At 38.4% G+C, this 72,089-nt stretch overlaps 2 protein-coding genes, 2 long non-coding RNA genes and 1 pseudogene across 4 annotated transcripts; 3 read left to right on the forward strand and 2 right to left on the reverse strand.

Annotated features, from left to right (window-relative positions):
• Positions 1–254: 254 nt before the first annotated feature.
• Positions 255–1,988, forward strand: LOC113272659 (uncharacterized abhydrolase domain-containing protein DDB_G0269086-like). The gene is made up of 4 exons (XM_026522466.1): positions 255–737; positions 833–1,028; positions 1,166–1,494; positions 1,614–1,988. The coding sequence occupies exons 1-4, from the start codon at positions 255–257 to the stop codon at positions 1,986–1,988; spliced, it is 1,383 nt and encodes a 460-aa protein (XP_026378251.1).
• Positions 1,989–2,024: 36 nt separating this feature from the next.
• Positions 2,025–5,838, reverse strand: LOC113275807 (annotated as a pseudogene).
• Positions 5,839–6,472: 634 nt separating this feature from the next.
• On the reverse strand, positions 6,473–13,647 carry LOC113275808. The gene is made up of 2 exons (XR_003323780.1): positions 13,409–13,647; positions 6,473–7,216 (listed from the first exon to the last, which is right to left on the reverse strand). It is a non-coding gene; the product is annotated as an uncharacterized LOC113275808 (long non-coding RNA).
• A 12,543-nt stretch (positions 13,648–26,190) lies between these two features.
• LOC113273968 (2-hydroxy-6-oxononadienedioate/2-hydroxy-6-oxononatrienedioate hydrolase-like) lies at positions 26,191–31,122 on the forward strand. Its single transcript, XM_026523524.1, has 10 exons — positions 26,191–26,656; positions 26,892–26,986; positions 27,074–27,170; positions 27,292–27,342; positions 27,444–27,557; positions 27,752–27,841; positions 28,022–28,114; positions 28,242–28,337; positions 30,733–30,798; positions 30,963–31,122. The coding sequence occupies exons 1-10, from the start codon at positions 26,480–26,482 to the stop codon at positions 31,116–31,118; spliced, it is 1,035 nt and encodes a 344-aa protein (XP_026379309.1). The 5' UTR covers positions 26,191–26,479; the 3' UTR covers positions 31,119–31,122.
• Positions 31,123–33,897: 2,775 nt separating this feature from the next.
• LOC113274516 lies at positions 33,898–35,546 on the forward strand. The gene is made up of 3 exons (XR_003323038.1): positions 33,898–34,011; positions 34,387–34,446; positions 35,445–35,546. It is a non-coding gene; the product is annotated as an uncharacterized LOC113274516 (long non-coding RNA).
• Positions 35,547–72,089: the final 36,543 nt, after the last annotated feature.

A 72,089-nucleotide genomic window follows, 5' to 3' on the forward strand; every position in this document is an offset into this window, starting at 1 on the left:
TAGTCTTGCATGATTCTGGTGAGATAGAATCCCAAAAGCTTTCCTGTCCTCTGCAACCACAGTCTGAAGCACAATTTACAACAGATATTGCTGCCTTGCAAGGAGAAACCAATAATTCGAAGTCCTCACAAAATTTTGGAAAGGTAAGAATAATTCTTACTTCTACTGAGATGAAAACTCCAGAAGATGCGTCAGAAAAGAAACGCCCGGAAACTAGTAGTATATGTGGGACTACAGGTAAAAAGACCTGAGTCATGTCTGATCTTGGTAAGGCAAAATCTCCTAATCATTTGTTTCCCGTGCCCGATACCTCTACAATAACTCTAGCTGGCGAAGTCTCTAACAATGAGATGACCTCTACCTCAAAAGCTGCTACTTTGCAAGGAAGAACTGATAATTTGAAATCCTCTGAAAGGCTTCAAAAGAAAAGAGAATTAACTACTGACACTGAGATGAAAACTCCAGCAGATGTACCTGTAAAGAAACGCTGGAAACCTAATGGTGATGGAGCTACAGATAACGAGACAAGTAAACCTAAAGGTGTACATGAGGGAGATGTCACTCCTTTGGGAGAACTTGGAGAAATGCTGAGCACAATGGAGTCTCTTATGAAGAGGAAACCTTCTATGCCAATCGAGGAAACGAAGTGGGTAGATTTGCCCGAGTGCTCTGTTGAAGAAAAAATTGCCTATGTGGAGGCTATGTCACCTGCCTTTCCTCAACTCTGTTATTATTCGGTAAGTTGTGTTTTGGTTCCTTTCAAGTGTTGTGGGGCTATAACTTGGGGCACTGATCTGTTTTTGTTTTTTTCCCGGAGCAGGCTGCCCTGTAGAGTAAGTTCGCCTCCGATGTAGTGCAGCACCACAAGCAATTATCTGCCAAAGAGCAATCAAAGCGCGAGGAGACTGAAGCTTTGTGCAATGTTGCAGAGCGCGAGATAGAGAAGCTGAAAGAGAGATTGGTTGCCGCGGAAAAGGAGGTGTCTGCTGCCAACACCAAGGTTAAGCAGCAGGAAGCAAAATACCTAGGTAAAAGCCTTCACTCACATTTTGTACATTTATACAAGCTTGAAGCTCGAGTAGATAAGCATCAGGGTTCTTAAGTTCACCTCTTGAATCAAAGAATATACTGCTCGTTCTCAATAACTAAGTTCATCATGGTCCAGATCTTTGTCAGAGAAATGCCAACTTGGAGGCAGCCAAATCTGCAGCAGAAACTGAAGCTTTGGAAGCAAAGCAGCAGGCAATAGAATTAGGATCGAAAACTGCCAAGTTGGAGGCAGTCAAATCTGCAGCGGAAGTTGAAGCTGCAAAAGAAAAGAAGCAGGCCATAGAGCTAGGATCAAAAGCTTCCAAGTTGGAGGCAGCCAAATCTGCAGCGGAATTTGAAGCTGCAAAAGCAAAGCAGCAGGCCATAGAGCTAGGATCAAACGCTGCCAAGTTGGAGGCAGCCAAATCTGCAGCAAAAGCTGAAGCTGCAAAAGCAAAGAAGCAGGTGATAGAGATAGGATCAAAAGCTGCCAAGTTGGAGGCAGCCAAATCTGCATCGGAAGTTGAAGCTGCAAAAGCAAAGAAGCAGGCGATAGAGCTAGGATTGAAAGTACCAAATTGGAGGCAGACAAATCTGCAGCGGAAGCCGAAGCTGCAGAAGCACCGCAGCAGGCAATAGAGCTAGGATCCAAAGCTGCCAAGTTGGAGGCAGCCAAATCTGCAGCAGAAGCTGAAGCTGCAAAAGCAAAGCAGCAGGCGGTAGAGCTAGGATTGAGAGTTACCGAATTGGAGGCAGCCAAATCTGCAGCGGAAACTGAAGCTGCAGAAGCAAAGAAGCAGGTGGTAGAGTCACAATGGAGAGCTGCCACAGCAGAGAAGAAGGTTATTGACGCACAACAGCTGGTTGCGAAAGAAAGAGAAGAAAGAGAGGCATTGAAGACAACCTTTGATAAATCATTTAAGGAGTTGCAAGAATTTAGTACACTTCTAGGTGGATGAACTACTATTTCTTGTAGATCGTCCACTGCCCATCTTGTTACATGATCATTTCTTTAGTCAGCTGCATTTATGTCTTTGGGAAATCCTGCCAAACCATCTTGCTTCATTTTGTAAGCAACTACTTCTTATGCAATTATTAATTGGTTATCTTTACTTGTCTATGTGTTCCTATTATCAGTGGCCATAGAAAAACCTGTTATTGCTTGAGGAAAAATAATGACAACATCAGTCTAAACATATTCTGCTTTCAGAGTAGGCTATAAATCCAGATACAACAGTAACGCTACAAATCATCTTTAACAGGCATATTTGAACAATAGAGCTTCAAGAATGGTATTACTTGTCTATGTGTTTGCTTTTGTTTTTTTGTTCGGGATCACCTTTATTGTAAGTTCAACCGTTATGGAAATTATAAGCATGGGGTTTCTTGATTTCTTAAGTTGCAGCTCATGTTATAAGCAAGTGAAACAATGTCAACCTGCAAAACTTTCTGCCGAAGCTAAATTGCATTTCATGGTTGCCAAAATTTAGTTTGCCAGTCGGAACTTCAAAATCTTGATTACTTGGTCATTACGTACATAGACTTGACCGTGCAGATTCAAGTTAATTAGTTGATCTGAGCTTCGTAATTCAAAATGTCCAAAAATGGTGAAATCCAGGCTACCGAATCAAAATGATAGGTGTTCAGTTATTCTTCAATGCGGAACTTCGGCACCAGCACATCTTGCAGAAATAGAAGCCGCAGATGGAAAACGTCATATCCTAACCAGGCTGGGCAAGCCTTTGTGTTTGTGTTTTTGCGCATCACAGGTGCCTGCAGCTATGTAAGCAAAATGTACATAGAGAAAATGTTATTTGTGTAACTTGATACTTATCAGAAATTATGGAACGAAAAAGGTTGTTTTTCCTTTGCTTTCTCCGTCTTAACTAGCAAAGATAGTCAAGTTGCATTTGTTTTTCGAATTTTTTGTGCATTGCACGTATCTGCAGCTAGTGAAAGAAGAGTGATAACATCCCTCATATTAGGACGCATAGTAGATTCTTCTTGTAAGCACATTGATGCAATAGAAAGAGCCTGTTGCAGCCTGTGCTTTGGATATTGACCTTGTAATAGTGGGTCTACCATTATTGAGAAGTTCCTTCTGTCATATAGTTGCGGTAGTACCTGTTTCAGCAATAACCATTAACAGGCTAGAACAACTCAAGTTTTAATTAGTCATTGGTTTGATTCTCCGTGGAACTTTAAAGAGAGAAGGGCGCATTACTTACCCATTCAACAAGATTAGGATACCAAAGCGGAAGAGTTTTATCGACTGCTTTCCGTCCAGTGATTAGTTCAAGCAAGACTACACCAAAACTATAGACATCTGATTTAGCCGTAAGTTTGCCAGTCTTGGAATACTCTGGAGCACAATAAACATATGACGGCGGATTCACTACTACCCGTTCTCCTCCTTTAGAGATACGAGTTTTATCACTACCAATACCAATTTTCGGATGAAAGCCTTGATCCAACAGGATATTTTATGATTTCAAGTCCATATGAACAACCGCAGGTTTCACTTTATCATGCAAATACTCTTAACCTTTAGCTACACCAACTGCGATGTTCATCCTCGTATTCCAGTCAAGAGGTTTCTGGTTAGGTGGAAGATCTAATATGACAACACATAATTTTCTTCAAGTTCAGTAGGTTTTACAAAGATGAACAAGTAAACGACTATTAAACTAGTGGAATTACATACCATATAAATGATCCTTCAATGACCCCATCTGCATGAACTCATAAACAAGGAGTTGTTGATCTCCATCCGTGCAAAAACCAGCCAAATTAATAACAGTTTGATGGTTTAGGCGGCTGAGTATCCGAACCTCATTAAGAAATTCTCTGTTCCTCAGAAGCCTGAATTTCTTATGAAGTTGCTTCACTGCAACTACCTATGAACAAAAATAATATAACGTGTCAAGCATCTGTGTTGCAAGCCTATACCCGAAAAACTAAAATGAATGCAGATCCAAAACTACTGACCTGTCTTTTGCTTTTCAAGTAACCCTTACACACTCGACCAAAGTCTCCTTCACCCAAAACTGAATCATCCTTAAAGTTGTCTGTGGCAGCAGTAAGCTCGCCAAATGTGAAAGCCTGAGGTTTTTTAGTATATGGACCAACTTCAATTTGTTGCACAAGAACTGGAATTGGTTTATATGTTTTTGAAGCTAAATGGGAAAGCTCGGTTACAATGTCACTAATAAGAGGTCGCATACTAGGTGTTTCTTGTATACAGTAAGCTGCAAGAATAAAAACATTGCGAACGCTTTGCTCTGGATAATTGCCACAACCATTTCAGTGAGCTTCTGAGGGTTCTGTAGTCGTCCACGAGCCTGCAAAAACACAATCCAAAACATAAATAAAAAAAGGGACATCATTCTTTTCCCATGTTAGACATAAATATAAAGGTACACTTAGGCATCGTCTGACAAAATTCAGTACCCACTGAAATAGAGTATGCTCTTTGCAGCGATGAAAAATGTCGAATGCTTTTTTCCCTGTGATCAGTTCAAGTAAGATAACACCAAAACTATAGATATCAGATTTAGAATTGAGTCGGCCAGTCAGTGCGAACTCAGGAGCACCATAAACAAATGATGGAAAAGCCATCATTATTCATCCTCTGAAAATATGTTGGTAACCACCAAGTGCAAGCTTTGGATGATACCCTTGATCTAGAAATATATTCGATGACTCCATATATCCGTGAAATGCATTAGGTTTGGCTTTATGGTGCAAGTATTCTAACCCTTTGGCTACACCAACTGCTATTTTCATCCTTGTATTCCAGTCCAGTGGCTCCCTCTTGGATGAAAGGTCTAACCATTACACAATTCACACATATAAGCAATCATTAAACTCATGACATCTATGCATACTTATGATTAAGAAGTTAAATAAAGTACCATGTAAATGTTCCTGCAATTGTCCAAACGTCGTCAACTCGTAAACAAGGAATTTGTTATCCCCTTTGTCACAATAACCAAACAAATTTATCAAGTTAGGAGGCTAAACCTCTGAAGTTCCTTAACATAGTCTATGTTTTCTTGATGCAGAGATTTTTTAGCAAGTCATTTCACTGCAACTACCTGTACCATGAGCGAAGAAACAACTGCATTTTATTTCACAAATTGTCATTAGAGCCAAAAGGGAAAAAAAAAAAAACAGTAGTACTAGCAAGTAATCCAGGTTAACTGACCTGTCCAGTGTTACCCAAGCGACCTCTATACACACGACGGAACCAATCTTTATCCAATTTACAATCTTCACTGAAGTTGTTAGTGATGGAAACAAGCTCTTTAAATGTGAACTTCTGGAGCTTGATTGAGTCCCCATCTTTTTTCTCTTGAGATAACAATGGTTCGCGCTCACTATCATCTGCAATGCATTTATGACCAGACTTCCATTTTTCTGCATCCCAAACAGAATTCAGAATGTACACATTTATAAATTAGAGCCTCGAATTCCATTCTCACAAACATTTTGGTATACTCTTTAAAGAAAGAAACCCCATCTACTCAAAATGTCCTTTTTCTTTAAACATTTTGCTAATTAATCTCTAAGTTCGTGTAATACCAACATCTAAAAAACAAATCCTCAGTAATCCATTCAGTAATTAACCAATTTTTTTGGTTTTTATGTATTAACAAAAGAAAATACCTGGAATAAATTTGTTGCATTCAAGAAATGCAAAACACCCGACCATCTAAAAGATCATCAGTCAATCAAAGAACCCTAGAAAGGAAATAATAGGAACCCGAAAGAGGATTTGATTTTGTTTTTGTTAGAATAATTTTAACGTTAGAGAATGAATGACCTTGTATCGATGTGTGATTTAGTGCGTCATTGTGTGTAGTAGTTAAGAGTCATAAAAGGACCAAGTGAATAATAACTGATTTGTTTGACTCACTCAAAAGTTCTCACAGGGAATGATCCTTACTGCATGCCTACATCATAGGCCATGTTCCAACTTCCGATAGTTGGAGTTTGGAGCGTGATTGGAAAAATACGGACATCGAGGGAAGAAAAAGAAAAGGATGTCGGGGGCATGTCGAGAAAAATAAATGTTCCACGCCAAGATCATTTCATTAGGACACATGCCCATTCCTTAGCTTTTTGCAAAAAAGAACGTATTTATAATTACGGAGTCAAGCATGCACACTCCTCTTAAAAGTGTATATTTGATATGTTTATTTGCTTGGTTGATTAGTTAACCGATGGTCCCATTATCCTTCGTATTTAGAATTTTGGTCCTTATTATATATCCTCGTTACGTACTGAGTAAGTGTGCACAAAATCAGAGTCTTAAAGTTAAATTTTAATAAGATTCTAAATATGATGCGTAGACCTTCTCCGGCTAGCTCCCACCGTCTAGTAAACTTATATATCCAAAATATTTATTATTGCTTTTGCCAAATTTTAATCCTGAAAAAAATAAGATGATTTTTTATTTATTTATAAAAGAATGACATTACATTTCCGTTGGTTAGGAAAAATTCCCACCTATCATCACAATTCACGAGGATAAAAAATTTCGGTATAATTTTTTCCCATCCTATTCCCAAAGCTGGAATGTGTAGATTGATGTCATCATGTCCACTAAACCTGGTAGCATAGGCTGCCTTAAAGATATTACGTTTTAAAGTTCTGAAAATACGAAACAAGTTTGTTGCAAAATTTATGAGTTGTTTGTCGATGTTGCCTTCATTTGTTGCATCTTTTTTTCCCACTTGCTTTCCTACTTCGTTATCTCCATCTTTTTTGTTACCTCCTTCATCTTCTGTTGATAACAAAGGTTGAATGCACCAATAAGGAATATTGTTACTCATCCATGAAGACTTCCCACCCTGCACCTGACCCCTGCTTTCCCTATAGTCAATTATTTTCGTCAGTTTATTCCAATAGTTGTAGTTGCTGATCGCTGTCTTATTACAGTTTCTGCTTCACTCTTTTGCAGCAGTGCAAACTCAGCTATGCTGCAACTTCATGCATCACACCAGTTCTACAACCATTCCCTGCTGACCAGCTCATGCAAATCAAAACATTCCCTGTAATCATTCTTCATCTGCATCCGACTCTCCAACTGCAACTGCAACTCCATCGGTTTTAGCTTCAATTCCACCTGCAATTCCAAGTCAGCTTCATCATGACTGCAACCATCACCGCGCTTCAATTCCACCTGCAATTCCAAGTCAGCTTCATCATGACTGCAACCATCACCGCGACAACAGCACCACTGGAACCATTGCACACAATATCAGTTCTTACAACTCAAACACAACCCATTTGCTCAACTCGAAACCACCTCCCTGAGTTCAATTTCTCCTTTTCCATGACATGGCACCACCAAGATGTGTTACCAGTTCCACCAGCACCCATCAACCATCTTCAATAGACACCAGAAACAGCAGCATAACACTCTCTTCCTTTCTCAGCTCAAACCCTTTAGCACAACCACCATCTCAGCTTCTTTGTTGACTGCAACATCTGTGCACAAACACACACAGCACCTGTGACTATCATCTTCTCCATATCTGTTAATCCACCAGCTCAAGAATGAGCTCTTAACCCTTCTTGTTCACCACCTATTCAACTGCAATACCACTTCTCAATCTTTTCCTCCGTCTCCATTTGCAATTCAATTCAACCAAATAACAGCAGCAACTTGAACTCTTACTGCCTTATTGCACTGCTACAACTGTAACTTACTACACCTCCACAATTCAATAAACTTGAAGCTGTTTCACACCCATTACTCCATTTTTGATTCCATCAACTGCACCATCTCTCCAAGCCTATCAAACCCATGAATTTCAACCACCTGAGTCATGCTCCATCTTCTTCTTGAATTATTGTTCAATACCTAATTCTTCATCTGAAACTTAAACCCTAACAGCCTTCACATCTCAGCTCAAGAACTGCATCATCCTCTTCATATCTGTGAGGTTCGTTTGTAACAAACCCTAACAGATCCATTTCAGCAACCAAATCCATTGAGACAACATCAACAGTATCCATTCTTCACCTTTAATCATCCACCAAAAGCTGAGCACCACCGAACCCTTAATTGAATCCATCTCAGACTTCCATCTTTTCTTTGAACTCAACAGACCTCCATTCTTAATTGATTTCTCGCTGCCACCTCTTTAAGATTCAATTCAAAACCCATTTAATTCATGGCAGAAGTAGCTTCACCATCTTTCGATTTCGCCAAACCCTTAACTTCAATTTTCAGATCTCAAATCTTCTTATCTTGGTTGTCTGCAATTCAACCCCTTAATTTGACAGCAACAACCAACTCGATCCATTGCCATAAACCCATTTCAATCCCCATCAGTCTCATGGTTCTTCACAGATCCTTTCCTCGATCTCTCTTTCTGCCATTAATGGTGCGGCTGAAGCTTCTTCCATTTTCTTTCTTTCAGATGCAAATGATTGAGAGAATTGATTTCTCTCGATTCAAGTTAAAGAGGTATGGCCGGATAATAACACCCATTCATAAGAGCCACCCGGTTCATATATGGCCAGTCGGTTTCAAGGAACTGATTGCCTAATTCTTCGACTCTACTGTCAGTTATGGGCAACTGACAGTTCATTCTTCACCTCCTCCTTGTGCGACCTAGCCTGATCCAAATATCACTCGCATGTGAATTGATCTTTTATCCCTTTTCGCTCTAAATGGACGTTGTCTCCTTCTTTTGCTCATAATGACTCCATTTCACCTAATAAGCTCAAAAGCAAACATAAGATACATAATTTACAAGAAAAGTAGCAAAGAAAGCATAAATACTAGATATAAAATTAGGTGTTCCTATCAAATTCCCAACACACTTAGACTTTGATAGTCCTCGAGCAAATCAAACAAAATAATTCCAAAACATACATACAACTCCGTGTTGCCGAGGATACGGTTACTCTTAGCATGAATAACAGGCCTTTGAACCCTAGGTGTCCCTGGTGGACGAGTTATAGTCTCGTGAAGGTTTACAAGAGGTCTACCTACAAAACCTATATTTCCAACTCCAGCTATCTGTGACAAATCTATGAACGAATCCAAAATGGCTATTGGAGGAGGTACCATGATGCGAATCCAATTAATATATATAAATTAAGCTCTGTTAAGAAAGTAAACAAGCCACAATCTCGGAAACTAACAAACCACAATCACAAATGAATAGATAAAGAAGATGGAAATATATATAATGGTTGCGATATTTACTAAAGTGATCGATGTTTCCCATATCTGTCTGAAGGTCATGCCAAGATGAACCTATGGCTCCTATTGGATTGAGCTACTGGTCTGAATTCTAATATCAACACACTGGCATATACAAGGGAACCAGCAGTCAATAACTTAAATCTGGATCGACTCACTGGCATATACAAGGGAACCAGATCGATTTTATTGCAACCATAACAATTTTTTTTTTTTTTTGACATCATGATTGGATCTTTTGGATCCAAGCGCATGCTTCTTGTCAGCAGATTACATGGTAATTCCCTTGGATCCTGCACTCCACGCTTGCTTAGGCGACGGAGACAGGGAGAACACACACATATTGCTTCATCCAAGTGTCAAATTTATTCCGTTTGGTCAATTGGTCGGTCTTTTTTTTATTATTTTTTTATTTTTGTTTGTAGTAACTCAATCACACTATTTCATCCTAGCAACAATAACAATTCGATGTTAGTGACCCACCAAATCACATAGATATAACATAAAGTTTGCAAAAATAAAACAGAAAGTCATATGGTGATATTCTGAGATATGGTAACAACTTTCATATTATTTCTAACACTTGAATAATTTTGTCCCTTGTAGTTAATGGGTTTCTCAACTCCCGCAGCCAAGATGGTTCCATCCATTTGGATTGATAGTGTCATCCTAAAGGCACATATTTCTACGTTTCGGAGTGTATAAAGCATTTTTTTTAATCATAAAAGGGAAAAACTAACAAGGCTAAAAACTCTAAATGCGAAAACAGTCCCTCACACTTAAACTTTACATTGTCCTCGATGTAAATTAAGTCATCCAAAGTAAAATTTAAGATGGGAAATTCATAACATGATATATATACACAATAAAAGAAAATAAAATAAAATGCATGATAAAAAACTGATATTCCAACTCATAGCTATTCTGAAAAATAGAGGATAAACACTAAACAAGCTATTTAGTTGGCATCTAATCCCAACTCAGCCAATATATATACCTCATTCAAGAAAAAATTCCATCTACTTAGAAAGGCTAGTGTTTATTCTAAATTGTTCAAAAATTTCTAAAAGTTGGATTTTGATATGCAAATATCCAAAATAAGAAAATAAAGATAAAAGACTTGAGAAATAAAAGATAGAGATAGATACACAAAACCAGTGGGTTGCCTCCCATTTAGCGCTTGGTTTAAAGTCGTCAGCCCGACTTGCAAGACCGATTCCCCATACACCAATAACCTGAAAAGTTGAGGATCCTTCCATAGAACCTGTTTTGCAAACACTAGCTTCGCACACATATTAGTAATATAAAACAGAAACGAAGCTATTAACCGATAAAAGTTTCCCCCAGACTTATTCTTGTCCACACTTGGAAGTGGATATAAAATATAGAATTCGGGAACTTTCATGGTTTCTTGTTCACAAACCTGCATAGCATGAGAATCAAATGTTTCCAATGGCGGATATCGAGAAACAAAGTCATTCAACAATGTTTTCGAAGCACATACATTCAAACCAATAAGAGATAAAGGAGAAGAAACAATATGCAAAGGGTTGAAAACCTTGCACAATCTCTTGTATTACGGAATCCTCTTCATCCTTGAAAAACTCAAGTGAGTTATTCACCTCTTTTATATCATGGTCCTCTATCAAACCTTGCAACCATTCTTCGTTTGTTTTGCCTTAACCAAAGTCTCGACATAAACATCATCATTACAATCTTTGCAAGCTCAATTGGGTCTTCCACAATATTGGTCATATCGGTTTCATTCTCAACACACTCTTCTTTGTTATAAGGCACATACTCTGCGGATTCAATCTCTCCATAAGGAACTTTTTAAGAACACGCATTGCATCATCCTCAAGCTCTACCTTTTGAATAGGTTCTTGATCATTATTAAGATCAATGCTTGAGTAAGCTGCACTAGTGTCATCATATTCCTTTTCATCTTCACCTTGATCGCAAAAAGCTCCATTGTACACTCCTCGGGGATGTCACCATAAATGGTTCAAGCGTTGTACTTTCATAGTCATCGTCACTATCATAGTGACATAAGATTGGCTACCACTTCCCAAAGATTGGTCTTTCGCAGAATTTGCATGTCCTCTTTGTATTCTTCAATGCCTTGTCTTAAAATGGAAACACCTTTTTGAAGTCTTGGAGTGATCCATCCAAATTTGAAAATAGTGTTCCATTTGTTGGTAAAGCTCGTTCGACAAGGAAAAAAGAATCACTTCTATTGTTAGGCCAATTATCTTCCCTTGAATGGGTGAATGATCATAACTACGATCAGAAATTGGGCCAAACATACTATTAGCATATTCGGTCGACGAAATTGGTTCCACGCTTGGTTGTCTACAAACTGACTCCATGCCCACCATAAATTGTTGCATCTCATCTACCAAACTCGAAGAAATATGAATAGGAGTACAACTAGTCTCCCCCTTGTGGTTGCTCACTTACATACTACCGTAAGAAGGTTGGTATGTATGAGAATAACTCAAAGGGTACGTGGAATATTGACCATAACCAAAGGATTGGTTTTGATTGTATTCCCCATAAGGGTGATAGTTGTCATAATTTGTTGAGGTTGATAACCGTACCCATTGTTCCAATATGCTCCGTCCATAGAAATTGGTACCTGAAACAAGAGTTCTCAAAACTATGTCAAAATCATAAAATAAGAAAACAAAAGAGAAACAAAACTAAAAACAAAAAAGAAACCAAAAACAAGTGACAACCGCTGCCTCCCCGGCAGCGGCGCCAAAATTTGATCGCTGTCGTATGCGTCAAAAATAAATTACACTTTCTTACTACTCAAAATATAAATATAGCAAGGGCAAGAGAGAATCGTTCCCACAGAGAGGACTAAGGTTGTCAAATTGTTTCGGTTTCCTATAAATACCAATGAGAGTTTTCTGATTTTTATGTACTAAAATAAAATAAAAACAAAACAAGAAATAACAAGCAAATCAAATAGAACAATATTGGTTAAGGATTCATCTTCATTCACAAACATGATTTTTAACAATAACTAGAATTGATATTTAATCTTTCTTTTATCAAAAGTCCTAGGATACCTTGATCGCAAGAACATCCCGCTAATTCCCTAATTTCATCACAACCACATTAAAAGATGCATATGTGAATTCTTCCTAGAAAGCAACCCAAAGTGTAAAAGCACAATTAAGTTTAACTCCCTAAAATCTTTAAGATTTATGGAATAAGACTAATCAAAACAATCGAACGTGTAAAAGCACTAATCCGATTTAACAAAGGTTATGCCTCACTTGTGACTACTAGGATGTATCACTACAAGCAATAATCACAATTATGCTACTTGTAATCAGGAATCTATCACTTTTGCGTATAATAAATCCTAATCTACCAATAGGATGAAAACAAACTCGATTGATTCTAGACTCAACCAAACAAACATTCAAATCATGTAACAATATTAATGGTGAATCATAAACGATAATAGGAGACAAAACTAATTCATTGCATAAAAACCCATATTTGGAAATCCAACTTATTCCTTAAACAATAATCAAATTAAGTACTCATGGCATAGGAGTTCATCACAAAAATAAAGAGAAAATTCATGTTTCTAAACCCCAGGCAAAAATAGAAGATGAGGAAGAGATATATCTTCTAAAAATTGAGAGAGGTTCCTTTTATATTTTTTTCTTTCTCCACTGATTTGTTGTATTTAGGTCACGCCCGAAAATCAGTCTTTGGCACAGGCCATGAGTGAAGCCCAATCGAAACAGGTGCAAGTTCTTCTCTGGATCGAACCGGGTCAGGTGAGTCGAATTGGATCACCGAGGCGACTCGGCAGGATAAAATCTGACAGAGTTTCCCTGTTTTCCTGCAATTCTCAGACTAATTATGGCCAGTTCTTTGCTTCCCTGCACAATATAACATTCATCTAACACACTCATTCATCCAACCACCAGTTCTTATTACAGTTTCTGCTTCACTCTTTTGCAGCAGTGCAAACTCAGCTATGCTGCAACTTCATGCATCACACCAGTTCTACAACCATTCCCTGCTGACCAGCTCATGCAAATCAAAACATTCCCTGTAATCATTCTTCATCTGCATCCGAGTCTCCAACTGCAACTGCAACTCCATCGGTTTTAGCTTCAATTCCACCTGCAATTCCAAGTCAGCTTCATCATGACTGCAACCATCACCGCGACAACAGCACCACTGGAACCATTGCACACAATATCAGTTCTTACAACTCAAACACAACCCATTTGCTCAACTCGAAACCACCTCCCTGAGTTCAATTTCTCCTTTTCCATGACATGGCACCACCAAGATGTGTTACCAGTTCCACCAGCACCCATCAACCATCTTCAATAGACACCAGAAACAGCAGCATAACACTCTCTCCTTTCTCAGCTCAAACCCTTTAGCACAACCACCATCTCAGCTTCTTTGTTGACTGCAACATCTGTGCACAAACACACCACAGCACCTGTGACTATCATCTTCTCCATATCTGTTAATCCACCAGCTCAAGAATGAGCTCTTAACCCTTCTTGTTCACCACCTATTCAACTGCAATACCACTTCTCAATCTTTTCCTCCGTCTCCATTTGCAATTCAATTCAACCAAATAACAGCAGCAACTTGAACTCATACTGCCTTATTGCACTGCTACAACTGTAACTTACTACACCTCCACAATTCAATAAACTTGAAGCTGTTTCACACCCATTACTCCATTTTTGATTCCATCAACTGCACCATCTCTCCAAGCCTATCAAACCCATGAATTTCAACCACCTGAGTCATGCTCCATCTTCTTCTTGAATTATTGTTCAATACCTAATTCTTCATCTGAAACTTAAACCCTAAACAGCCTTCACATCTCAGCTCAAGAACTGCATCATCCTCTCATATCTGTGAGGTTCGTTTGTAACAAACCCTAACAGATCCATTTCAGCAACCAAATCCATTGAGACAACATCAACAGTATCCATTCTTCACCTTTAATCATCCACCAAAAGCTGAGCACCACCGAACCCTTAATTGAATCCATCTCAGACTTCCATCTTTTTTTGAACTCAACAGACCTCCATTCTTAATTGATTTCTCGCTGCCACCTCTTTAAGATTCAATTCAAAACCCATTTAATTCATGGCAGAAGTAGCTTCACCATCTTTCGATTTCGCCAAACCCTTAACTTCAATTTTCAGATCTCAAATCTTCTTCTTGGTCTGCAATTCAACCCCTTAATTTGACAGCAACAACCAACTCGATCCATTGCCATAAACCCATTTCAATCCCCATCAGTCTCATGGTTCTTCACAGATCCTTTCCTCGATCTCTCTTTCTGCCATTAATGGTGCGGCTGAAGCTTCTTCCATTTTTTTTCTTTCAGATGCAAATGATTGAGAGAATTGATTTCTCTCGATTCAAGTTAAAGAGGTATGGCCGGATAATAACACCCATTCATAAGAGCCACCCGGTTCATATATGGCCAGTCGGTTTCAAGGAACTGATTGCCTAATTCTTCGACTCTACTGTCAGTTATGGGCAACTGACAGTTCATTCTTCACCTCCTCCTTGTGCGACCTAGCCTGATCCAAATATCACTCGCATGTGAATTGATCTTTTATCCCTTTTCGCTCTAAATGGACGTTGTCTCCTTCTTTTGCTCATAATGACTCCATTTCACCTAATAAGCTCAAAAGCAAACATAAGATACATAATTTACAAGAAAAGTAGCAAAGAAAGCATAAATACTAGATATAAAATTAGGTGTTCCTATCAAATTCCCCAACACTTAGACTTTGATAGTCCTCGAGCAAATCAAACAAAATAATTCCAAAACATACATACAACTCCGTGTTGCCGAGGATACGGTTACTCTTAGCATGAATAACAGGCCTTTGAACCCTAGGTGTCCCTGGTGGACGAGTTATAGTCTCGTGAAGGTTTACAAGAGGTCTACCTACAAAACCTATATTTCCAACTCCAGCTATCTGTGACAAATCTATGAACGAATCCAAAATGGCTATTGGAGGAGGTACCATGATGCGAATCCGAATTAATATATATAAATTAAGCTCTGTTAAGAAAGTAGAACAAGCCACAATCTCGGAAACTAACAAACCACAATCACAAATGAATAGATAAAGAAGATGGAAATATATATAAATGGTTGCGATATTTACTAAAGTGATCGATGTTTCCCATATCTGTCTGAAGGTCGATGCCAATGATGAACCTATGGCTCCTATTGGATTGAGCTACTGGTCTGAATTCTAATATCAACACACTGGCATATACAAGGGAACCAGCAGTCAATAAACTTAAATCTGGATCGACTCACTGGCATATACAAGGGAACCAGAAGTCGATTTTATTGCACCATAACAATTTTTTTTTTTTTTTTGACATCATGATTGGATCTTTTGGATCCAAGCGCATGCTTCTTGTCAGCAGATTACATGGTAATTCCCTTGGATCCTGCACTCCACGCTTGCTTAGGCGACGGAGACAGGGAGAACACACACATATTGCTTCATCCAAGTGTCAAATTTATTCCGTTTGGTCAATTGGTCGGTCTTTTTTTTATTATTTTTTTATTTTTGTTTGTAGTAACTCAATCACACTATTTCATCCTAGCAACAATAACAATTCGATGTTAGTGACCCACCAAATCACATAGATATAACATAAAGTTTGCAAAAATAAAACAGAAAGTCATATGGTGATATTCCGAGATATGGTAACAACTTTCATATTATTTCTAACACTTGAATAATTTTGTCCCTTGTAGTTAATGGGTTTCTCAACTCCCGCAGCCAAGATGGTTCCATCCATTTGGATTGATAGTGTCATCCTAAAGGCACATATTTCTACGTTTCGGAGTGTATAAAGCATTTTTTTTAATCATAAAAGGGAAAAACTAACAAGGCTAAAAACTCTAAATGCGAAAACAGTCCCTCACACTTAAACTTTACATTGTCCTCGATGTAAATTAAGTCATCCAAAGTAAAATTTAAGATGGGAAATTCATAACATGATATATATACACAATAAAATAAAATAAAATAAAATGCATGATAAAAAACTGATATTCCAACTCATAGCTATTCTGAAAAATAGAGGATAAACACTAAACAAGCTATTTAGTTGACATCTAATCCCAACTCAGCCAATATATATACCTCATTGCCAAGAAAAAATTCCATCTACTTAGACAGGCTAGTGTTTATTCTAAATTGTTCAAAAATTTCTAAAAGTTGGATTTTTGATATGCAAATATCCAAAATAAGAAAATAAAGATAAAAGACTTGAGAAATAAAATGATAGAGATAGATACACAAAACTAGTGGGTTGCCTCCCATTTAGCGCTTGGTTTAAAGTCGTCAGCCCGACTTGCAAGACCGATTCCCCATACACCAATAACCTGAAAAGTTGAGGATCCTTCCATAGAACCTGTTTTGCAAACACTAGCTTCGCACACATATTAGTAATATAAAACAGAAACGAAGCTATTAACAGATAAAAGTTTCCCGCAGACTTATTCTTGTCCACACTTGGAAGTGGATATAAAATATAGAATTCGGGAACTTTCATGGTTTCTTGTTCACAAACCTGCATAGCATGAGAATCAAATGTTTCCAATGGCGGATATCGAGAAACAAAGTCATTCAACAATGTTTTCGAAGCACATACATTCAAACCAATAAGAGATAAAGGAGAAGAAACAATATGCAAAGGGTTGGATAAACCTTGGACAATCTCTTGTATTACAGAATCCTCTTCATCCTTGAAAAACTCAAGTGAGTTATTCACCTCTTTTATATCATGGTCCTCTATCAAACCTTGTAACCATTCTTCGTTTGTTTTTGCCTTAATCAAAGTCTCGACATAAACATCATCATTACAATTCTTTGCAAGCTCAATTGGGTCTTCCACAATATTGGTCATATCGGTTTCATTCTCAACACACTCGTCTTTGTTATAAGGCACATACTCTTTTGCGGATGCAATTCTGTCCATAAGGAACTTTTTAAGAACACGCATTGCATCATCCTCAAGCTCTACCTTTTGAATAGGTTCTTGATCATTATTAAGATCAATGCTTGAGTAAGCTGCACTAGTGTCATCATATTCCTTTTCATCTTCACCTTGATCGCAAAAAGGCTCCATTGCACACTCCTCGGGGATGCCACCATAAAATGGTTCAAGCGTTGTACTTTCATAGTCATCGTCACTATCATAGCTGACATAAGATTGGCTACCACTTCCCAAAGATTGGTCTTTCACAGAATTTGGCATGTCCTCTTTGTATTCTTCAATGCCTTGTCTTAAAATGGAAACACCTTTTTGAAGTTCTTGGAGTGATCCATCTAAATATTGAAAATAGTGTTTCATTTGTTGGTAAAGCTCGTTCGACAAGAAAAAAACAGAATCACTTCAGTATTGTTAGGCCAATTATCTTCCCTATGAATGGGTTAATGATCATAACTACGATCATAAATTGGGCCAAACATACTATTAGCATATTCGGTCGACGAAATTGGTTCCACGCTTGGTTGTCTACAAACTGACTCCATGCCCACCATAAATTGTTGCATCTCATCTACCAAACTCGAAGAAATATGAATAGGAGTACAACTAGTCTCCCCTCCTTGTGGTTGCTCACTTACATACTTACCGTAAGAAGGTTGGTATGTATGAGAATAACTTAAAGGGTACGTGGAATATTGACCATAACCAAAGGATTGGTTTTGATTGTGTTCCCCATAAGGGTGATAGTTGTCATAATATTGTTGAGGTTGATAACCGTACCCATTGTTCCAATATGCTCCGTTCATAGAAATTGGTACCTGAAACAAGAGTTCTCAAAACTATGTCAAAATCATAAAATAAGAAAACAAAAAGAAGAAACAAAACTAAAAACAAAAATAAGAAACCAAAAACAAGTGACAACCGCTGCCTCCCCGGCAGCGGCGCCAAAATTTGATCGCTGTCGTATGCGTCAAAAATAAATTACACTTTCTTACTACTCAAAATATAAATATAGCAAGGGCAAGAGAGAATCGTTCCCACAGAGAGGACTAAGGTTGTCAAATTGTTTCGGTTTCCTATAAATACCAATGAGAGTTTTCTGATTTTTATGTACTAAAATAAAATAAAAACAAAACAAAGAAATAAACAAGCAAATCAAATAGAACAAATATTGGTTAAGGATTCATCTTCATTCACAAACATGATTTTTAACAATAACTAGAATTGATATTTAATCTTTCTTTTATCAAAAGTCCTAGGATACCTTGATCGCAAGAACATCCCGCTAATTCCCTAATTTCATCACAACCACATTAAAAGATGCATATGTGAATTCTTCCTAGAAAGCAACCCAAAGTGTAAAAGCACAATTAAGTTTAACTCCCTAAAATCTTTAAGATTTATGGAATAAGACTAATCAAAGCAATCGAACGTGTAAAAGCACTAATCCGATTTAACAAAGGTTATGCCTCACTTGTGACTACTAGGATGTATCACTACAAGCAATAATCACAATTATGCTACTTGTAATCAGGAATCTATCACTTTTGCGTATAATAAATCCTAATCTACCAATAGAGATGAAAACAAACTCGATTGATTCTAGACTCAACCAAACAAACATTCAAATCATGTAACAATATTAATGGTGAATCATAAACGATAATAAGGAGACAAAACTAATTCATTGCATAAAAACCCATATTTTGGAAATCCAACTTATTCCTTAAACAATAATCAAATTAAGTACTCATGGCATAGGAGTTCATCACAAAAATAAAGAGAAAATTCATGTTTCTAAACCCCAGGCAAAAATAGAAGATGAGGAAGAGATATATCTTCTAAAAATTGAGAGAGGTTCCTTTTATATTTTTTTCTTTCTCCACTGATTTGTTGTATTTAGGTCACGCCCGAAAATCAGTCTTTGGCACAGGCCATGAGTGAAGCCCAATCGAAACAGGTGCAAGTTCTTCTCTGGATCGAACCGGGTCAGGTGAGTCGAATTGGATCACCGAGGCGACTCGGCAGGATAAAAGTCTGACAGAGTTTCCTCTGTTTTCCTGCAATTCTCAGACTAATTATGGCCAGTTCTTTGCTTCCCTGCACAATATAACATTCATCTAACACACTCATTCATCCAACCACCAGTTCTTATTACAGTTTCTGCTTCACTCTTTTGCAGCAGTGCAAACTCAGCTATGCTGCAACTTCATGCATCACACCAGTTCTACAACCATTCCCTGCTGACCAGCTCATGCAAATCAAAACATTCCCTGTAATCATTCTTCATCTGCATCCGAGTCTCCAACTGCAACTGCAACTCCATCGGTTTTAGCTTCAATTCCACCTGCAATTCCAAGTCAGCTTCATCATGACTGCAACCATCACCGCGACAACAGCACCACTGGAACCATTGCACACAATATCAGTTCTTACAACTCAAACACAACCCATTTGCTCAACTCGAAACCACCTCCCTGAGTTCAATTTCTCCTTTTCCATGACATGGCACCACCAAGATGTGTTACCAGTTCCACCAGCACCCATCAACCATCTTCAATAGACACCAGAAACAGCAGCATAACACTCTCTTCCTTTCTCAGCTCAAACCCTTTAGCACAACCACAATCTCAGCTTCTTTGTTGACTGCAACATCTGTGCACAAACACACACAGCACCTGTGACTATCATCTTCTCCATATCTGTTAATCCACCAGCTCAAGAATGAGCTCTTAACCCTTCTTGTTCACCACCTATTCAACTGCAATACCACTTCTCAATCTTTTCCTCCGTCTCCATTTGCAATTCAATTCAACCAAATAACAGCAGCAACTTGAACTCATACTGCCTTATTGCACTGCTACAACTGTAACTTACTACACCTCCACAATTCAATAAACTTGAAGCTGTTTCACACCCATTACTCCATTTTTGATTCCATCAACTGCACCATCTCTCCAAGCCTATCAAACCCATGAATTTCAACCACCTGAGTCATGCTCCATCTTCTTCTTGAATTATTGTTCAATACCTAATTCTTCATCTGAAACTTAAACCCTAACAGCCTTCACATCTCAGCTCAAGAACTGCATCATCCTCTTCATATCTGTGAGGTTCGTTTGTAACAAACCCTAACAGATCCATTTCAGCAACCAAATCCATTGAGACAACATCAACAGTATCCATTCTTCACCTTTAATCATCCACCAAAAGCTGAGCACCACCGAACCCTTAATTGCATCCATCTCAGACTTCCATCTTTTCTTTGAACTCAACAGACCTCCATTCTTAATTGATTTCTCGCTGCCACCTCTTTAAGATTCAATTCAAAACCCATTTAATTCATGCAAGAAGTAGCTTCACCATCTTTCGATTTCGCCAAACCCTTAACTTCAATTTTCAGATCTCAAATCTTCTTCTCTTGGTTGTCTGCAATTCAACCCCTTAATTCGGCAACAACAACCAACTCGATCCATAGCCATAAACCCATTTCAATCCCCATCAGTCTCATGGTTCTTCACAGATCCTTTCCTCGATCTCTCTTTCTGCCATTAATGGTGCGGCTGAAGCTTCTTCCATTTCCTTTCTTTCAGATGCAAATGATTGAGAGAATTGATTTCTCTCGATTTAGGTTAAAGAGGTATGGCCGGATAATGACACCCCATTCATAAGAGCCACCCAGTTCATATATGGCCAGTCCGTTTCAAGGAACTGATTGCCTAATTCTTCGACTCTACTGTCAGTTATGGGCAACTGGCAGTTCATTCTTCACCTCCTCCTTGTGCGACCTAGCCTGCTCCAAATATCACTCGCATGTGAATTGATCTTTTAGCCCTTTTCGCTCTAAATGGATGTTGTCTACTTCTTTTGCTCATAATGACTCCATTTCACCTAATAAGCTCAAAAACAAATATAAAATACATAATTTACAAGAAAAATAGCAAAGAAATCATAAATACTAGATATAAAATTAGTGTTTTAGACACCTATCAGTTGCAATGTTATTTACAGTTATGTATATTTCTAAATTTTACAGGCAAGTTGATAAAGTAAGTTGCATGGCATCTCTCTGGGATGATGTTGATTTTCGAATATGGATCACTTAATTTTGGAAACTGCAGGTTGTTGTCTGATTAAGTTAATGGTTGTTTATGGATTCGGTTCAACAACTTGGCATTTATCCTTTAATTTATACCAACATATGGTAGTACTCAACTCATGGGTCACTCCTACGTTATGACTCGAGTAGACCTTTTCATGCCAAGACTGAAACCAAAATCAACTATCAATTCATTTATTCCACCTTTGCTCATGTAACTCAATCCCATGCCAAACGGTATTGCCCCGCTGAAACTGCATTCACATACAGAACCTGACTTACATTCCTCATCACATTTACACATCAAGCAAATTGGTGAAATTTCCCGAATTACACAGCTCAGATGCTTCGTTATTGGGAATATATCATGTGTAACTTTTCACAAAAATTGGCATTCTGGTGACAACTCTAAGGCTCCACATAAATAAGATGATTTTGTCATTTGTTTTAAGGTCATGTCCTATGTGGGACATGTGCTTATAATCAAGTGAAAAAAACATGTAAAGTGGGAATACAATGTATATCTCTTGACTTCCCTCGTCAACTCCTCTTTATTTTGGAGTTTTTGAATAACCACATGTGTTTATAATCAAGTGAAAAAAACATGTAAAATGGAAAAAGGGTGTATATCTTTAAATTTCCTCAGTCCATTCCCTTTTCTTTACTTTGGAATTTTCGGAAAACAATATGAGTGCCTCTAGGTTAACCGGGTTTATCTTTTCAAAGATCCCGTGAGAGATAAAATGGTCAATAAAAAAGTAATTCTAGCATTTGAATTAGAAATGAATTTTAGAAGAATAGGTAATTATACGTGAAACATGAATAATTACGTATCATTATGAAATTGATAATATTACATCATGTAAAATGTCGTTAGATATTTTCAAATAAACTTGGCTGTAATACAAAAGAAAGCATGATAATATGACATTTGGTACAAAAATTACTTATTATAGATCATGAACTGTACTAGGTTTATATTATAAAAGACAGTTTGATAAATATAAATATTGTAAGTGATGGCTCAGGCAAAAAATTTAAATTCGATCTCACGGTCTTTCTTTGCTCATAAAAAGCATGTTTTTCATGGCTGCTAATGGAGGACCGTAATTAGCAGCGAGTACCGTGTAAGTAATTCGACGGTCATGATCGGATATAATTTTTTTGTCTCATATGAAACAGTACTCCTGATAATTCCGGTCCCCCGTTAACATCCATGATAAAAAGTCTACCGTTTTTGTCATGTCCAATGTCTTGGACCCATCCAAATGTGATCCCTAAATTACCTCCCTCTCCCTCATCTCGTTATCCTTATTCCACCATGTTTTACGCGTCGACCTAATGTTTAGAACAAAAAACAATCAAGATATGCATCATGAATTGTGGCTTAGATTGGAAAGCTTGAATGACGATCTTGCATTCATGAGAATATCCCATTATTTTTTGTCATGGCCCATCCAAATGCAATCCTTTGTTTGCCTAGCTCATCTTCATTATCTTTATTCCTATACATTTTATGCATTGTGGTGACGTTTTGAATGAAGGACGCTGAAATTCGAGGCCACCTTGCACACGCCATGGAGTAAGCCGTAGTATCATATATTGAACAATAGAAGCAATAAAATCCACTCTCTTTTTGATAGATGTGGCCCATGTCTCTTTTCCTTTCGTTTGACATTGTTTTTTCTTTTTTCTTTTTAGAGCACTCCAAAATCCTAAATTAGGTAAAAAAAACATTTGGTAGAAATGTGAACTTTTTTTAAAGAACCCTCTTATCGGGGCTTGGGTTTTTTTGAGGTTTAATGGGGTCATGAAATAACAACCAATAGAATTTCTTATCTATCCTTTTTATAATGTCTAATCTACCCTTAATTTGATTAGTGCTAATTAAATTGATTAAGCTAATTAATCAGTCTTAGTGAATCGGTTTGACTAATCAAATCATTAATCTTTTGCAAATCAAAACTTGACTTTTTTGAGTTTTGAAGAAGGAAAAATGGTGATTTTGGTGAATTTTTTTTGAAAAAATTTGAAGAAAAATGATGAAACCCCGCATCACAAAACTCAAGATAACCTTATAATCAACTCCCAATATCAATTTTATTAGTTCAAATCCGTCAAAAATCTGAAAAAAAGTCTGGAATTTTTTTCTGTTACGGCTGGGTAAATGTGTCGACCCAGCCGTAAATACGACTACACGGTTGTGATATTAGGAACTCCCAGCCGTGAACATATATAGCGGATGAGAGGTTAAGAACTTCTGGCCGTTATGCTTCCCAGAATAACCTGAGTCTATATTACGACTGGGTGTACATAATATTTCCATCCGTAATTAAATTTGAAAGTTAAGAAATTTTTTGTTTCAACATGAATTCTTAATACGATTTAAAATTACTAATACTTTCATTAACTAGACCACAATAAAACTCATTACATGCTTAATATATCCTCATTACGAAGTTGATTTTAATAACATCCCTTTCGATGTATCAAGAAATCTTTGATGATGGTCATTTGAGCTTCGAAGTTGAAATTATAACCTTTCCATTTTCTCCATTCCTTGTTAGCATGAGCTATGACTTCTTCATCAGTCTCACCTCTAAGTCGAAGTTGCTTGCACATACGAAGTAAAGCCATATACTCTTCCACTTTTTTGCGTATGTTTGAGAATCGAAGATACAATTCAATGCCATCGCGGTTGTTAGTGTTACCTGTTTCACTACAAAATTTTTTAAAAATATTACTCCAATAAGATTGACTTGGTACACCATCGTTCCTTCGTTCTTCTCCCTTCTTTGGATAGCATAGCACAAACTTTTTGCAAAGAGATAAGTCTTCGTCCAAAGTAAAGTCGGGTTTATCCTTTGAGTACATTGCATTGAGTTTGTAGGAGTTTTAGTAGAGATTATTAGTGTAGAAGGTGTGATTGTGATTTGGAATGAGTGGTTATATGGAGATGGAGTTGTTTCAAGTTTAAATAAGTGGTTGAACAGATAGAACCTTCTATAGATCAGTCTTCATACGGATCTATTTTTCAAAATTCAAAAAACTAGCCGATTTGATGTAGTGCAAAAGGAAATTATAGGTAGTTACGGCTAGGTCCACAAAGCCGTAATTCTATATAACCTGCAGAGTTTGTGGTCTGTCAAATTTACGGCCGGATTCCTGGCCGTAAATTAGATTCATTACTTTCTGTCAGAATCACGACTGGGACTCCAAACTGTAAAAAAATATTACGGCCAGGATATGTAGCCGTAACCAAAAGCCTTTTTTTTGGGTTACGGAGTAATATACGGCTAGGACATTCCCAAGTGTAAGTTGGTTACGGAAGGTTTTCCGAACCGTTGAAAGAAACACGGCAAGGATATATAGCCATAAATATGACTCATTTTATTTTGAGTGACCAGAGCTTGAAACGGCTAGGTTTTTCCCAACCGTGAAGCAACCACGGCTGCTTTTCCCAACCGTTTCCTGATTTACGACCGAGAATTTCTAACCGTTTTCTTGTTTACGACTGTGAAAGTTTATTTGACAACAATTATATGTATTTTCGGCTAGGTTTTGTGAAGCATCGACCTAGCCGAAAGTGCACAAAAAACTCAACAATGTTGATTTTTCCTCATTTTTCTTATATTAGATAAATGGAAATACTAACATTCATTCATACATGCAGACGTAACCACTATCGCTGAAAAAGAATTCGAAAACATGATAATATACGGCTAGAAATAACCCAGCCGCAAATAATTTGTTGCAGACATGATTTATCAATCTCATACGCATCGACTATTTAACGTCTGGGAGTTCTAAAATATCCCAACCGTTAAACTTATAAACGGCTGAGAGTTCTTAGATATCCCAACTGTGATACATATACACGACTGGGAAACATCATTACCCAACCGTTAAGCATATTTACGGCTGGGAAAGAAAGAACTCCCAGCCGTAAGCATTTCTAGAAACAGTTTTTTCAGACCTAAAATCTTCGAAACCAACCGAAAGATCAATAAAAAGCTTAAATAAAGTGAGGGTTTTTCAATTCATACCTTATAGCCGTCATAACAGGAGTCTCGGCGGCTGGTGCTTCTCCTGCATTCACTTCCTCTTGATCTTCACTTTATACTTCATTTGATGAAGTTGATTTCTCTGCTTCATGAGGAGGTTGATTCGACGAAGAATGACCTAGATTTTTCTTTGCTTTCATGGTTTTATAAAATGGGTTTAATCGACGACAATTTTTTTTTGAATCGACGATTAATCGTTGATAAACGAAGAAGAATGGAAGAAGAAAAGAAGAAGAAGAAAAATAAAAAAAGAAGAAGAAGAAGAAAAGAGCAATGAATAGGTTCGACGGTTTTTTCCTTTTAATAAATTTTCCGTTTTTTTTATTAAATTAGGTAGTTAATGAGAGTGTAGAAGGATAATAAATAAAAATGATTGAAGATGTTTTTTAACTTTTCCACTAACATGATCTTCCCTATACCTTTTGGTCTCCACTTAGTCATTTAAGCCAGTCCCACCCCTACAACCCAATAATGGAGTACATAAAAAGTCACAAACCCGACATTAATATTTTAGATGGCTTTTTTCATACCAATATTATTTTTTATTATGACAAAATTACCCTATTAAATGTGGAATGTTTATTTAATCTTGCATTAACTATTAATATGTAATCTCAATTATATGTATAGGAACAAGGCACGGTAATGCCCACCAGAAAAGTGCAGCAACACCGAAGTAAGCCTCGGTGCCCGAGCTCTGGTCCATGCATTACCTTGTCCCGGGGCTCGTCCAATTTTACTTTATTAGTGGAGTCGGTTGGGGAAGACTAGTTCCATGGCAAATGCACATCGCCACTGGAGAGCCAATAGTACTGAATCTACTGATTTAAAAAAGGAAACATTCAAGTTGCAAACCGCCATTAATGAGGAATACTGCACAAAAACGTGATACAGATTTAGAATGTCGCTCATATGTTATTTTTGGCAGCGCAGCAGTACTTCATAACACTACAAGGCAGGAACTAGACTGTGCCTTGTGATGAGTATTGAGAGTGAAGAGAGAAATCAATCTCACACTTAATAATGTCTTCATTACTAATGGCTTTTTCTTCAGCAAAATTGAGCAGAACTTGCAGGAATTCAGTGGGTTTTAGGGCGACTGATAGTGGGTTTCCTTCATTTTTACCTAAAGAAGTTGAGAAAATCAAAGATCCGTATGCTATAAAACTTGCTCAGAGGATTGAGAGATTACCAATAAAGGTTAGGTTTTTCTATTTCCATTTGTATCCCTTATTGTTGTTGATTATGATGTTATATAGCTTTCAATTTTGGTGGATTTCTGCTTGTTTTAGTGACTTTTACTTTCAATTTACTTGAACATTTTTCCGCATTTTCGAAATTTTCGTTTGTTGCGTGAGATGGGGGATGTGAGCTTTTAGTGACTTTACTCCATCTAATTCGTTTTTGTAACGGGTCCCTACTACTTCTGATGCAGATTAGTTTCGCAGAGAATTCGATTCTTAGTAGTTGTGTGAAACCATCGGTGCAGAATGAGAAACATCCGCTTGTTCTTCTACATGGTTTTGACAGGTACATGCTAATGGTGTTTACACTTCTTAAATATTTTTGATTGTTAAGCTTGAGTTAATCATGCCATACCATCGTTAAATTCCCCAGCTCTTGTTTAGAATGGAGATATACATACCCGTTACTCGAAGAAGCTGGAATGGAGACATGGGCGGTGGATATACTTGGTTGGGGTTTCTCTGATTTAAGTATGTTTCTTACCTCAGTTTGTATGAATCAAAAAATATTGCTGCTTATGTAGTGGTCGACCAAAAAAAAACAAGTAGTGGTCGATCAATGTATTGAAATTCTGTTTTTGATTCATATCCGGCATCCTTCCACCTTGTAATGTGACATCAAAGCGTGAGCATCTATATCAGGTATTAGTCACTTCGTTCATATGGACTTCTGACTTTTCAAAGTTTGGTTCTTGTGTATTCTACTGTTACCATTTTTGTTCGCTGAATCGAGTTCATCTTAGTTGTATTATAGCTTTGGAAATTGGAAGTCATATATAAGAAGGCCAATGATATTAGTTGGACCAAGTCTTGGTGCTGCTGTTGCAATTGACTTCGCGCTAAACCATCCAGAAGCTGTAAGTACTTCTAGTTACTGATTCATGAGCATATATATGTACTCGTATAACCAGTCTACTTACCAACTGGGTCGAATTTAAGGTTGATTCCAACTAACGTTTAATCCTTAAATATTTAGCCCTTGTACTAGTACTAGGGATATTGCTGCACTCTGGAATAACACTTTTGTTTTTGGCCCAATTTTAATCTGAAGGTTGAGAAACTGGTGTTAATTGGTGCGAGTGTCCATACAGAAGGCACGGGGAAATTATCGACATTGCCTAAAATTGTAGCATATGCTGGGGTTAGTGTGCGTATTCTCATTCGACTCAGCAGTTATCTTCTTAATTGCTTAAACTTATTGGCACGGCTAAACGTTTTTAAGTGCATAATTCATTGACACTCTTATGGCATTCATCATGAAAAGCTTACAGTAATTTAGCTCCATCGAGAAATCTAAAACATGTGACATTCTCTTGGATAGGTCTCCTTGTTGAAGAGTGTTCCCTTGCGTTTGTATGCGAATTATCTGGGCTTTTATGGGATTTCGTTCAATTCTGCCATAGACTGGACTAGTGTGAGCATCTTGATTTCCTTTACTTCCCCATATGCTGTGGTAGAGATTAATTTAACTAATTTTGCTAGATGTGTCTCTAAGGAAGGTCTTTGGACTAATATTCTTATGTGCTCGTGTTCGAATTCAGATTGGCCGCTTACACTGCTTATTGCCTTGGTGGGAAGATGCAACAGTTGACTTTATGATCAGTGGGGGATATAATGTTTGTCAACAGATACAACAGGTGAGATCACATTACAAATATACAACTTCACAATGACCATTTTACTTCGTTTAAGGACTAAGCGAATGAAATTGGGTTATGGCGATATCAATTCTGATATGGAAAATTTCTTGTTTGGTCATAGGCCCATATAGTTATTTATAGTAGGGTCCAACCGGATTATTTTTTTATCCGGAGGTCCAAAATTAATTAAAACATGGAAATGTCCATAATGCCCATTACTACCAAACGTGTGTGTCTACACTGCTTACAAATTTGAGTACATATCTGGTACACTGCTTAAAAATTCGAGTACATATTTGCTACACTGCTTACAAATTTGAGTACATATCTGTCTGAGTACATATCTTCGTACTGCTTACAAATCCGATTATATATCTGAATGCTTACAAATTCGAGTACATATTTGCTGCACTGCTTCCAGGTAGAGTACAAATCTGTAAGAATCAATGATAAATAAATTAGAAAACGTATTTCATCACATACATTGTAGGATCATACAATGTAGCAACCCAACCTTCTATGTTCCTCCAAATCCATTTGCAGCACACCTTCTTTCAAACACACGTCACAACCAATTTGTAACTTCATCAAGACCACCACCAATTTCACAAGCTTGCAAATATGAACCAACAACAACTCCTGTTCCTATCATTCAAAATCTGTCATTTCTTGCAATAAGTTCTGAACTGCAGCTCCAGATCATCTCCATATCCAATTCCAGTACTGAATCAAATGTAACAAAGAGCATCTATTTCAGTATTTCATATACGTACTGAATCAAACATAACAAGGAGCACTTCCTATCAGTATGCGATATATGTACTGAAGATTCATGAACTACAAATCAACAGTACGACAACAACAGGAGACAGATCTATGAAAAATAAGAGAATCGAAAGACATATTACAGTATTTCACATAAGTACTGAAGGGTAAGACTAAAAAAGGAGTAAAAACACAGCAAATAGCACTTCCTATCAGTATTACACATACATACTCATGGATCGAACCAAAAAAATTGGAAAAACTTCAAATAAAACAAAATTAGAAGAGTTTTGTATCAGTACGCCATATATGTACTGTCAATTCATACACGAAAAACAACTGTAACAAACCTAAAAACCATAAAAGCGTCAATCAAATCGATTTGATTATCAGAATACAATCAAAAAAAATCAAGAGAAGAAAAACCGAACACAATAATCAAACAAGATGATTAGAAAGCATACCTGGAAACAGAAAACAAATATTCTCCTCATAAATCATAACGATGCACCATCTTGTTCTTCTTCATTCAAAATAAGCTAGGTTTCTGTCAATACAGGATATACGTACTGTTGTTTCATACAAAAAAACAAATCTAAAAACAACAAAATGGAACTAGTATGATCAAAGCTAATAAAGAAATGAACCAAAAACGTGATTATTCATCTAGATCTAGTAAATAATCAAGAAATCAAACATGGAGATCAAAATCTTAATCAAACACCACAACGATTAGACCAAAAAAAAAAAAGTTTGTATCAGTATGCCACATATGTACTGCTGATTCATGAACTAAAAAATAATTGTATGTAAAGAATCTATCAAAATAACATAATCGAGAGAGTCTTATTTCAGTATCGAAGATATGTACTTATGAATCAAACAACAACAAGTGATAAAATTAAAAACAAAACAAAATCAAAAGCAATTTGTATCAGTATGCAACATATGTACTGTTGGATAATACCCCTGAAACAACAAACAAGCACGATTTTGATAAAATAAAAAAGCGAAAACAACAAGATAATCAAATCGAAAAGTTCAAATATGTTAAAAACATCATAATGTAACCAAAAAATTGAATAATTACGATCAAGATTCATCAAAAACAAACCAAAACAAAAATAAACGCAAAAAACAAACAAAAAACGAAACAAGAAAGTGAAAACGTAATCAAAACAATCCGATCTTCACAGATTCAGTTGAAAAAAACAAACAACAGCAGCAAAAAAAGATATTACATAACATACCTGTAAATCTTCAAAGAAATCTTCTGGAAAACTCTAGCTCGTAATCCAAAAGCAGAAGCAAATTTTGAGCAGAAGCAGAAAGAGAGGAGGAGAGCGGATCTCGGATTTGGAAAAAATGGTGATTTTTTTTTTAAAGAAATATATATGTACTATCAGGGAATGGGTAGTTTGGGTATTTTTAAAAGTGGATTATGACATCCCGCACGTGTACCGGACCAGGGGATAAAAAAATTGGTCCAATTTCCTCTTTTTCTTTTTATTATGGACCTCTAGTTACTGGGCTTTAGTGGATGGACCTGCCATTAACTAAGACTACCATAATAGTACCTATTGGTAATTCCTACTTCTGATATATGCCGTCTACTTTTGCAAAACAGATCAAAAAGGAAACACTCATCATATGGGGTGTAAATGACCAAATTTTCAGCAACAAACTCGCTATGGTTGGTTCATTTTATGTTCTGAGCTCATAATTCTTTTTCTCAAAGCTTTTTCTCCTTCTGTAAGCATCCGCTGCCACATTATCTCACCAGCGGATATGGTATTATAGCAAAAAAATTGCGTTGCATTATCAGATGACAAACTATTTGTTGTGTTATATATGCAGAGACTAAATACTGAACTGCAAAACTCAACTTTGCATCAAATTCCAAATGCTGGTCACGTTCCTCATGTAGAAAAACCTGATTCAGTTTCCGAGTTGATAGTTAACTTTGTGCAAGAAGGTAAGATTACAGGAAAAGAATCTGTTTACAACTTGTAGAACACGATGGCTCTATAATATATTTTTAGATTAGAAGCTAGGGTCCTAACGGGATCCCAAAACCGCTACAACAAAAGAATCATTCATTTACATCTTTGATATATCTTTTCTATTTTGTCTTCGACACTAGTTCTTCAAATGTTCGTGATGTTATTTCGGGTTTGCAGTGCTATAATATTGTCTGTAAAAAAAGTTTTATTGTCTGTAATATATATAAAATTTTAAACACTTTTACGAAGAAAACAATCAATTTTCTTTTTTCTTTTTTTGAATAAATAACTCAACTATAGTAAAGTTAGGTTATAAAGGTGTACATCAAAATTTAAGAAACATAATGAAATACCATAGAAAATTACTGCAACCAACTTTTCTAACAAGAGAAGAGAGAGAATATTGGTAAAGGACTAGAAACAAGTTTGAATAGATAACAGATTGAATCACTGGAGAAACGGTTTTCGTATTATAAACCCACCGTTTTTGATAGTTTTTTTTTCTTTGAAAAAGAGATACCCTATAGTATGAGTGATTTGCTTTTGTTCTTGAATTTTCCCATGAAGTTTCTAGTCGCCGGAAATCGTCGGGATATACTTAAATCTTTGGAAACCCAACATAAAACGACCATTGAAGTCGAGATAGGATGCTCTAAGAGCACAAAGACATCCGCCATAAAAACAAAGATAACTTGCCGCCGGCAAGGGTAGGTGAAACGCAAAACTAAATCCAAAAAACATTTAAATCCTAGTTAAAATAAAGAAAATCTAATAAGAAACAGACGGGAAAAAAAGGTTACTTCTCAGATCTACCCCAAAAAGGGTGAATCTGAGCGGTAGGTAGTTAAAAAATATATATCTTGCTAATATAAAGAAAACACGTCTTTCTTTCGGTTACCAGTAAAAAGACTAAGTAGTCCACCCTTATTTTTAATAATTATATTGGTTTTTCCGTTGATTCCAAAAATATCAGGCCTAAACTAGACCTTTGTGTTTTTTCCACCTATCTCTTTTCTCTTCTTTCTTCTTCGTCCGGAATTGAACAACAAGAAACCCAAACTTTAAAATCAATTTCTTCGTCGTCCCTAAATCGAACATAGAAAACCTCGAAATCAATAATCAGTCAATTTAATTCTTTGTTGAAATATTTTAAACCAGCCTAAATTTAGAATCCTATTATAGGGGCTCCAAAGATTTGGTTTTTAGGACTCCTATGGATTCTAATGTCCTAAATGTGGATGAGGGGAGGACCTATACTATAACGGAAACACAAAAATATCCTTTGACAACTTACCTAATTACCTAATCTATGTCTAATTAAAATCAAAACTAAACCTAAATAAAAAAAAAGTTACATCTCTTCATCTTCATCTTCATCTTCTTCATCTTTTCTTCTCCTCTTCTACCATTTTTTTCTGCTTCAATTGGGTTGGTTCGCAATAGATGATTATCTTAGCCAATAATAATTTTAATTGGGTAAGAACTGAAGAACCCGTATTTTTTATTTTATTCTATTTTTGATCGCATGAATATGTTAGATTTGATTAAACTAGGGTTTTAAAAAATAGTTTCAGAAATTAATACGGTTGGGAAAACATGAACTCCCAACCGTATTTATGGTTTACGGTTAGGAAACCAAATCATAATTCAGGTTTTTTAAATAAAAAAAAAATCTTGGGTTTGTCTACGGTTAGGAAAACATGAACTCCCAACCGTAAGTTTACAGGGGGTTAGTCAATTGGGATTAGTATAGACATTCAGAGACTTTTTGTGCAAGAGATTTTGGGTGACTCTCTGTAAGTTTAGAGATTTTGAGAGACTCTCTGAATGATTTCAAGGAATTATGGTGATTCACTGAGACAATAAAACGTATATGAATTTCAGATTACATACATGAGACAAATAATATATTTATTTATTTTACAAAATGAATATATGAATATTTCAATATAAATGTGTTAATCCATGCATGGCTAACATAAATTATAACCATTTTGCCAATAAAATCAAAACGAGACGAAAAAAAAGGGATTTGAATCTCTAGTAAACTTATTGGTTTCGAAAGACAACAATTTTTTTCTTCATTTTTTTTACGAATTTAATTGTAGCTTATTTGGTTATTGTTTTTAATATTTTGATCCTTAAAGAAAATAGAAAGAACAAAGTCTCTCCAAATATCACCTACTTAGGAGAGACTTCATTTTAGCCATTTATGGTATGTTTGTAATAAAAGTCTCTACAAGTCTCTCAAAACCACAAGTCATTGATTTCAAATTCTAAATCCAATAACATGGAATTCTGAAGACTTTTAGAAAGTCATGATCCAATAACAGAGATTGTTTGAGATTTTGAAGAACTCTCTATTGACTAACAAGATATTTTATAAGTCTCTAAAATTCTTTCAATATCTCCACAAATCTCAACTGACTTTCATAAAAAAAAAATCATTTTTTTTTGATCTTTGATTTCCTATCACTAATTATAGATCAAATTATTAATCTAATTAAATTACTAACCTTAATTTAGTTAATCAATTATGTACTAATTAATTGATGGTATTCTAGCCATTAGCAAAACTAATAGGATAACCGGTTTTGTTGATTGCTATTTGATGACCCTATTTCGTCATCTTGTGAGCCTCAAAAGAGAACGTTTGGAGCCCCTATAATAGACTTATAAATTTAATACCTAGGATTTCAATTCAAATTTGGGTAACTCGATTTTACTCATCAAATTATCTAACCCAACTTTACATCAAATTCAATTCCAGTAAGGAGGGCCTACATCCCTGAAGATTCTTCTCATCTAACAACTCAAATAATTTACCACCTTCAACTGTATGCGGAAATTCGAGTGAGCTGGAGATTTGTTCCAATGTCTAAATTGTTGGCAAACTAATACAGGTGCTGCTACATCTTAGATTTATTGTCTTTTACCATATTTTGATTTATTGCATTGTTTCAATTGCAAATGGCTATAGATTTATTGGTTTTTATGAAATATACAACTGTATAAAATACAACTTCTTTACATGAACTTCAATTAATTCCCCGCTGATTTACTTCAACTACAATTCGACTATTTGGGGTTGAATGTTGAACTGAAACTGAATTGCTTGATAATATTAGAAGATGAAGGTGCAAAATTAGACGATGGGCTACCGACATTGTGCAGGATTGGTGTTTGGGGTTGACTGTTCAATCCAAACTGAATTGCGCAGGCCTTTAAAAATGAGCAGTAGTTTTCTTTATATACTGAATTGAAACTTAATTATGCAGGTTATATAATATCCAATTGGATGAGCAACTCGAAAATCGACAAAATAGCTTGCGAGACAGGTATTAACTTTTTCTTAAAAACTGATTCATGAACTATATAAGGAACATAATTGTTCCACAATGCTTAATTTCTGGAACAACATATGAAAAACCCCTTTATTGTGGCAGAAATAGAAAATTAGAAAAATGATTGTCAATGGTATTTGATTTCAAGTTGTTTTAACCTGTGTATATTGTAGGTACAAACAACTAACAACTAACAACTTACAAATAATGTAATTAGTTTAAAGAGTCAATAATGGGTATTTTTGTGTATTTTAGGAGTTGAGTAAGTGTTCAGTTCACTTGGAGGGGAGTTATGACCTATAAGAGATATATTATTGATTAATTTCTAACAAAATATACCCTTCAGGTTGTTCATTTCTTACATTATGTGGAAAAAGTAAACCAGACTATCCTATGAGAGAAACTTTAAGATTCAATACTTCAATTGAAGTTTGAAGTTTGGTTTTATTTGGATGTATGGTGTGCATGGAGGTGGTGCTAACCAATTGCTTGGTTACGGTATATGGGTTTTAAGACTTTAAGGTCATGGTTTCTTAACTTTACGGCTAGATGTAATATCAATTAATGTTGAGAATTCTTAGTTCCATTGTACTCTGTCCTGAATATTCATAATCTGTAAAACATAACTCTTAATCAAATATACTTATGCATGGCTTAAATTTGCATGCTAATGTAGCAGTGTTCTTAACTGATTTCCCTGTCTAGAACCAAGCTATCACCCTAGGTTATGTATGTATAAGTTTCATATATACATTAATGGAAACTTCGTCGAATAGACATTTTAATGATAATGCTGAAGGCATGTGTCATAGTTTGATCTGTAGGGATGGTTATCCGTTAACAAATGTAATTTTGCCACAAATGGTTTTGCCGCAGACTGTAGACCAAAAGCTTTCTTACTGTGTAACCCTGGGGGTAGTTAAAGCTATTAGTTTGATGTCTTTTTTCAGTCTTCCTTTGATTTCCCCCCACTGATGTTTATATGTTTACAGGTACCTAAATGTAAGACAATCACTGTATTGCATCCACAAGAGAGTTTCTTTGTTTTTGGGATCTACCATTAGGCATCCGTATGTAATACTGAAGAATGCGATCACTTTCATTGTAACTTTGAACTTTAACTGTGTAGGTGAAGTTCCCTTTTGATGGTCGAGAGACGGTAACAATGCAAGAAACTGCATCTTATAGGGTCTCTTTTTGATTTCTTAAATGTAACTGGATATTTTTGTTGAACAACTGAGAAATAAAAAGTTTGAGTTTATTTGGAATGGAATGGAAGGCGCATCGCGCGTGCATGTTATACTAGTATAAATAAGAAAAACAATCAATTGAATATGTGGTTTGGTACATTATCCCTAAAAGATGGGAGAAGGTATTGGGGGGAAATGGGTTAAGCTTTGCTTTAGGTAAAGCCTTCATCAATAGCTACGTTAGACTAAATAAAGGATGAATGCTTTGTGCCATCACTTGCTTCGCCCAAAGTTTATTATTATTATTATTATAAGAAACCATTAGTATTTCATTCCATTAAGAAATGTATACATGATTATTTTCAAGAAAGATAAGTGTGATGCCCCAACTAAATCACATGCTTAGGTAATAGGATTATAATCTAAACTTGAAGCATCATAATCTTAATAACATAAATTAACTCGAACCGCTAACCCCAAACATTTTGATACTCATAATGAAAGTCTCTCGAATGATATAAATAAAGGTAGTGTGTTTTTTTCACAGTTAAAGAGAAAATGCATACATAAAGATATACAACATCTCTAACATCGATAAATTTTTAAGCTACGAAAATAAAAGTCTGCACGTACATCATCTTTTCTGGTAACTGAAAAACTGAAATGGAAACGGCTAAGCACAACATCCCAAAGGGGTGCTCAGTGGAAAAATACATATCTTCCAAGGAACCACCAACATGCTACTAAAAGATAAATAATAAAGTACAAAATTAAAAGAAAGGAATAAACACCTTTTATACTCAACAATCCGCACATAACACAACAACCGACATAACGTACATACAGGTAGTTTCCCCAGATACCAATATGTATAAATAATATTTTCAGTACCGCTAATAAATAATATTGCAAATACTAATAATAATCTATATATAATATTGCAAATGTCGCTAATAGATGATATTGCGATTCCCGCCAATAAGACCTAGCGAGAAGCTGTGGGAAATCACAAACACTTCTCACTACAGCCACAATTTCATTGTTTAATCATCTCAACCTCAGTTTTAGTCACAAACAATAAACTCAACAATTTTTAGCAATTCAACTCAAAATACTAAAGTTAGAACAATTAAAGACTCACCCGATTCAATTTTGCTGAAACTCTAATTTCTGTTTTTGAGAAAAACAGAAATCCTAATTATCTTCAATCTCGAATTATTATTCACTCTTTAACCCCAAATTCACTCAATTAATTGGTCAATACCCATCTCAAATCCTCTTTCCTAAAACATCAATTCCATCTTCTAATTCTTCTTTGAGCTTCTTATGAAACCCTAGCTCATTGATTTCCCAAACCTCCAATCACCTCTTCAATTTCATACTTAATAATTACCAACAGTAGAATTCTAGTAAAAACTCTCAAAAACATATCTGATTCCTCTATTTTACTTCATCTTCAACTCACACCCCAAACCCTAACTTTTGTCATCTAATTTATCTTGTCTTGATGGTTCTTAATCACATACTTGTATCAACACTACCTCCATCAGATACCCCTTGATCGTTCCCTACCTCTCTCTGTAGGAACCGAGTTTCCTTTCGGACTCTCCACACGAACTCTGAGGCATCCCATGCCTTTTCACGTGACTCATCCTAGTCATTCTTACAAATTGGAGAATATCTCTATATCTTGGCCAACTCGGCTAAATAGAATATTTCTCTCTCTCAACACATCATCACAAAGGCTGACTCAGCTTCACACAAATATGGGGATAACAATTAGGGTTTTCGTTTGGCGGTCTAGGACATGTGTGAGAAATATCCGGCTTATTTCTCACCTCATAAGAGATTAAAGGTGGTGAAATAATGAGATAAACTCAACCTAGTTTATCTCTATCTATTCCTGAAGAGATGGGAGAATAGCTTCACACGGCACAGAAAGGAATCCTTATCTTCACCGACCTGAGATTAGAGAATTCAACTATAAAAGGTCCTATATTTCTCTAAGATAACACAATCTTTCTCATAAGCTCTCAGAGCAATTGTTCTTTAAACCCTAGAATTCTTTGATCTCTCTTTTCCTCTTCTTCCTTCCCTAAGACCAGCCCTAAACCTCTTCTGTGACCGAAACAACCTTTGAACGACCACTATGTGTGGTTTAAGAAGAGACTGTTCGTGCTCAACCTCCCGTAAATCACTTTTAGAAACCTTAGGATCCCACTTTTATCCTCTCTCAGATTTTAGTTAACTACAATAGGTAGATGTAGAACTACAGTCGAACATCAGATCACGTAGTACTCATCCCACAACAAGAATATCTTCCTTCAATTCGGGTTCCTATTTTTTCATTACTTTCCAAGATACAATGCTGCAATAATCATAAAGGAAATATTAACATGGTGTACATAGTTGTACACATTACTTATGGTGTAGTGTTTTGCAAACTTACCCCAGTTGTGCATATTCAAAGAACTTTTGTATCATCTTTTTATCAGCACCTGGTTCCATGTTTTGGTACAGTGTCGATTGACTAATATCTGGCAATGGATCAGAAGGTTGATAGTCGCATGATTTTCTCTTTAGTAGTACAAGAAAGTTTCCTTCTAGCATCTTTCCCTTTTTGCCTTTCTGGTCGTCTTACTTCCTAATTGATCTGCTCGTACCTCTGGTGAAGTCAGGATCTGACTTTATTTTTGAGATACTCTTTGATTGTGGTGTTTTGGACAACTTTCCAACCACTTTTGTCTTTAACATATCTCCTTCCGTAATTCTACTTGTTCTTATCCTTGCTTGTTGTTGATGGTGGTTTTTAGTTCAGGGTTAAAATTGTAAAACCTCATATTTAATGTGCCGTCACTCTGCAAAGAAACGGAGCCATGTAAAGTGATGAGTGTTCAACCTCTCCATTGGCGTATTTATTGAGCAAATCAATATGTTCACATGAAATTTATTCAGACTGGTGCATGTAGCAACAATCCCAGACTAAGAAATTGATCCTCCATGGATTAGTAGGTGCAAAGTCCTACCCAAAATCATAAAGCAAAGAATAAAGGAGCTGCGGAGTAGGAGCAACAATGAGAGGAAGTGTGGCCATGCCAGCCGGTGCCACTTGGCCACTCCCCATGCTACCCAACCGGCTCTTACTCATTTGTCGACCAATCAGGTCGCCTTAAACCTGCCACACTCCCATGAGTTGTGGATGGGCCCATACTTTTCGGCCCTATTCCCCATCAACCAATCAGGTCGCATTAAACCTTCCACGTGCACCAAAAGAGTAGCCACGCCCATGCTTGGCCGGCTCCCTACTTTCATTGACCAATCAGGTTGCTCTAAACCTGCCACAGCCTTTAAAAGAGGTGGAAATTGTGTCAAGAATTTTCCATACTAAGTTGGCTTACCAAAACCATGCCAACATGCTAACGACATGCCAAACATGCCAAAAAACAAACATACCAGGCGCACATGCCAAACGCGCATGCCAGGCGCACATGCCAAACGCGCATGCCAGGAACACATGCCAAACGACATGACAAACATGCCAATTTCACGCGCCAAACCGGCATGCCAAGTGCACGTGCCAAATGCGCTACTTACCGCGACAACATGTCAAAACTTGCCAACCCACTCTCCGTGCGTGACCAGCTTCACAACGGACTTCAATTTGGATAGCCTGAACCCTAGCCGCGTCCATGCTCTAGCGACGATGGATGAAACCCTAATTTCTAATCGTGGCCCAAAACTATGCCACCTCGGACCTGCAACATGCCGCAAGTTGTACAGACTTAGGAAACCCTAAAAAAGGCGCCACACCATGGCCACTCGTGGAAATATTTGTTCCTGTGGACGTTTCTACATGGTGGCCTGCCTATGGCTCCTCCTGCATGAGTCTGGCATCGTTTGTCTAAAATGCCATGCCGCGGCCACCTACCGCATGCTACATGCCATGTATGCTAATTAGGGTTTCGGCATGCCAAACCCTAATTTAGGCAAAGTTGCCGCGCCAACCGAGCCAAAAATGTTCCACAGAACATGGGGATCAATGTGGCCATTAAAACTTATGTTGCCACACTACGTTTGAGTCTAAGACCAACGTGCCAAAATTTCAGTGGCCATGGCTACGTCAGGCGCCACTTACACCATCATGCCGCTGGCATGCACAAACTATGCCAGCCACTCCACCCGCATGCACGAACTATGCCAGCCATGCCGCAATGCCACTGGCATGCTCTAAAGGCGCCACTGTACCATTATCAGGCGCCAACAGAAGGTATCCATAATCAACGGCTACCCTTCCTCATGAGATGAAATCTCAACCATCCAAGTCTGCCACCAAGCTAGCAGGCTTGTGGTAAGTTTTAGGCGACCATCCACTAAAATCTAGTGGCCATGGCTGCGCCAGGCACCACAGTGCCACTGGCATACACGAGCCGTGCCAGCCATGACACATTGCCACTGGCGTACACTAAAACGCCACTACGCCATTATCAGGCGCCAACACAAGGTAGCCATAATCAACGACTACCCTTTCTCATGAGATGCGATCTAAGTCATCGAAGTTCGCCACCGAACTGATAGGCTGTGGAAAGTTTTAGGCGACCAGCCAAGACGAGCCTAATAGCATCACATGCTATTTTCCTGCGGCAAGCCTCTTGATTTTAACTTGCCACACGTAGCAAAGTGCTACATTTTTTCCACAAAAACACTCGAGACATCAAACATGTCACAAACTGGGGGATACTCATCATGGTATTGGTCTAGCGGTTTACAGCGTGTGGCATGAAATACGCCCGTTACAAGAAAGTGTCATAAAGCGAGGCGGTTATTAATGTCAAGAAGTAATGGTGTAAACAGATCCACCTCCTTCATTATGGAAGCATAATTCCTGACGTTACATGTTACTATTCCACCACTCAATCGTTTCCACTTCCTACGAGACCAGGGTACGTTTTATTACGACTTGTATAAATAGGTTTCACCTATTTACCACCAAAAAAATAAGTTTTGGTCGGAGAAAAACACAGTATCCAGAAATCACCTGGTAGCTTTCCATTCTGCTAGCCAGTTCTACTTTCTACAAGTCATAAACCACCACACCTTCAGAATCAACTATTCTGGTCTCAACACTTTCTTCGTTTCCCTCCCAAAGACCAACCCTTCTCCTTCACTTTATGACCGAAGCAAGCCTGGAACGGCCATTTCTTGGTTTAGGCCAGGATTGTACAGATTGATCTCTCGAATCAAAAGTACTCCCGTGCAGTACATTGTTTAGGGTCTAGACTCGTTTCTCATCCACACACACAAAATTACCAAAACCGGTAGAAACAGTTTTCACCCTCAAACAATTGGCGACCACAGTGGGAGATTAATCTCTCGGTTGCAATATCAATTTCCAATTTCCAATTTCATTTTTCAATCCCGATCTCAAGATGGTAGAACTCAAGTCCGGATCAGCAACAAACCCTGAAAACACTAGCGCTGAAATCATCCTCGGTATTAACGTTCCTTCCAGTGGCATTAATACGCCACCTGTCAACACCAGTGGCGCGGAAAATGTTCCTTCAGGTGTTACACCTCTGATCACCAGAACCAGAGCCGTTGCCGCCACCCCCAACATCTCTTCAAGTGTGACACCTCCAACCGTCACGATAGCCGCTGCTACTCCATCATCAGGACGAGAGACTGGAGGAACCAGAGGAAGCCATTCTCCTCTTACCACTGTTGATTTGATGGAAAGACAAAAGGTTCTCGTAAGGCTCAGACAGACATGGCTACAACTCAGAAAGAGATACCTATTTTCCTCAAGACACTAACGGAGCGGCCACCAAAAGAGTCGCGTAAACCCCAGATGAGCTGACAAGGAATACTTTTAACATCCGACGCAGACACTTCAGCAGGACGCGCATTAATAGATGAAGAGACTCGCGTTGCTCTTGAACTTCCATTAGATGGGAATCACCAATCTAATTTCATCACACGTGAATATCATGAATGACTTCTCCAAAATCGAGGCAAAGAAAATCAGCAACCCTCCTGAGTTCACAGAGACCCTCTTCCCTTCAGGAGCTGCATGATTTCTGGGGACTTCACCCACAAAATTGTGCAGGCTATGATGAAATATTTATATGAGATTATGTATTTCTCCAAGGCGCAGCGTCAAGACATATTTGCAGCCCTCAACCGCACTGCATTAGGAAAGCAGTTGTTTCCAGCCAGGGAAGCCGTTCCCAAACCCCAACATCTCCTGGAAAGAACGATTGATAGAGAACTGGGGACTCCTAACCACTGTTCACTTGAAGGATGTCGAGTTTGACAGCATGCTGATTGACGCGGCCTCCGACTTCAACATTGTAACCGTCAATGCTCTGAGAGTTGCAAGGGAAAATCAAACAGAAGAAGCGTATTCTTTCCCATGAGGAGAAAAACATGACTTGCCAACCAACACTATTTTTTTTCTTCTTCCCATATGCCATATCATATCAAGTCGTTTTTCGAAGTCAAGGATTAATAGCGCCCTCAGTGGAGTTTTCTTAAGGAGCCTCTTCGACGTTTCTCCCCAAGAGCCGCTTCAACGTTCTCTCTAGAAGTCGCTCCGCTTCAACATTCTCCAGCAGCGGCTCCGCTTCAATGTTCGCTCCAGCAGCCGCTCCGCTTCAGTGTTCTCTCCATAAGCTGCTCCAGGATCCGAAGCCGAAGCTTCAGTGTTTTGCTCCATAAGCTTCAACGTCCTCTCCAAGAGCCGAAGTCGCTTCAAATCCTCCCTCCTTCCAAGGATCGTGTCGTCGCCGCCACTTCTTCCCGCCAAGGATCGTGCCATATCCGCCACTTCTTCCTACCAAGGATCGTGTCGTAGCCGCCACTTCTTCCTGCCAAAGATCGTGACGTAGCCGCCACACTCCTCCCTGTCAAGGATCGTGATCGCATCCAACCAAGGTTCATAGTTGTGGCCATCTTTTGTTTCATCCCATCAAAGACCTGGGGACTTTTGTCCGTCTATAAACTTGTCATCATCCTGATGTCATCACTAACGCCTGATGCTGCTCATTCATGGGGGAGCCTAAAATACCCAAAGCCCAATCATGCGCGAAGGACATGCCTAGCAGAGACAGAGCTAAGTAACTATTCTTAAACTAAATGTTTTATATCTATTAGGCATATTCAATACATTTTAAATATCTTAGTGTTGAGACGTGGAAATTCCTCAACACCACTATTGTGTTGCCAGGAACGCTGCCTCAACACGCCTTTCCTATTTGTGTTGAGACGTGTAAATTCTTCAAGACTCACTATTGTGTTGCTAGGCATGCTGCCTCAACACACCTTTCCTATTCGTGTTGAGACGTGTAAATTCTTCAACACTCACTACTGTGTTGCTAGGCATGCTTCCTCAAGACATTATTCCTCTTAGTGTTGAGACGTGTAAATTCCTCAACACTCACTACTGTTTCGCTAAGCATGCTTCCTCAACACATCCTTTCTCTTAGTGTTGAGACGTGTAAATTCCTCAACACTCACTACTGTGTTTCCAGGCATGCTGCCTCAACACACCTTTCCTATTCGTGTTGACACGTGTAAATTCTTCAAAACTCACTATTGTGTTTCCAGGCATGCTTCCCCAACACATCCTTCCTCTTAGTGTTGAGACGTGCAAATTCCTCAAAACTCACTACTGTGTTGCCAGGCATGCTGCCTCGACACATCCTCCTCTTGGTGTTGAGACGTACAAATTCCTCAACACCACTATTGTGTTGGCAGGCATGCTGCCTCAAAACATCCTTTCTCTTAGTGTTGACCCGTGCAAAATCCTCAATACTCACTATTGTGTTGCCAGGCATGCTGCCTTAACACACCCTCCTCTTGGTGTTGGGACGTGCAAATTCCTCAACACCACTATTGTGTTGCCAGGCATGCTGCCTCAACACACATTTCCTATTCGTGTTGAGACATGTAAATTCCTCAATACTCACTATTGTGTTGCCAGGCATGCTGCCTCAACACATCCTTCCTCTTAGTGTTGAGACGTGCAAATTCCTCAACACTCACTACTGTATTGCTAGGCATGCTTCCTCAAACACATTCGTCCTCTTAGTGTTGAGACGTGTAAACTCCTCAACACTCACTACTGTGTTGCCAGGAATGCTGCCTCAACACATCTTTCCTATTCGTGTTGAGAAGTATAAATTCCTCAACACTCACTATTGTGTTGCCAGTCGTGCTGCCTCAACACATCCTTCCTCTTAGTGTTGAGACGTGAAAATTCCTCAACACTCACTACTGTGTTGCCATGCATGCTGCCTCGACACACCCTCCTCTTGGTGTTGAGAAGTGAAAATTCCTAACCACCACTATTCTGTTGCCAGGCATGCTGCCTCAACACATCCTTTCTCTTAGTGTTGAGACGTGCAAATTACTCAATACTCACTACTGTGTTGCCAGGCATGCTGCCTCAACACACCATCCTCTTGGTGTTGGAATGTGTGTGGATGGGGAAAAACGGTTTGCTGGTTTTTTAGGGAATGAGAAAATCACCGTGCGATGGAGATTCCTCGAACCGACCAAACTGCTCAACCTCACACAGATGCACTGCAAAGGGAGTGATTAGATTCGAGAGATAAATCTAAGGACTCTGGACTAAACCAAGTCAATGGCCGTTTCAGAGTCAATTCGGTCGGAAAGAGGGAGATGGGTAGATCTGTAGGAGGAAAGCTGAGAATTGTGCGGGATCAAGGGTTGTGGATGTGTTGAAGGTTTCTGCAATAATGGTGAACTGTTGAAGTTGAGTTCTGTGAATAAGTTTTAATCAAGTTGTTGACGAATAATGACTGATGATAATGATGATAATGATGTTGTCCTCGATTTATGACTTATTTATATTTTAAGAATGATGAACACCCTGGTCCCTGTAAGCGTGACGGTTTCTTGAGTGAAAGATTGGGAAAGTGGGAGATCGTGGTGAAACCAGTTCCAGGTCGTGCGGTCCCTGTAAGCGTGACGGTTTCTTGAGTGAAAGATTGGGAAAGTGGGAGATCGTGGTGAAACCAGTTCCAGGTCGTGCGGAGACTTGGTTGATTACTCACCTACTACTTTGCTAACTCCTTAAACCGTTGACACGACTTACTCACATTTCTCGTTGTGGATGAATCCACGTGTTGTAGGCCTCCGGACCAAAACCCTAAGTGATATCCCCCATTTGTGACGTGATTTATGTCTCACAAATCGTGGAGTCTGCATGACAGACGTGCATTTAATTAGTCACGTTGACTGATTTATACAATGAGTCTGGGTTTTGTTGAATTGAGAATGAATGAAGAATTGCTCAGTGGAAAATTCGAGTAACTGAGCAAGTATTGCTCGACGAATTACTGGTGTTGATGGTTGGATCAATATTCGAGCAATTGAGCAAGTATTGCTCAATCCGACGGATTACTGGTAAATTACTGAATATTGATAGTTGGATCAATATTCGAGCAATTGAGCAAGTATTGCTCAATTTAGCAAATTATTGATAATTTACTGAATTTTGGTGGACTGAGCAAGTATTGCTCAATTCGACAAATTATTTATGGATGCCGTGACCCAATAAAATATTAATTGAAATATTGGTAGACTACCAAATATTATATAATTAATCCATATGATGATTGCTGGATCAACATAAATTCATTATTGTTTGAATCCTGCTAAGAATGATGATTCGTGGAGCGTTTGTTCGAAACCCTAATTTTTGATCGATTGCCCATTAATTGACGAATCGCTGAAAATAGGTCATGAGCGAAGGAGGGACCGACCACATGGGACTATGGACGTCCATGTGATGCCCAATTTCTCAAGTGAGCGTACGCCAAGGTCTTGAGTTCACCGGTCGGTGAAGGAATGACGATTAAATGTCAGTTTCATCATTTATTGAAATAGTGCTCGATTGAGCATTAGGTGATAAAACCTATTTATAGAAAATTGGGGGACCGACCAAGATGGACGACACGAGACCGGCCCTTGGTGGTCGTGGGACCGCTGATGGGTATTTGCACAAACTCTGAGTTGGTTGTGAAGAGTTTGGACCCAATATGAGCAATTGCGCAAATTAGGTCAAAAGTGTGAAAACGTGTGGGACCGGCTTATTGCAAGCCTTAGATATGCCCTTGGTCGGTCAAGGGAGCATGCCCGTGTCTCCATAATGCTCGTGTCTCAGTTATGAGAGTTTAGGCATTTTCTGATATGCGTTTGAACAATATTTCGGATTTTCAGAAGAGTTCGATCTTTGACTGAAATCCTCGATTTTGCTCGAATGAGCAAGTATGCTCGTTTGATCAATATTTTGTGGATATTAAAATAATAATATTTTAATATATTTTTCATGAGTAGCCAAGTTGGTCATGCGACCTGGTGAGGTTTTAAAAGAACCTACAACTTAGACCTGCAAGTATACATGATCAGTTGTAGAGAGTGAGGTAAGAAGGGGTTTGTCCTCAGGGACTTGGTGTGTGTAGTTGAATCTATGGTCTTTACTAACTGATTCTATGCAAGAGTAACACAAATGTTGTTTGGTTGGGTGTCGATATGACGAAGATGATTGATAGTAACAGAAACAGTAAAGTAATATGCAAAGAAAGTAAATAGAGCAAATGATGAGAATGGTACTAGGGCCTTTGAGTCCACCACTAACTTACACTAGTTATTCTGCTCATAACACTAACCTTGTCCTTAAATCTGATAACAAAAGGGATGTCAATCCTCTGTATATCTAAGGTCACCTTGATATGAATGATTCAATCACAACTAAGGTATTTCTCCTAAGCATTAACTGTCTTTTCAGGGAATAGCTAATCAAAAGATCAATATATGGGATTATGTATGAGTTGTAGTTCTTCAGCACAATATTATTCTAAATACAATGGATACATGGCATATACTGTGAAAGTAAAGTACTGAAGTCCTAAGATTGAATTTTATTCTAAAACAATTAAGCACAACAAGGTTATTGCCATTAACAGGAATAACTAGTAGCAAACTAGAGCTTCATCTAAACCCTAGCAGGTGAATTTAGAACAAGATGAAGATGATGAAATCAAACATGAACTACTGCTTGGTGCACAGGCTAATCCGGTCATGACCCCTTTCACACACATCACAACTCTATTTATAATTACACCCAATTCTCAAAAATACCTAATTTGCAAAATTAGGGTTTATCCCAAAAAAAATCCCAAAACAGTGAATTTTGGGTTTCAAATTCACCTAATTTGATGGGTCAAATCTTACCCACAACGTCGACCCAATCTTCCTCTGACTTCACTGTTTCATTCCCATGCCTCAATTTCTTCTTTAGCTTCACCTAATTCATCAATCTCTAACCTAGGGTTTCAGAGATAGGAAAGGTGCGAGATTGATGAAGTAGGAGGCTAGAAAGATGGGGGAAATGATGGGTTTCTCTTTTAGGGTGGAGTAGAGTGGTTTGGTGGTGTCAGGGAGTGGTGGCGATGATGGAGAAGGTGGTGACAGTGGAGTAGTTGCAGAGGGAGTGGGAGGAAGAAGATGGGTTCGATGGAAAGAAGGAGGGGAGTGTTTGGCGATGGGTATAGGTGTTAGGTGTTGTAGTGTTGAGCGGTTGTAGCAAATTCGATGTCCAGCGAAGATGATACGTTGGATGATCACATCTGGATTGAATCGAACGGCTAAGATGGAACAGGCTTGCAGCGACCGTTGGATGCGTGATACAACAATTCTGACGGCTTAGATTGGAGTTAGGTACTATGATGTTTGACAGGAGCTTCAAGATTTGACGCTCGGTGATGAGGCGACCGTTGGATGATGTGATGGATCCAATCTGACGGCTCTCATGGAAATGGGTATGGATATAGAAATGGATTTGGGTAAGGGTAAGGGTAAGGGTAAGGGTTTTGGGCCTTGGGTATGCCAAGCCCATATCTTCTTTAAGGACAATTCTTCCTCTTCAAGCCCACCTCTAGTTGATCCAACTCTTGCAAACATCATTCTTCGCTGCCTTTCTGCGGGAGTCTTTGCCGTTTCTTTGCTCTTTTCGCTTCGTGAGTTAACCAGGCTTTATTTATTACCTAAAAATGCAAAATTAATTAAGAAAAGTATTTATTCTTGAAAACAACGAAAACACAGAATATGGGATGAAATGGAGCGTTAATGCACAAAAGATGAGTTAAATGACAATAAAAAGGGTGCAAATATATACAATATTTGGCACTCATCAAATACCCCCAAACCTGAATTTTACTTGTCCTCAAGTAAAACAAAACTAAGGAAATCCTACCTATACCACTGTCGCTGGTCTCTCGATTGCATTTAGCGAATGCAATAAGCCTTTTAAACCACTAAGTGTCCCTAGTGGACGAGTTGAAGTCTCGTGAAGGTTTGCTTAGAACGTACCTACAAAGTTCTAGGACAAAATATAAGCTCAGATTCCATGAAATGTGACATGTGCAAGACAGTAGAAGCTCACAGCAAAATGGATATGTCAATCTAGCTATCAAAGGCACAATCCTAGCACTGATAACAAATAAAGACATGTGATAAGAGTGTAAAGTGTATCTACACATGTGTAAAGAAAGATCGGATGTTATGACTACTAATCACCAAGAGATAGTTTCTCAGGCTAAGAACCGAGGTCGAAATCTAGCTAGCTGTCCGGACTTTACGAGAATTGTGAATGAGTTGGAGGTATTTCACAATTACTCGCGTTGTACATCAATGGCATACACCCTTCCTTGCTTATAACACAAAAACACAAAAGATGACTCTTTACATGATACTTATTTACATTGACTACTCTCTTTTATTTTTGGAACAAGAGAGGATGGAATTGATAAATACTTGATTTTTTTTTTTTTGATTTTTTTTGATTTTTTCCTGAATATATACATCATTTATTTTTTTTCTTTTATTTTTTTTTTCTTCTTTTTTTTTTTTTTAACAAGGTAGCACTTTTGATACAAATACAAAAGGAAACAAAAATTACATGACACTTTGCAAGAGGTAGCCCTTTTTGATGCACCCAATTAAATTCGATGGTTGTCTTTCTTAATGTAACCTCCACCTTCTATCCCAACCAACCAAAGAACAAGCTAGTCAAGTTTCGTTCAGTATTCTAAAGTGATTGGCAATCGTGACTTCCGATTGAACACCTCAAGGATGAGGCTATACATGTATTGGTAGATCGTGCGCGTGCAAGTTTCTTATCACTAAGTGAATGGTGCTAGAACCAGGGTGCCTAAATATCTAGACTAAGAATCCTTATGTTTACATACATGCACAAGAGTCAACATTTCAAGGTAAATGAGCTCCATTTTTATGTTTTTTTTTTCGAATTTTTTAATTTTTTATTTTGATTTTTTCAATTTTTTTTCAAAAAGAAGGAGTTCTGTTTTTAATTATAGCATGTTATCGTGGTATCTATACCGTACCCCCAAACCTAAACTAAACATTGTCCTCAATGTTTCAAAAGATGAAAAGAATTATAATACAACATACGAAGAGGATTATGCTGAGTAGAGAAAAAGGAAAGAGAATACCCGATTTGACGAAAGAAAGAACCGAACTCCGTTATTCAAGGCAAAAATCCAACATATTTCAGCCGAGATCATATTGGATTAGCAAAATATGTACAAAAGAAGCATAGGATTTAAAAAATTTATCTACTGGAGTATATACAAGAAAATACTACCGTACATTTGGTTTTGATGGGAAACATTTGGTTTTGTCGGGAATGAAAAATATTTGGTTTTTATGGGAAAAAGAAAATTTTTGGTTTTTAGGGAAATATTTGGAAAACTTTGGTTTTTATGGGAGAAAGAAACTTTTTGGTTTTTAGGGAGAAAGAAACTTTAAAGGGAGCAAAGCCCATATTGGTGGAGGATGCACGGCCCAGCTGAGAAGTTTGGACGAAGCTCAGCTAACGAGTTAAAATCAGTGAGACGAGGCCCACTGCGAGTTTTTTTTGATTGTTGGGCTCTCAGTTAGCCGAAAAGACTAGGCCCACTTGGGCTTAAAAATTGACTTTGGGTTAAGCCCACAATGAAGATTTAACTTTCAAAGGGGCTTAATCCCTCAGTTTAAAAACAAGTCTTATCTTGGGTTTCAAGCCCACAATTCCAAAATTTTAAATTTGCAGTTGGGTTACAAAGTTTTCAAAACAAGTTTTCAAAGGCCATAGAGTTTTAGTGGGAGAAGAAACACAAACCCAGTGAACTGGGTTTAAGCCCACAGTTCAGATGTTTAAAATTTACAAGCCTAAAAACAGTCTAAAGCAAGCCTAAAAATAATTGGAACAAGCCCACAAATTGGGTTTAGGCTTACACTCTAAAGGGAAGACCAGATGGCTTTTAGTTGCACAACCCCGTTGGGCTTGGTTCTTTTCCAGCAGCACAGAGCAACAGCAGCATAGCAGCACCAGCAGCAGCAAGAGGCAAATAGCAACAGCACCAGAGGCTGGTTGTAGCAAAAGTTCAGCAGGTAACAGTAACACAACAGCAGCAGTACCCGAGCAGACAGGCAGCAACAACAGTAGCAGAGAGCAACAGCAGCAACAGGCAACAGCAGAAGCACCAACTACAACAGCAGCACAAACTCAGCTTAGCACCTCAGCATCAACACAGCAGACAGGCAGCAACAACACCAACTACCTGACACTCATTGTGTGTGATCAGTACACAGAAAAGGCAGGGAAAAATGGAAAACTTCATAAAGCAGTGCAGTTTCCAGCTGTAGATGCATGGTTTATGAGGCTACAGGTGCTAGGCTACAGGTGCAATGAGAAAAGCCACAGGGCAATGCTACAGATGCAGCAAGGCTGCTGAGCAAGGATGCAGGAATGCAAGTTATGATGGCAGACACAGATGCAAATGCAAGATGAATGCAGAACTAAGTTACAGCTAAAATGCAGATGATGCAGGTATGCAGATGCAGGAGATGCAAAACTACAGTTACATGCTAAAGTTACAGCTAAGTTACAGGTAAAGAAAGTTACACTAATATAGCTAAGTTAAGTTACAGCTAAAACAGTTACACTAAGATACAAACAGTTATACTAAACTAAACTAAATTACATCTAAAACAACTAAGTTACATTAAAACAGTTATACTAATATAGATACACTAAGTTACAGGTGGTACTAAGATATAACAGCTAAAGTTACAGCTAATATACACTAAGTTACACTAAAACAGAAAATAGAAAAGTAAAAGGAACAACTTCACTACACAGCAGCAAGTCCCCGGCAACGGCGCCAAAAACTTGGTGAGGTTTTAAAAGAACCTACAACTTAGACCTGCAAGTATACAGGGTCAGTTGTAGAGAGTGAGGTAAGAAGGGGTTTGTCCTCAGGGACTTGGTGTGTGTAGTTGAATCTATGGTCTTTACTAACTGATTCTATGCAAGAGTAACACAATTGTTGTTTGGTTGGGTGTCGATATGACGAATATGATTGATAGTAACAGAAACAGTAAAGTAATATGCAAAGAAAGTAAATAGAGCAAATGATGAGAATGGTACTAGGGCCTTTGAGTCCACCACTAACTTACACTAGTTATTCTGCTCATAACACTAACCTTGTCCTTAAATCTGATAACAAAAGGGATGTCAATCCTATGTATATCTAAGGTCACCTTGAAATGAATGATTCAATCACAACTAAGGTATTTCTCCTAAGCATTAACTGTCTTTTCAGGGAGCAGCTAATCAAAAGATCAATATATGGGATTAAGTATGAGTTGTAGTTCTTCAGCACAATATTATTCTAACTACAATTGATACATGGCATACACTGTGAAAGTAAAGTAATGAAGTCCTAAGATTGAATTTTATTCTAAAACAATTAAGCACAACAAGGTTACTGCCATTAACAGGAATAACTAGTAGCAAACTAGGGCTTCATCTAAACCCTAGCAGGTGAATTTAGAACAAGATGAAGATGATGAAATCAAACATGAACTACTGCTTGGTGCACCGGCTAATCCGGGAATGACCCCTTTCACACACATCACAACTCTATTTATAATTACACCCAATTCTCAAAAATACCTAATTTACAAAATTAGGGTTTATCCCAAAAAAAAATCCCAAAACAGTGAATTTAGGGTTTCAAATTCACCTAATTTGATGGGTCAAATCTTACCCACAACGTCGACCCAATCTTCCTCTGACTTCACTACTTCATTCCCACGCCTCAATTTCTTCTTTAGCTTCACCTAATTCATCAATCTCTAACCAAGGGTTTCAGAGATAGGAAAGGTGCGAGATTGATGAAGTACGAGGCTAGAAAGATGGGGGAAATGATGGGTTTCGCTTTTAGGGTGGAGTAGAGTGGGTTGGTTGTGTCAGGGAGTGGTGGCGATGATGGAGAAGGTGGTGACAGTGGAGTAGTTGCAGAGGGAGTGGGAGGAAGAAGATGGGTTCGGTGGAAAGAAGGAGGGGAGTGTTTGGCGATGGGTATAGGTGTTAGGTGTTGTAGTGTTGAGCGGTTGTAGCAAATTCGATGTCCAGCGAAGATGATACGTTGGATGATCACATCTGGATTGAATAGAACAGCTAAGATGGAACAGGCTTGCAGCGACCGTTGGATGCGTGATACAACAATTCTGACGGCTTAGATTGGAGTTAGGTACTATGATGTTTGACAGGAGCTTCAATATTTGATGCTCGGTGATGAGGCGACCGTTGGATGATGTGATGGATCCAATCTGACGGCTCTCATGGATATGGGTATGGATATGGAAATGGATTTGGGTAAGGGTAAGGGTAAGGGTTTTGGGCCTTGGGTATGCCAAGCCCATATCTTCTTTAAGGACAATTCTTCCTCTTCAAGCCCACCTCTAGTTGATCCGGCTCTTGCAAACATCATTCTTCGCTGCCTTTCTGCGGGAGTCTTTGCCGTTTCTTTGCTCTTTTCGCTCCGTGAGTTAACCAGGCTTTATTTAGTACCTAAAAATGCAAAATTAAAAAGTATTTATTCTTGAAAACAACGAAAACACAGAATATGGGATAAAATGGAGCGTTAATGCACAAAAGATGAGTTAAATGCCAATAAAAAGGGTGCAAATATATACAGTGTTTGGCACTCATCACGACTATGTTGACTTTTTGGCTTTTTCATGATTTGCGCAATATTTGAGAAAATATGGAGAAACCACGATTTTTGGGAAGTTTCACAAAATGAGAAAAATAACAATTTATGAAAGATTAGGGATTGCAAGGTGTGGGACCGGCCAACCAAGTTGCCCGGTCCCGCAACACCTTTCCCTATTTTTTATTATGATTTTTCGTGAAACTACACAAAATTGGTGAAACCAAAAAATATGGAGAAACCATGAGTTTTGCTCAAACAAGGAAAGTTGCTGAGATGGAGGAGTCTTCATGAGTTTATGAAAACAACAAAAATAAGGAAAAATAATGGAGGAAGCATGGGACCGGCCACGGCTAGGGCACGGCCGGCCGGTGGGCCCGGCCCATGGGCGCTTCTCCATTATTTTAATATTGTTATTTTCTCTCTCCTGTTTTGTGCGGGATTCCTCATTTGTCCATATTTTGGATGTGCGTTCGCGCATTTGGGTGCTCGTTCGTGCATCATTATCGAGTACACTTGCACTATTTTATGGGCTTACTCAGTGGTAGTCCAGATGCCCTATTGCTGAGTATTTATTACAAATTTATGAAATTCAGTGGAGAATGATTCATGAAACTGAGTAATAAAAGTGAGTATTTTTTTATTACCAATTCATAGGATCAGCCGTGGATTCGACCATGAATTCGGAATAAGAAAATAGGTATTACCATTCCATGGGATCGTGGATTCGACCATGAAATCGTAGTAATAAAATAAGTGGTGATATTTCCATTTCGTGAGACCCGCCATGGGTTCGACCATGAAGTCGGAATAATATCTATTACCATTTCATGAGATCAGCCGTGGATTCGATCATGAAATCGAAGTAATACATTTATCTATTACCATTTCGATCATGAAATAGGAGTAACGAGACAAGATAGATTATTTTCTAGGAATTCAGTGGTGAATGTCACGGTAGAATTTAATCTCTTGCGTATAGTCAGTGAATCGACGAGTGTTGACGATGTCCTGAAGATGTTATTGCTCTCAATCTTACGGAGAACTGTCTGGATCTATACACGACCTCTCTCATGTAGTCAGGGAACAGTGAGTATCACCGACGTCCTGAAGGCGTTATTGCTCTCAGTCTTACGGAGAACCGCCCAATTATGTTATTCTACATAGAGGGCATGATGAAATGCGAGGTATCGAACGCTTAGCTAATGGAGGCCTTCCGAAATGCATAATCATCATGGCTTCGCAAAATATGAGTCGTCACATGCCTGAAAGCCGTGTCAGGAACATGTATCATGATTTTACGGTTTTTGCTTTATTGAAAATCCACCATCTACATTAAGTCCCCTGCTTAGTGGGGGACAGTCATGTTCCGAAGTACGCATTAAATGATGATTTTCATCCGCCGAGATCAGTGTTGAGCTCAGTTGCACAAAGGTATTTTCAGAATCCCCGATTTTCTCCAATGGTGTCATGTACAAGCAAATGCTCAGGGAAGGACCCTGAATGATGGAGTGTCATCCTGTGAGATGAGGCACTGCTGATTTGGATGGTCGGGTATCCTGTTTTGGTCGGGTTAATGTTTGCGGGACCGAGCCCAAAAAGAAATCCTTGTTTTAAGAACATATGTTCATTCGTTCGTTAGTTAAGAAACAAACAAAATATAGTGATAAAAATTTTGTCTATGCGCTTTCACGAAAGCCAAAATTTTATTTTTAAGTATGTGAGATTTCACAAAAGGGAGTAAACTCTCGTTTCAAAGGTGGATGCTCGCAAGAGGTAGAAAAATATATACATATATTTTCAAATTTACGTGAGTTTCACGTTAAAATATATTTTTGTAAATTCAATGTTTTGATTTTGAACAACTGTTGAAAGTAGACAATTATACATGGTGAAATAATATCTATATGTGAGTTTTCATAATTGTAGAATGGACGTCTATCTAATCTTTGAAAACCCAGTGATGTTTACACAGTGAAAACTTATGTGAAATTAAGTTTTTGATTTTCAACAATTGCTAGAAGTAAACAATTTTTGATGAAATACTGTTTGCATGAATTTTGTGATCTGGTAGTGTATGCACAAAATCAATGAGTGTTCACTCGGCGGGAGTTGCTCACACGGTGAAAATAATGTGAATTGTTCATATGATGGAAGTTTCGTGCATTGTTCACAGTTTTATGAAAATCACGTTATGGTTGTGAATAACGAATTTTTTTCGTCTTTGCAGGTCTGAAGGAGCGAACATATTCTCGAGATTGTAATCACTATAGCTAGTGAAATTGTAAATAGGTAAGAGTTGGATAGTTAACATTTTTGTAGACGCTGTTGTGAGCACCTTTATTCCATGATTCATTGTTTTGTTGAATCCTGCGCTTTGTATGAACGATGTGCCGAAGTAGCCACGTTGCAAGAATAACTGACTCCCATGATGATAATTCCAAATATGGTGTTTCCAGAGATGACATCTCTATGAATGCAACTTTAAGAAATGGTACTTCTGGGACCTCTGAGTGATGGTGAGAGATCCTTCATACTGAGTTGTACTTCTGGTTATTTCATTAGATTTACCACAGGATGATCGAATAGTGTGATCTCGAATCAATGTAGACTCCACGGAAATAGAAGAAATTCTACGGGAGCGGAGAACCCAGCAGTAAGGATTACAGGATGACGTGCAGTCCCCAACCGTTTCTTTGGTGAGTTGTGTCATGACTTTTCCCTGCCCGTGCAATTAGGATCATGAGACCAAGGTTTGTTATTTATTTTCATACTTTTTCTCCATGACGGTCTTCAACTTGTTCCCGGACAAAAAATTCAGGAATCCAGCACTGACTAAGAAGTTGATGTAAGTATCTCTTTCGTGCAGGTGATCGTGGCATCTCATTGAATAAAATAATAATAATTGTTATCGATGTACCCAGGAGGAAATCATTGTAGATAATCAACATGTTGACGAAGCGTGATCTTCTTCTTTGGGACATGAGAATATGGAGGATTCCTGAAATCCCGAACCGAATGAAGATAGTGGAGTTGCCAATGTAGATTCCGGCATTGCCGAGCCTTCAAATGATTTAGAGACTCCTCCAGTAAGTAGATATCCTGTAATTTCTTCATTGGAGTATGAAATCGTTGATTTGTGGAATCCATATAAATTTATTGATAACTTTGCCGAAATACGTCACCAGAAAATTTCAGACTTCAGATTTTACTAGAAACGCTGTAGAATCCTCGTCTGAAGTCGGATTTTCGCGGTTTGCATATGTATCTTCAAGCCCAGAAAATCCCAAGCTTTAGCAAAGAATATTTTTGAACTTTGAGCGTGTTTAGGGCCTGAAAAGGGAGAAATAGTGAACTTCCAGGAGACCTTCAGAACTTTTTCAGATTGCATGTTGTCTGATGTCTTGGCTACATATCCTTGATCGTCCATCTGATTGTTATATAATTTGATATATTGTAGATAACACTCATACAAAGAGAATTGTATATGACTCAACCTTATACTCCTTACCAATTGCTCCCAGTTCATCGTTTCATATAGGGCCAGTGCAGAATTTCTTCAGATGTGCTTATTTGAAAACATGTTTCATGACTTCTACACTATTTACTCATGTCTTGGATGCATAGTAGAGAACTTAGATAGTGATAGTTCACTACATGCTGGGTTTTATGATTGTGTTGGGTTTCCATGTTTAAGACGCTCTAATGCCATGTAATCTTCGCATTAGGTGCCAAATGTCGAAGTTGGGAATGATAGAACCAACAATGATGAATTGAGCAATCCTGGGGCTGTTGATGATGAGACATTGGTAGACACATTTTTGTGACTGAATTGTCCTCAATTTTCAGTATTGTTGGTACTCGATTTTCTACTTATTATGGTGTTTTATGTGTTTGTAGGTATTTTTGGAAAATAAACATTTTTGGAAACTTCGGCTCGAAAAGTTTCCTAAAGCACCGGGAGGACACATGTTATTCGGACTCACACTGTTGGTTAAGGGGCACCTCAATCACTAAGGGACGCCTTCTTACTATTCGCACCCCAGCTGTTGGATAAGGGGAGACCCTTCCTTATTCATTTTAATTTATTTTTGGCGGGAAAATGTTGCAGCACACGGCCAGATTTAGGGTTCGAGTTTAGATCATGTTCTAGAGAGATTCAAGGGAAGAAACTCTTTGGATTTGTTTATTTGAGATAAACAGAGATGGTAGTAGTGTTGGATTCAATCCAGTTGGACCAGATAATCGCTGAGAAGGAAACAAAGCTACATGATCACGGGAAATACTATGAAACTACGGGATTTTCTGGATTTGATTCGGGAGATTTCTGGAGAGATTCAAACGCTCCAATTGATTGATTTGGGCCTGTTACACTTAAACAGAACCGGTAAGTCCATTAGAATCGAGAAAATTTGGCTGCAACGTGGGTTTGGAAGAAAACAGAGTATCTTTTATCCCCGTGAGTTATTCTCGAGATTTTCTTTATTCTGGGAAAGATTGCACGAGGTCAGAGCATGTATATCTTCTTGTGGGACGTGTATGAGTCTGTTTGAAGTATGTTAGATTTCTGTATACGCGTGAAAGATCTAAGAATCGAAATTATTTCTCATGTCTGGCAGTGGAGAATAATGTGATAAAGAGAGGAGTATCTCTAATTATGGCGGAGATTTGGTGGTGCTTCTATGTATTTTAAGGGTGTTGGACATTCAGAGAGGGTGACAGAGAGTTTGGGAAGGATTTGGAACATCACAGAGGCGAAATATGATCACCAGAGAAACCTGCTGCTGCTGCTGCTGCTGCCATTGAAGAACACGAAGAACATAAGACCACAAGAAGCAGTCTTATTTTGCTATAGTATTTGCGACTGTTCAGTGACAGTCTTAGAGCTACAGTAACAGTGACACATCCTCTGTATCGTTCTTTGGTTTGTAACAAATATAATTATTACAAACCCGGTTTTGAATTATTTCTCCCTTTTCATCATTTGTAAACCATTTTTGAGCAATGAAATCGAATTCTGAGTGTGTTTCCAACATGATGAGAGGCTAAATTCTCGCTTAACCAAGGCAATGGATGAAGCTATTTACACATGAATAATGGGTAACTATTTCATTTTCTCTAATTTTTAATTATAATTCACTCAATCACTGCTTTTGCAGAGGTTTCAAATGTTTACATAATTTTCTTAATTACTTGTGATTCAATTTGATAAATTATACTTTGTTTAATCAATTGATAGTCTATGCTTTGGGAATACAATTAATATTTGAGAATATGTTTGATTATTTGTGAATTAAGAAATAAGAGACTTAAAAGATAGTTAGAGTTTTGGATTATTTGCCATAATTTATTCATGTGTGATAGTGGAATCAGTGTCTTGGTTATTCCTAATAATCTTGAATTAAGTTTTGTTTGTTTTTAAATTTCATTAAATCTAAAATATTTTGCTTTCACAAGTCTCAACGAACTTTTTACTACAACTCAATTGAAAATCACATCAAATTTTGGGCCGCCGACGCGGACTTGTCTTTAGGCTAGAGTTTTTAGATTTTTTTTTTTTAGGTTTTTTTTATTTGTTTGTTCTACTTTACGTTTTGGGTTTTTGTCTTTTTACTATAGATTCTGGAATTTGGAGCGAAAGAAAAATTTGTCAAAGCTTTTGGCGAATACATAAAGATTTGGAGTTAAAGACAAAGCGAAAAGAGCGAAAGAAAAAAAAAGATAGAGAGAGAGACATTTTTTATATTTCTTTTAGATTTTTTTTTATATTATCTTTTTCTTTTGCACTATATTTGTGGACTGTGGACTGTGGACTTTGGGACTTTATTTATTTTTTTAAAACCCTACGGAAGGGTAGTTTAAATATAAATTGTTTGCAGAGAAGGACGACGATTACGATATCGCCTCGGCCCCTCGGGTTCGTACATGGCATATGAGTCGTGGCCTGAGTCGACTTCAGCGGTTCATCCACCGTCTGGTACGAGAGGTAAGTTTGTCGAAACACTCACGAATCCCCTGTCAGCGAGTTACTGGATTCCTTCGTTTGCATATATGCTGAGGATTTGAAAACGGCTGCTTTAATTTCCTAGTAAAGGGAAAGGACTGGCCATACAAGATAAGGGATCGGATTTCATCACCGTTCCCTTCTTGCCCGCCTTAGGAAAACGAAATCAAACGCGAACCTAAGCCTAAAATTTGACGAGAACGAGACCTATAGGGTAACGGGATTAATAGGAAAGTCATTCGAAAAATATTGGTTACTCTTTTAAGCATGCTTCAAATTTCATGATGGTTTCTGTCAGTTGAATACACCGCCTTGTAACGCCGGTGAGGCCTTGGGTATCAAAGCTCCACTGAGCTTCCCTCGTCTCGATTCAACTTACTTTAACTCGGATTGATTCCAGAGGGGTTTGCTCAAATTGTAACGAATTCCCTTCCGAAGGATTAGAAGCTGGTCTAGAAACAATCTAAGTGGAGCCATCATGCTTTTTGTTTGCTAGAAATCAGTAGGTTTGCCGTGGTGGAGTCAACCTTCTTTGTGTTTGCATAGAACTTCCCTTCCTTTTAGGATTATTTATTTTTCTTTTGTTTTTCTAGTGTATGCCCGAGGTCATTAAAAAACGGGCTTGGAAAAGAGATAATCTAGGTGGATTGATTAGTGAAAAACCTAGTAGTTCTTCTTGTGGAAGCGGGGAGCTCGAAGACTCTTCTTTTAAGATCCCTGTTTTTGGAAACTTCAGTTTTGAGAATCTGTCTCTTCGTGAGAAAAATACCCCTAGTACTTCAGTTGTGCCAGCGATGACAACTTTGAAAGATTACATGTTCCCAACTAGGTCCACCCGAGCTCCGTGTATTAAATTGCCAGCCACTACGGCTAATTTCGAGATAAAACCTAGTATTCTTCAGATGATCTCTATATTCTTAGGGGAAGATGATGAAAACCCTTATTTTCATATTAGGGACTTTGAGGAAATTTGTGTGACAATTAGAATTAAAGACCTTACTGATGAAGTCTTGAAACTTAAGATGTTTCCCTTTTCCTTGAGAGATAAAGCCAAGACCTGGCTGAAAAACCTACCATCTGAATCCATTGAAACATGGCAGGAACTTATTGATGCGTTCTATTTGAAATTCTACCCTAAGCATAAAACTGCGACTGTTAGGCAGAAAATTAGTGCTAGTGTGCAACAAGAGGGAGAGTCTCTTTATAGGTTTTTAGAGAGACTCAATGATCTCTTATCCCAGTGTCCTTACCATGGATTTGACAAGATGAAACTCGTAGAGATTATTTATGATGGTTTAGACTATTCAACCAAAGCCATGGTTGAGTCTATGTGCGCTGGTGAGTTCACTAGTAAAAGTGTTGATGATGCTTTTACCTTCTTAGGAGCTGTCGCTGAAAAATCCCAACAGTGGGAGTCTTGTGTTGAACCCCCCAAAAGACTCTTGGTCAATAGAAGTAGCACCAATGTGGTAGATACAAGCTTCGGGTCTGATGCTAAGTTTGCTGCTTTGTCTAGAAGGTTAGAAGCTTTGGAATTGAATCATCCTAAACATAGGTCTCTTGTTGAACCTGATGATAGGTTTAGAGCCTCTCAAGTGTCTAGTTGTGGAGTAGAACCCAATAACTCGTTTTGGGAAGGTCAGGTTAGTGAAGAGCAAGCCCATGCTGTCTATAACAATGCTAGGTTTGAGAACCGTCAAAGTTTGACCCATACTCAGAGACTTACAACCCTGGTTGGAGAAACCATCCTAATTTTTCTTGGTCTAAGGGTCAGAATCAAGGACAGTCTAGTAATTCTCAGCCTCCCCAGGTTTTGGTTATGCTAAGAACTCTTCAGGTCAACCCCAGTTTCAGAATGAGAAAAAGATCTCCACCTTAGAAGAAACCCTTACTATGTTAGCAAAGAACCATGAGATGTTATCAAAGAACCACTATGGTTTTCAAGAAGAAACCAGGCAGAATTTTAAGAATAATTCCCAGTCTCTTGCTAACTTAGAACTTCAAGTCGGCCAAATAGCTAAGTTTCTTAGTGAAAGAGAAGATGGAAGGTTCCCTAGTCAAACTGATCCTAACCCTAAAGGAGAGAAATCGTACAATCATGTGAATTCTATAACAACCCTTAGGAGTGGAAAGAAAGTTGACAATAAGGTTGCCATGCCTGATAGTGAACATGTGTAGTTCACCCTTCTGAGCCAGAAAATGAGGAGACTGATAGAGTCTCCAAAGAGACCAATGAGGGTCTGCTGAGCCCGGCTTTGTTCCCAGAGCCCCGTTCCCCCAGCTGCTAGTTCCAACTAAGAGGGAGTCCAACTTTAATGATATATTGGAGGTTTTTAAGCAGGTTACTATCAACCTCCCATTGTTAGATGCGATTAAGCAGATTCCCGCTTATGCCAAGTTTCTTAAGGATATGTGTACGCGAAAGCGAAAACTTAGTGTCCAGAAGAAAGCCTTCCTAGCTAGTCATGTGAGTTCTATTATTCAGAATACCACTACTCCTAAGTATAAAGACCCAGGGTCCCCTACTATTTCTTGCACAATAGGTAAATACCGTGTCGAGAAAGCTTTGCTTGACTTAGGAGCCAGTGTGAACTTACTCCCACCATGTGTACCTTAAGCTAGGACTTGGTGAGATGAAACCTACCCAGATGACACTTCAGTTAGCTGATAGGTCCGTTAAAATTCCTCGTGGTGTGATCGAGGACGTTCTTATTGAGGTCGACAAGTTTATTTATCCAGTGGATTTTGTTATCCTAGATACCCAACCTGTCCCTGACCCAGAGAACCAAATACCAGTGATTTTAGGTCGCCCGTTTTTATATCCAATGCGATCATTAACTGTCGAAATGGTATTATGAATTTGTCTTTTGGTAATATGACTATTGAGCTGAACATTTTTAATATTAGTAAGCTACCCTCTGAACTAGATGACTCGAACATAGAAGAGGTGAACATGATAGGAACATTAGTCGAGGAGTCATTACCAAACACTTTGTTAGAAGATCCATTAGAGAAATGCCTAGCCCACTTTGGGATTGATTTTGATGACGATGTGATTAATGAGGTGAATGCTTTGTTAGATTCAACCCCTTTGATAGACACTAGTAATGGCTGGAAACCTAAGTTCGAACCTCTACCCGTTTCTAAGTCTACCCTAGTTCCTTCGTTAGAAAAGCCTCCTAAGTTGGACCTTAAACCATTACCAGATTCCCTGAAGTATGTGTTTTTAGGCCCATCTGAAACTTTACCTGTGATTATAGCATCCGACTTGGATAGTGATCAGGAAAGTAGGCTAGTGACCGTCCTTCAGAATAACAAGGAAGCTTTAGGGTGGACCATAGCAGACATTAAGGGTATAAGTCCTACTGATTGTATGCATCATATCTATTTAGAGAGTGACACCAAACCTTCTAGGGAGATGCAACGTCGACTGAACCCTAATATGAAAGAAGTAGTTCGAACCGAGGTTCTTAAGCTGTTAGATGCAGGCATTATCTACCCCATTTCAGACAGTAAGTGGGTCAGCCCCGTTCAGGTTGTTCCCAAGAAATCCGGTATTACTGTAGTCCAGAATGATAACAATGAGTTAATCCCAACCCGGGTGACCACGGGTTGGCGTGTCTGTATTGACTATAGGAAATTGAACAAGGTCACTAGGAAGGACCACTTTCCCCTTCCCTTCATCGACCAAATGCTAGAGAGATTAGCTGGACGTAGCCATTATTGCTTTTTAGATGGATACTGCGGTTATAATCAGGTTGTCATAGCCCCAGAAGACCAAGAGAAAACCACTTTTACCTGTCCCTTTGGTACCTTTGCGTATAGACGCATGCCTTTCGGGCTATGTAATGCCCCTGCGACCTTTCAGCGTTGTATGTGAGCATATTTTCTGACATGGTAGAACGGTTCTTAGAGGTCTTTATGGATGATTTTTCAGTGTTTGGTTCGTCTTTCGATGAGTGCTTGCATCATTTGTCATTAGTTTTGACTAGGTGTAAGGAAAAGAATTTAGTGCTTAATTGGGAGAAATGTCACTTCATGGTTCGTTCAGGAATTGTTCTAGGGCATATCGTATCTTCGAAGGGTATAGAGGTAGATAGAGCCAAAGTTGACCTTATTAAAACTTTACAGGTCCCAAAAACCGTAAGAGATATTAGGTCATTCTTAGGGCATGCAGGTTTTTATCGTCGATTCATTAAGGATTTTAGCTTGATTTCTAGACCTCTTTGCAATTTGCTTGCAAAAGACGTTAAGTTTGTCTTTGATGATGCTTGTTTAGAGGCTTTTGAGAAGCTTAAGAATTTACTCACTACCCCCCATAGTCCAGGCACCCAACTGGAACCTACCCTTTGAGATCATGTGTGATGCTTCAGATTATGCTATTGGTGTTGTGCTAGGTCAGCGAGAAAATAAGTTACTTCATGTGATTTACTATGCTAGCAAAACTCTGAATGATGCCCAGTTGAACTATACCACTACGAGAAGGAACTATTAGCTATGTGTTTGCCTTAGACAAGTTTAGATCCTACCTCTTAGGTTCTAAGGTCATAATCTTACTGATCATGCTGCTTTGAAGTATCTTCTTTCCAAGAAGGATACTAAACCTAGATTGATTAGATGGATCCTATTGTTGCAGGAATTTTCCTTAGACATTAGAGATAAAAAGGTGCAGAAAATGTAGTAGCAGACCACTTGTCTAGGCTTGTTGTGGATACCCTTAATGATTCTCCTCCTATAGGGATAGTTTTCCTGATGAACAACTGTTCTTTGTTACCCAAACCTTGGTATGCGAATATAGTGAATTATCTTGTTACTGGTCGAATGCCCCAACATTGGGGTAAACAAAATCGTTCTAGGTTTTTAGCCGAGGTGAAGCACTTCTTTTGGGATGATCCTTATTTGTTTAAGTAGTGTCCAGACCAGATTATTAGGAGATGTATACCTGAGAATGACCAGTCCAGTATTATTTTCTTTTGTCATGATCATGCTTGTGGGGGTCACTTTAGTGCTAAGAAGACTGCTGCTAAGATATTGCAGTGTGGATTCTATTGGCCTTCGTTGTTTAAAGACTCCCATAGTCACTGTGTTACTTGTGAGCGTTGCCATAAATCAGGAACCATTTCCTATAGGAACATGATGCCCTTGAACCCTATTTTAGTTGTTGAGGTCTTTGATGTGTGGGGTATTGACTTTATGGGTCCGTTTCCTAATTCTTTTGGTAACCTATACATCCTTGTCGCTGTATACTATGTCTCTCAGTGGATTGAGGCGGTTGCGTGTAAAACCAATGACCATAGGGTTGTGGTTGAGTTCTTGAAAGATAATATACTTACACATTTTGGTACACCGCGTGCTATAATTAGTGATGGAGGGTCGCACTTTTGTAATGGAACTTTTAGGCTTTTGATGAAGAAATATGGCATTACATATAAGGTAGCTACCCCGTATCATCCACAGACTAGTGGTCAAGTAGAGGTTTCTAATAGGGAGATAAAACGTATATTAGAGAAAACAGTTAATCCTAATCGGAAAGACTGGTCGTCTAGGCTTACTGATGCCTTATGGGCTTACCGTACTGCGTTTAAGATCCCCATTGGAATGTCACCTTATCGACTTGTGTATGGCAAGGCATGTCACTTACCTGTTGAGTTAGAACATAGAGCATATTGGGCTGTTAAGCAGCTAAATTTTTCACTCGACAAGGCAGAATCCCATAGGAAACTCCAGCTCAATGAGTTGGAAGAGATTCGTATAGATGCTTACGATAGTGCGAAGGAGAATAAGAACAAAATGAAACTTGTGCATGATAATAATATTTTAAGAAAGTCATTTTCTCTAGGTCAAAAAGTTCTTCTGTATGATACCCGCTTGCATCTTTTCCCTGGGAAGTTACCTTCTCGGTGGACGGGTTCTTTTATTGTTCGCACTGTTTTTCCTTATGGAGCTGTTGAGATCGAGACACAGGATGGTAGTAGTTCTTCGAAGGTTAACGGTCAAAGATTGAAACCCTTTTTAGAGCCCTTTCCTACAGGTGATGTTGATGACGTCCTTATGGAGGAACCTTTTTACCCTTGATTGACCATCGAGGCGATTGTATGTTGTATTTTAGTTTTTGATTCACCCAGGTACTATCTTTCCGACTTCTCTATTTACTGATTCCTCATTTTTATTTACTTTTTGGTATTGCTCTTTCATTAGAAACATTGAGGACAATGTTAGATGTAAGTTTGGGGGTGGGGAAGAAACTTTTTGTTAGCTTTTAGTTGCAATAAATAAACTCCAGAGCCTAGAAATTTATGCTTATTAAGGTTGGCACTAATCAATCTAAGTGGATGGGAACATCTTGGTTGTAGGAATTGAGGAACAAATCTGACTAGATGGAAACATCTAAAGAGTCTATTCATGAAAGCACAGAGCTCAGTTGTTAGAATTAAAAAAAAATGGTAGTTTCGCCATATCTCGTTGAATCCTAATCCTTCTGTTTTTATTTTTTTAAGTGACTTGGTGGGGCACACGATTCAAGTTGTTACCTTTGCTAGGGTGAATTAGGGTGATTGAGATGCAACAAAAAAGAAAAAAAAAAGAAAAAAAGACCAGACCATCAGACCAACCGGAATAAGTTCAATAAAGTCGACCACTGGTGCCCTTGTATATGCCAGTTATGTTGACCTAGAGTTAGGTTTATCGACCACTGGTTCCCTTGTATATGCCAGTTGTGTTGATATTAGTCAGACCGGTATCTCAGTCCATTAGGATAGGTTCATCTTGGCAGAGGCCTTCACACAGATATGAGAAACACCGTTCACTTTAAACCATCGATTTTTTCTCTTTATCCATCTTCTTAAATCTTTCCATGGGATTGGTTGACTCCGCTTATGATGTCCAGAAACTATCTGAGTAGAGCTCTGTCACTTATATGAATTTTAGTATGCTTGAGTGCAAACTCGTGTACATCAATTGGAATTTTGCATTAGGGTACTTCCTCCTGTAGTCAATGAGAGTATTCCAACCAAGGAGATTCTTTAATGCATTCCAAGGTTTTGCGTAGATATCTATGGTCCGGAGTAAAGGTTTTGTAGGTACTCCTCTGGTAAACCCTCCGGAGACAACACTCCACCGCTAGGGCCACCTAGCGGTTTAACGGCTTGCTGCACGTGCTAAGTGTAATCGTTTTTATTTTTCTAGATTAGATTTTCTCGAGGACTAGAAAATAATAAGTTTGGGGGTATTTGATAGATACATTTTTGTGACTGAATTGTCCTCAATTTTCAGTATTGTTGGTACTCGATTTTCTACTTATTATGGTGTTTTATGTGTTTGTAGGTATTTTTGGAAAATTCGGCTCGAAAAGTTGCCTAAAGCACTGGGAGGACACATGTTATTCGGACTCGCACTGTTGGTTAAGGGGCACCTCAATTACTAAGGGGCGCCTTCTTGCTATTCGCACCCCAGCTGTTGGATAAGGGGAGACCCTTTCTTCTTCATTTGAATTTGTTTTTGGCGGGAAAATGTTGCAGCACACTGCTAGATTTAGGGTTCGAGTTTTGATCATGTTCTAGAGAGATTCAAGGGCAAAAACTCTTTGGATTTGTTTATTTGAGCTAAACAGAGATGGTAGTAGTGTTGGATTCAATCCAGTTAGACCAGATAATCGCTGAGAAGGAAACAAAGCTACATGTTCACGGGAAATACTATGAAACTACGAGATTTTCTGGATTTGATTCGGGAGATTTCAGGAGAGATTCAAACGCTCCAATTGATTGATTTGGGCCTGTTACAATTAAACAGAACCGGTAAGTTCATTAGAATGGAGAAAATTGGGCTGCAACGTGGGTTTGGAAGAAAACAGAGTATCTTTTATCCCCTTGAGTTATTCTCGAGATTTTCTTTATTCTGGGAAAGATTGCACGAGGTCAGAGCATGTATCTTCTTCTGGGACGTGTATGAGTCTGTTTGAAGTGTGTTAGATTTCTGCAGACGCGTGAAAGATCTAAGAATGGAAATTATTTCTCATGTCTGGCAGTGTAGAATACTTTGATAAATAGAGGATTATCTCGAATTATGGCGGAGATTTGGTGGTGCTGCTATGTATTTGAAGGGTGCTGGACGTTTAGAGAGGGTGACAGAGAGTTTGGGAAGGATTTGGAACATCACAGAGGCGCAATACAATCACCAGAGAAACCTGTTGTTGATGCTGCCATTGAAGAACACGAAGAACATAAGACCTCAAGAAGCAGTCTTATTTTGCTATAGTATTTGCGACTGTTCAGTGACAGTCTTAGAGCTACAGTGACAATTACACATCCTATGTATAGTTCTTTGGTTTGTAACAGATATAATTGTTACAAACCCGGTTTTGAATTATTTCTCCCTTTTCATCATTTGTAAACCATTTTTGAGCAATGAAATCTAATTCTGAGTGTGTTTCCAACATGATGAGAGGCTAAATTCTCGCTTAACCAAGGCAATGGATGAAGCTATTTACACATGAATAATGGGTAACTATTTCATTTTCTCTAATTTTTAATTATAATTCACTCAATCACTGCTTTTGCAGAGTTTTTAAATGTTTACATAATTTTCTTAATTACTTGTTATTCAATTTGATAGATTATACTTTGTTTAATCAATTGGTAGTCTATTCTTGGGGAATACAGTTAATATTTGAGAATATGTTTGATTATCCGTGAATTAAGAAATAAGGGATTTAAAAGATAATTAGAGTTTTGGATTATTTTCCATAATTTATTCATGTGTGATAGTGGAATCAGTGTCTTGGTTATTCCTAATAATCTTGAATTAAGTTTTGTTTGTTTTTAAATTTCATTAAATCTAAAATCTTTTGCTTTCACAAGTCTCAACGAAATTTTTACTACAACTCAATTGAAAATCACATCAGACATGCATCCTTGCACCTCAAGACCATGAAATGCTTGCGGTTAATGCTGCAGAGGTGACTGAAACTCCAGTTATGCCCGAGATGGTGGAACCCGAGTCGAGAATGGAAGAACTACTCAGACAGAAGCTGTTTCTATGGCTGCTGATGCTGATCCATTGACGGAGAACCGCATGATAGTACATGAATATCTTCATGTAGTGATTGCTTTTAGTCCTCCATTTAGTAAGACACTCCAGGGCCAGAAGTATTGTTACTCGAGATGTACTCTTTGATTGGGAGTACAAGTTGAAGAATGCTGAAGAATGCGGCTTTAATCTGAAGTGGCTTCGTCAAAAGGTTGATGCTATCAAGGAAGTAGTAGAAGGCAACACACCTTTCACCAGTGAGGCCGTGACGAAGAAGATGGCTGAAGTTGCTGAGTTGACCAGCAAGCTGGAGTCGGAGAGAGAAACTTTGCAAGTCTTGGAGGATGCAGAAAAGCAGAAATCATATTTCGCCGACTTTCTTTAGTTTTCTTTCCATAGTCTCTCGAAATTTGAACTTCTGAGAGATGTGAGGCTTTTAGATTTCGGTTTTGGTTTTGATTTCTTGATTGGTGAGTGATTTGAGGATTTTCTTTTGGGTTTTGTATCTGATACAAATTTTTTCTTAAATAAAGAACTTTGATAAATTGCTGAATTCAAATACTGGATGCGAATATTGCAAACATTTTGGAGGAATCGAAAATACATGTGAAAGAAAATCCTAAAACCAAACCAAATATTTCTGTGTCTGGTAGGGAACGTCTGAATCGCCGAATACCTCAGACATCAAAAGCTTTGAGCCAATTCTCATGAATTACTGGTATGGTCCTGCCATCCATGTTGATTAGCTTGTAGTCTCCTCCAATTACGGATCTTGCAACTAAATCTTGTAGCATCCTCCAAATACTGGTAAGGTCCTTCCCAATTGGAGCTCCTTGCAGAATGGAGATCACGTTTAGCTGCCTTAAGAATTAAATCTCCTTCCTGGAATTTGTTAGACTAGGTTGTACGTGCCTTGAGTATATATTGCTGATTTGGGATTCCCCAAGCAGTGGAATTCCATGGTTGTGGTACATGTGGACACTCGCGCAGAGGGAAGCATCTAGGATACTGTTTATCAAACTCGGCCATCATTCTGTAGATGACCGTGTTGGTGGAGTGATGAATTTTGAGAGGTTCTGCATCTAACCACTTAGTGAAGTATTGCTGAGGCGAAACTAACCACTCATAACGTTTGGTGATAGCTAGGTTTTGAGCGGAACTGAGTTTTCGGACTAGGGCAGCATATTTGAAAGTTGGTAATACATATGAATCAGGAGGAATGAGACTTGCCTGAGTGCTAAACCTTATGACGAATTCGTAGGCGCTTTCCCCAGGTTTTTGTGTGAACTTTTCCCAAATGCTTGAACGGTTTATCATCTTCTGAGTCAGAGCTTTCTTCCCTGGAGAAATGCGCAGCTGAAGATGATAATATCGCAACAACTTTTCCATCATGAATCCATGCTCGCCCAAGGACCATGTCATATCCTGGATCCTACTTAATTATGAAGAATTTAGTTTCTGTCCAGATTGAATCATTCCGTATCTTGAGAAGGATGTAACCGTAAGCATCTCTGGAGATTCTTTCATGGTCTCTGACTGAGATAGGAGTATGAGTTGCTTCTTGTCGAGTGATGCCAGCGGCTCTGAGGGTTTTCAAGGGTATGATGTTAACAGCAGTGCCAACATCGACCAACGCTCGCTTGAATTCATTTACCTTGAGATGGAATGTAGTGAGAAGTCCCCAGTCATACATCTCTTTGTCTGTTGCTGGAGGTTCAGGGAGCGTCTTTTTAATTGTTAGTCATTTCCCTGACACCATGTGGTTTAGTGCAGTAAACATGTAATCTCTTCGAGCCTTTGACAAGTACAGCAACTCGCAGACATGCTCAATTAAGGATTGAACTTCTTCCTTGATCGGTTGCTCGGAGAGTGCAAACGTTCTGATAGGGAGAGGATTTCTGTGCACTCCTTCGGTCACCAGTTCTCCTGAGTCGTCCTTATCTTTGAATATGCGCTGCAAAGTTCTGCAATCACTTGGTGGATAACTGACATACCTATGGAAGCGACAATAGCGTGGATTTTCCACTTCTTCTTCTGTTGTCTCTTTTCTGTCGGGAGGTAGTTTGATCGCACCGTCTCGAATCCAGACTTCCAATAACTCGATCACCTCTTCAATGGGAAAAGGGAAATATGGCTCTTCTTGGTCGTTCTGCTGATGCTGAGCCGGTGGTTGTGCATTTCTAGGCCGTTTGTCCTTCCTTGGTGCTTTTGCAGGATGGGATACTGGAGGAGCATTCTTATGTTGTTGCGCCTCAGCTTTCCTTTTGCCTCCTTCAACAACATGCATGGAAGGTTGAAAATTGTATTTTTTATTGACTAGGCGTCTGATGTTTCTTCGAGTGTCTCGCGGCTCCTCGGTTTTGACAGTTTTTGTTCTTTCCAGTAAGGCTGGAGCAGTAGTTGCTGATCGCTTAGCCGCTTCATGGAGTTCTGAGAAAGTTTGGAACCGGAGATTTTCCAGCAAGGCTATGTAGACAGAGATCATCCCGTTGATGCACAAGTCCACCAATTGCTCAACCTCACACAGATACACTGCAAAGGGAGTGTTTAGATTAGGGAATGAGGGAATCACCATGCGATGGAGATTCCTCGAACCGACAAAATTGCTCAACCTCACACAAATGCACTGCAAAGGGAGTGCTTATATTTGAGAGATAAATCTATAGGACTCCGGCCTAAACCAAGTTAATGGCCATTCCAGAGTCAATTCGGTCGCAAAGAGGGAGATGAGTTGATCTGTAGGAGGGAAGCTGAGAATTGTGCGGGATCAAGGATTGTGGATGTGTTGAAGGTTTCTGCAATAATGGTGAACTGCTGAAGTTGAGTTCTGTGAATAAGTTTTAATCGAGTTGTTGACGAATGGTGATTGATAATAATGATGTTGTCCTCGATTTTGGACTTATTTATATTGCAAGAATGATGAACACCCTGATCCATGTAAGCGTGACGGTTTCTTGAGTGAAAGAGTGGAAAAGTGGGAGATCGTGGTGAAACTAGTTCCATGTCGTGCGGAGACTTGGTTGATCACTCACCCACTACTTTGCTAACTCCTTAAACCGTTGACATGACTTACTCACATTTATCGTTGTGGATGAATCCACGTGTTGTAGGCCGCCATACCAAAACCCTAAGTGATATCCCACATTTGTGACGTGATTGATGTCTCACAAATCGTGGAGTTTGCATGACAGACGTGCATTTAATTAGTCACGTTGACTGATTTAGAAAATGAGTCTAGGTTTTGTTGAATTGAGCATGAATGACGAATTTCTCAGTGGAACATTCGAGTAACTGAGAAAGTATTGCTCGACGAATTACTGGGTGTTGATGGTTGGATCAATATTCGAGCAATTGAGCAAGTATTGCTCAATCCGACGGATTACTGATAAATTACTGAATATTGATAGTTGGATCAATATTCGAGCAATTGAGCAAGTATTGCTCAATTTAGCAAATTACTGATAATTTACTGAATTTTGGTGGACTGAGCAAGTATTGCTCAATTCGGAAAATTATTTATGGATGACGTGACCCAATAAAATATTAATTAAAATATTGGTAGACTACCAAATATTATATAATTAATACAAATGATGATTGTTGGATCAACATAATTTCATTAGTGTTTGAATCCTGCTCAGAATGATGATTCGTGGAGCGTTTGTTCGAAACCCTAATTTTTGATCGATTGCACATTAATTGACGAATCGCTGAAAATAGGTCATGAGCGAAGGAGAGACCGACCACATGGCACTATGGACGTCCATGTGATTCCCAATTTCTCAAGTGAGCGTACGCCAGGGTCTTGAGTTGACCGGTTGGTGAAGGAATGACGTTAAATGTCAGTTTCATCATTTATTGAAATAGTGCTCGATTGAACATTAGGTAATAAAACCTAATTATAGAAAAGTGGGGGACCGACCAAGATGGATGGCATGAGACCGGACCTTGGTGGTCGTGGGACCGCTGATGGGTATTTGCACAAACTCTGAGTTGGTTGTGAAGAGTTTGGACCCAATATGAGCAATTGCGCAAATTAGGTCAAAAGTGTGAAAACGTGTGAGACCGGCTTATTGCAAGCCTTAGAGCCGCCCTTGGTCGGTCAAGGGAGCATGCCCGTGTCTCCATAATGCTTGTGTTTCAGTCATGAGATTTTTGACATTTTCTGATGTGCGTTTGAGCAATATTTCGGATTTTCAGAAGAGTTCGATCTTTGACTGAAATCCTCGATTTTGCTCGAATGAGCAAGTATGCTCGTTTGATCAATATTTTGTGAATATTAAAATAATAATATTTTAATATATTTTTCGTGAGTAGCCCAGTTGGTCATGCGAC

The sequence above is a fragment of the Papaver somniferum genome, chromosome 4 (assembly GCF_003573695.1).
Source record: "Papaver somniferum cultivar HN1 chromosome 4, ASM357369v1, whole genome shotgun sequence".
Classification (NCBI taxonomy): domain Eukaryota; kingdom Viridiplantae; phylum Streptophyta; class Magnoliopsida; order Ranunculales; family Papaveraceae; genus Papaver; species Papaver somniferum.

What these genes read in the sequence shown, in the direction of transcription:
- LOC113272659 (XM_026522466.1), top strand. Translation starts at nt 255, where the DNA reads ATGTCTGATCTTGGTAAGGCAAAATCTCCTAATCATTTGTTTCCCGTG. An exon ending in GCAGGAAGCAAAATACCTAG is followed by an intron (nt 1,029 to 1,165) that starts GTAAAAGCCTTC and finishes ATCATGGTCCAG; the next exon opens with ATCTTTGTCAGAGAAATGCC. An exon ending in CTGCAAAAGCAAAGAAGCAG is followed by an intron (nt 1,495 to 1,613) that starts GTGATAGAGATA and finishes ACCAAATTGGAG; the next exon opens with GCAGACAAATCTGCAGCGGA.
- LOC113273968 (XM_026523524.1), top strand. Translation starts at nt 26,480, where the DNA reads ATGTCTTCATTACTAATGGCTTTTTCTTCAGCAAAATTGAGCAGAACT. An exon ending in CTTCTACATGGTTTTGACAG is followed by an intron (nt 26,987 to 27,073) that starts GTACATGCTAAT and finishes TAAATTCCCCAG; the next exon opens with CTCTTGTTTAGAATGGAGAT. An exon ending in GTTGGGGTTTCTCTGATTTA is followed by an intron (nt 27,171 to 27,291) that starts AGTATGTTTCTT and finishes TGATTCATATCC; the next exon opens with GGCATCCTTCCACCTTGTAA.